The sequence below is a fragment of the Aythya marila genome (assembly GCF_965140915.1).
Source record: "Aythya marila genome assembly, chromosome: 25".
NCBI classification, from domain to species: Eukaryota; Metazoa; Chordata; class Aves; order Anseriformes; family Anatidae; genus Aythya; species Aythya marila.
The window spans coordinates 5,958,692-6,014,439 of record NC_139066.1 but is presented as its reverse complement, the minus strand read 5'-3'; the positions used below and the strand labels follow the sequence as shown (position 1 = coordinate 6,014,439).

The 55,748-nt window shown below is 73.7% G+C and overlaps 9 protein-coding genes across 12 annotated transcripts in view; 5 read left to right on the top strand and 4 right to left on the bottom strand.

Moving 5' to 3' along the window:
• The window catches only part of PRR15L (proline rich 15 like), a 3,441-nt gene extending 1,357 nt beyond the window's left edge, over positions 1 to 2,084 (top strand). The window contains exons 1-2 of one of the 2 annotated variants that reach the window (XM_082778758.1): positions 290 to 719; positions 1,200 to 2,084. In XM_082778758.1, coding sequence (XP_082634884.1) covers positions 1,213 to 1,503 — 291 coding nt within the window. In that variant the 5' untranslated portion in view covers positions 290 to 719; positions 1,200 to 1,212 and the 3' untranslated portion in view covers positions 1,504 to 2,084. Of the gene's footprint in view, positions 1 to 289; positions 720 to 1,199 lie in introns of those variants that run through there. The other variant, XM_082778759.1, reaches the window with a different exon arrangement.
• A 1,267-nt stretch (positions 2,085 to 3,351) lies between these two features.
• PNPO (pyridoxamine 5'-phosphate oxidase) lies at positions 3,352 to 5,888 on the bottom strand. The gene is made up of 7 exons (XM_082779297.1): positions 5,781 to 5,888; positions 5,082 to 5,206; positions 4,913 to 5,012; positions 4,749 to 4,802; positions 4,335 to 4,463; positions 4,175 to 4,245; positions 3,352 to 4,083 (listed from the first exon to the last, which is right to left on the bottom strand). Exons 1-7 carry the CDS (start codon positions 5,823 to 5,825, stop codon positions 3,918 to 3,920), a joined length of 690 nt encoding a protein of 229 aa, XP_082635423.1. The 5' UTR covers positions 5,826 to 5,888; the 3' UTR covers positions 3,352 to 3,917.
• Positions 5,889 to 6,514: 626 nt separating this feature from the next.
• Positions 6,515 to 13,705, bottom strand: SP2 (Sp2 transcription factor). The gene is made up of 7 exons (XM_082779285.1): positions 13,626 to 13,705; positions 11,423 to 11,494; positions 9,958 to 10,914; positions 9,163 to 9,457; positions 7,571 to 7,745; positions 7,292 to 7,485; positions 6,515 to 6,961 (listed from the first exon to the last, which is right to left on the bottom strand). Exons 2-7 carry the CDS (start codon positions 11,483 to 11,485, stop codon positions 6,861 to 6,863), a joined length of 1,785 nt encoding a protein of 594 aa, XP_082635411.1. The 5' UTR covers positions 11,486 to 11,494; positions 13,626 to 13,705; the 3' UTR covers positions 6,515 to 6,860.
• A 5,674-nt stretch (positions 13,706 to 19,379) lies between these two features.
• On the top strand, positions 19,380 to 23,034 carry SP6 (Sp6 transcription factor). Its single transcript, XM_082779258.1, has 2 exons — positions 19,380 to 19,514; positions 21,924 to 23,034. The coding sequence occupies exon 2, from the start codon at positions 21,960 to 21,962 to the stop codon at positions 23,031 to 23,033; it is 1,074 nt and encodes a 357-aa protein (XP_082635384.1). The 5' UTR covers positions 19,380 to 19,514; positions 21,924 to 21,959; the 3' UTR covers position 23,034.
• Positions 23,035 to 25,873: 2,839 nt separating this feature from the next.
• Positions 25,874 to 28,387, top strand: SCRN2 (secernin 2). Of its 2 annotated transcripts, none has more exons than XM_082778755.1 (8): positions 25,874 to 25,920; positions 26,202 to 26,373; positions 26,457 to 26,638; positions 26,712 to 26,911; positions 27,040 to 27,255; positions 27,407 to 27,572; positions 27,669 to 27,846; positions 27,937 to 28,387. In XM_082778755.1, the coding sequence occupies exons 2-8, from the start codon at positions 26,203 to 26,205 to the stop codon at positions 28,093 to 28,095; spliced, it is 1,272 nt and encodes a 423-aa protein (XP_082634881.1). In that variant the 5' UTR covers positions 25,874 to 25,920; position 26,202; the 3' UTR covers positions 28,096 to 28,387. The 2 variants fall into 2 exon arrangements, with proteins under 2 accessions (XP_082634881.1, XP_082634880.1); XM_082778754.1 differs by lacking the exon at positions 25,874 to 25,920 and having other exon boundaries at positions 25,971 to 26,373; positions 27,937 to 28,106; positions 28,205 to 28,387.
• Positions 28,388 to 28,405: 18 nt separating this feature from the next.
• Positions 28,406 to 30,442, bottom strand: LRRC46 (leucine rich repeat containing 46; the record flags this gene model as incomplete). Its single annotated transcript, XM_082779002.1, has 6 exons — positions 28,406 to 28,776; positions 28,906 to 29,084; positions 29,293 to 29,362; positions 29,939 to 30,048; positions 30,167 to 30,213; positions 30,365 to 30,442. The coding sequence occupies 6 exons, from the start codon at positions 30,440 to 30,442 to the stop codon at positions 28,406 to 28,408; spliced, it is 855 nt and encodes a 284-aa protein (XP_082635128.1).
• A 136-nt stretch (positions 30,443 to 30,578) lies between these two features.
• On the top strand, positions 30,579 to 32,735 carry MRPL10 (mitochondrial ribosomal protein L10). The gene is made up of 5 exons (XM_082779348.1): positions 30,579 to 30,661; positions 30,997 to 31,166; positions 31,395 to 31,559; positions 31,643 to 31,787; positions 32,114 to 32,735. Exons 1-5 carry the CDS (start codon positions 30,625 to 30,627, stop codon positions 32,368 to 32,370), a joined length of 774 nt encoding a protein of 257 aa, XP_082635474.1. The 5' UTR covers positions 30,579 to 30,624; the 3' UTR covers positions 32,371 to 32,735.
• A 1,061-nt stretch (positions 32,736 to 33,796) lies between these two features.
• OSBPL7 (oxysterol binding protein like 7) lies at positions 33,797 to 39,741 on the top strand. The gene is made up of 22 exons (XM_082779296.1): positions 33,797 to 33,987; positions 34,087 to 34,209; positions 34,333 to 34,386; positions 34,506 to 34,619; positions 34,702 to 34,827; positions 34,904 to 35,024; positions 35,105 to 35,208; positions 35,281 to 35,373; positions 35,456 to 35,579; positions 35,675 to 35,799; positions 35,995 to 36,102; positions 36,181 to 36,312; positions 36,751 to 36,841; positions 36,924 to 37,201; positions 37,294 to 37,431; positions 37,513 to 37,576; positions 37,647 to 37,725; positions 37,804 to 37,948; positions 38,499 to 38,640; positions 38,807 to 38,933; positions 39,028 to 39,150; positions 39,265 to 39,741. The coding sequence occupies exons 1-22, from the start codon at positions 33,895 to 33,897 to the stop codon at positions 39,371 to 39,373; spliced, it is 2,613 nt and encodes an 870-aa protein (XP_082635422.1). The 5' UTR covers positions 33,797 to 33,894; the 3' UTR covers positions 39,374 to 39,741.
• A 372-nt stretch (positions 39,742 to 40,113) lies between these two features.
• On the bottom strand, positions 40,114 to 48,187 carry TBX21 (T-box transcription factor 21). Of its 2 annotated transcripts, none has more exons than XM_082779283.1 (6): positions 47,498 to 48,187; positions 41,981 to 42,135; positions 41,760 to 41,881; positions 41,513 to 41,671; positions 40,996 to 41,057; positions 40,114 to 40,900 (listed from the first exon to the last, which is right to left on the bottom strand). In XM_082779283.1, the coding sequence occupies exons 1-6, from the start codon at positions 48,004 to 48,006 to the stop codon at positions 40,249 to 40,251; spliced, it is 1,659 nt and encodes a 552-aa protein (XP_082635409.1). In that variant the 5' UTR covers positions 48,007 to 48,187; the 3' UTR covers positions 40,114 to 40,248. The 2 variants fall into 2 exon arrangements, with proteins under 2 accessions (XP_082635409.1, XP_082635410.1); XM_082779284.1 differs by having other exon boundaries at positions 41,981 to 42,114.
• Between the last annotated feature and the right edge of the window lie 7,561 nt (positions 48,188 to 55,748).

Sequence of the window (55,748 nt, the reverse complement as noted above, 5' to 3'; positions counted from 1 at the left end):
GCGGGGGGAAAGAGCGCCACGCGCCGCTGTTCTGATTGGCGGAGAGGAGGGGGCGCCTGACCAATAGGAGCGGGGCTCCGCCGGGACGTGCACTCAAGACGGAGCGGAGCGCGCATGCGCAGTGCCGCGCGGGCGGCAAGGAACGGACACGGGGCAGCACGGGGATGGCCCCGCCCCCTCCCGTCTGGCCCCGCCCCCTCCCGGTCAGGCCCCGCCCCAACCATTCAGGGCTCCGCCCCCGCTCATTCAGGCCCCGCCCCTCACGGCCAGGCCCCGCCCCTCGCCCCCCGCTCCGTGCCCCCTCCGCTCGTTCCCCCCCCCCCCGGTGCCCCCCGGTAGCGCCGCGCTGCGGGGGGGCCCCGGGGGGCTCCGGGGGCTCCCTCCGGGCCCTGCCCGGCCCCAGCCCCGTGCCCCCGGCGGCCCCGCGCCCCCCCCGGCCCGCCCCGGCCCCGTCCGGTACCGGGGGGCCGAACCCGCCGGGAACCGGCCCGGGGAGCCCGGAGCGGGGCCGGGGCTCGGGGCCCGTGGCCGCCGCTCCCCGTCATGAATATTCAGCGCTGCGCGGCCCGGCCCCGCCGCCTGCCCGGCGGGAGGGGTTTGGGCGCGGGTTCACCTTGAGTCGCGGCGGGGCAGCGGCAGGTGCGGGCCCTGCCCGGTACCCGGTACCCGGAGTGCCCGGTGCCCGGTGTGCCCGGCCCACGGCGGGGCGGGAGGCGCAGGTACGGGCAGCGGCGAGGCTCTCGGGGGGGCGCGGGGAGCCACCAGCCCAGCCGTGGGCACCTGCCACTGGCGGTGCCACCGGGCACGACACGGCCCCAAGGCGGGGGGACCCGAAGCACCGGGGGTTTGGGTCACGTCCCGCTGCTGGGTGACGCGGGGGCCTCGAAAGCCAGCACCGAAAACACCGCCAGGGGCACGGGGGCAGCGCTCGGTGGCTGGAGGAACCGGGTGGGGGCTGTGGGACGGGGGCGGGTGTGGGGGGGACAGAGCCCAGCACAGGGAACCCCCGTGGCCGCCCCACTGCCACCCGCAGCACCGGGGCTGGGACACAAGGCCCCGGCCCCCAGCAGCTCCCGGCTGCTTCCCGGTTCCTGTTTGCTCCCGGGGCCGCCGCCGGCCCTGCAGGGGGGCAGCCGGGGACACGGCAGACCCCGGTGCTGCCGGCCCCTTCCCGGCCATAACCCCCCCGTCCCCCCCAGGCGCCCCGCGGCCATGGCCGAGAGCCACAGCTGGTGGAAGCTGACCTTCCTGCGGAAGCGCAAGTCCATGCCCCAGGTGCTCTACGACAGCCCCGACGTCCACGCCGGCGACGGCCCCGAGGGTAACGGCGAGGGGGGGACACCCGAGTACACCGCCCGCCTGGAGAAGATCGTGGACAAGAGCAGCAAAGGCAAACACGTGAAGGTCTCCAACTCCGGGCGCTTCAAGGAAAAGAAGAAGGTGCGGGCGACGCTGGCCGACAACCCCGGCCTTTGCACGGGCAGCGAGCGGGAGGAGAAATGAGGCCGGGAGGGGGCACGGTCCCGGTGGGTCGCGGCCGCCCTGCCCCCTGCAGCCCCCTGTCCTGCTCAGCTCGGGGCCGGTGACACGATGGAGCGGGGGGGCTCGCTGCGGGGCTGGCCGGACCCCCCCCAGCACCTCGGCAGGAGAAGTGACTCGGGATGGACTTTATTGAAGCAGAAAGCCACAAGCCTGGGGGAGCTGCAGGAGCCCTGGCCCCGGGGGTGACACCGGGCAGAGCCCTGGGGCTGCCACCACCCCGCACTCTGGCAGCTGCTGACACCGGGCCCGTTGCTCCCATCTGGATCCAGCCCCGGGCCCGCAGGACGGAGCAAACCCTCAGGGAGCGGCTCCCGCGGGGACCAGGGAGGGCCGCGGTGTCCCCACAGTGTCCCCGCGCTGTCCCCGCCGTGTGCTGCCCACCCCAGGACCTGCTCTTTGCTCCCGGAAGGGGAGAGCCGCGCACAGCCGGTGGCCGGGCCGCCCTCGCAGCCCCTCTGCGTGTTTGTTTCTTTTCCTGGGAGCTGCGCCCTTTGTGAGCTCTCGCTGCTGTTCCGTGTCAATAAAGCAGGGCTGGGAACAAAGGCAGCGCGGTGCCCGGTGCGGCTGCCCTGGGGCACGGGGCCGGTGGCGGAGCTGTGCCACGAGGCACGGGCGGTTCCGGGCCCCGGGGCTCCGAGCCAAGCTCCGGGGCTGCTCCGGGGAGTCCCCGGCCCCAGGGAGGCACAACCGCACCCGACCACGCACGGAACGGGACCGGGACCGGGCAGCCCCGGCACGCTGCGGGCTGGGAGGGGCAGGGGGGGCTGCCAGCGGTGCCCCCAGCCCCGGGGGTGCACCGGGGGCTCGCCCTCCCCCCAGAACGGGGGCAGCCACACGCCTGCAACAAGGCCCCGGCCCTCGTAAAAACCGACCCGCACCAAGCCAGACCCCTTCCCTGGCACAAAGCCCCTGCCAGGGCAGCCCGGGCTTCCCAGCAGCTCCCGCCCCGGGGCTGTTTGCTCTCCAAACACGCTCACAAGGTGCTCTTTGTGCTCTTTGTCCCGTGCTGGCAGCACCCAAGGGTTCCTGCCCCAAAGGGACGGGAGAAGGGGGAGGGTGCGTGGCCGGCACCCACCGGCTGGCGCCACCCGTTACGGTGGTGCCGGGGCTCCCAGTGCCATGGGGGCACACAGGGCGGGAGGTCGCAGTCTCGGGTCACCCTCTGTGGTGGGCACCCAGCTGAGCCCCCAGCCCCACACTGGGACACGCAGCCACCTCCTGGAGGTGCCACCAGCCCCACGTCCCCTCCTCCCTACCCCAGGCTGTCAGGCACTGTGGTGGCACCATCCCCATCCCAATACATCCTATCCCATCCCATCCCATCCCGCGCCACCCAGCTGGGCTTGGCCCAGCTCCAGGGGGTTCCTGGCTCTGGCACAGGACCCGAGGTGACAGCAGCGCCTGAGCCCTGCGGGGACGTGGGGCAGCCCTGGGCTGGGCACAGCCGGGGAGCTGCCGAGGGGCAGGGGAGGTGCCGCACCCCACCGGGGGCTCTCCCCCCTGAGCAGCCGGTGGGCTCACACAGCCCCACAGCACCGGGGGCTCTGCTCCCCCCCAGGGGACCCCCTGGCTGTGGGACCCCCGCAGCAGGCCCCGGGGACCCTCCTGCCAAGGCCGCGTGTCCCCACGTTGCCCCTCAGCGGGGCCCGATCCTGCCCTGGGCGCACACGGCTGGAGGGGGCGAAGGTTTTGGGCCCCAGTTTCGCTGGGACGCGGCCCAGGAGGTGGCGCGGGGCCGGGCAGGGCGGCAGCAGCCTCTGCTGGGGAGCGCAGCCAAGCCCAGCTCTGCTGGGTGAAGATTAACCCACGGCCACGCACGGCTCCACTCGGGCGGCATTTATTGCTCCCGAGCCGGGAGGAAGCAGCGCAGAGCAGGCAGGGCACAGGGCCCAGCAGCACACGGCCGGCCACCAACACCCACGGGGACAAAGCCACAATTAAGTTAATTACTGCACGGACTGAGCGCACGGCGCGGCTCCAGCTAAAGCACGAGGCTCGATTGGTCCCAGCAGCACAGGACGAGGGCAGGGGATTCACGGGGCTCTTTCCTGGCCCCCACGTCGTTACCATAATTAATAAGTCATCGCCATGATTAATTAGCCACCAGCGGCCCCAGGAGCAATTGCTCCCCACGTGCCGGTGGGGGGAAGCGGGGGGGTTGTGGGACGGAGCAGCCCCCACCTGCGGCAGACACGAGGGGGCTGCAGGGCCCGGGGGCTCCCGGGCACCCCGAAGCCCACCACGAGTCTCTCCGGCGGGGCAGAGCGAGGCCACCGCGCCTGGGGCACGGCGGGGACACGGAGGGGACACAGGGGGGACACGGGGGGGACACGGGGGGGTCATGCAGTGGGCTTGGCACAAGTAACGGGGCAGCCTCAGGGGGCGAGGCGCTCGAACACCCACTCGCCCTCCCCGCGTCGCGTCATGGGCCCGGGGGGCTCCGCGCCGTCCCGCAGGCGCCGGAAGACGATGCGGTCGTGCAGGCGGCTGGTTTGGCCCTGCCAGAACTCCACCACGTCGGGCTGCAGGATGTAGCCGCCCCTGGGGGGAGATGCGGGAGGTGAGGGGGTCCCACGACGCGGCACGGCCCTGGGCTGCTCCCGGATGCCCCCGACGCCCCCGGGCGGCTCACCAGTCCTCCGGCTTCGGCACCGGCACGTCCCGGTACTTCTCCTCCAGCTCCGCGTTCCTCTTCATCAGGTACTGCGGGGGAGGAAGGGGCCGGGGCTGGAGCACGGCAGGGGCAGGGGCAGGGTCCCGGCTGCTGATGGACCCCCGGCCCCGCCGCTCACCTCCCTGTCGGGGATGACGGTGCTCTGCTGGCTGGCCACGGCCCCGATCTGGCTGCTCCTGGGCCGGGAGTGGAAATACTGCTCTGACTCCTCCTCGGACAGCCGCCTCACCGAGCCCTCGATCCGCACCTGCACAGGGCAGCCTCAGGTGGGCTCAGGCTGCCCACGGGCCCTGGCAGCCCCCAGGCCCGGCCCCATGTCACCCCCCACGTCCCCACCGCACGGACACCCCCGTCCCGCCTCACCCCCGTCCCATCTCACTGCATGGGGCCTGTCCCTCGCAGCCAGGCAGAAGGGGCCGGGACGCACCCAGAGAGCCCCAACCCCGATGCAGGAGCCCCGAATCCCCCCCAGTTTGGGGCTGACACCACACCGAGGACGCGGCCCCGTCCCTCCGCCACCCCCGGGACGCACCTGGCGGTTGAGGGGCTCCCAGTAGAAGACGAGCGAGGCGAAGGGGTTGGAGTCCTGCGGCGGGGCAGAGCCGTCAGCGGGCGGGCGGCCCCCGGGAGCACCCCAACACCGGGGGGGGCTCATCCCGCAGCCCCCCCCAGCCCCCGGTGCCCCCCGGTGCTCACCAGCTCCCTGCCCTTGCGGCTCTGGCGGTTGGTGAAGAAGCGGAACCCGTCCTGCCCGAAGCCCTTCAGCAGCACCATGCGGGCCGAGGGCTTCCCGTCCCTGCGGCGGGAGGCGGCGGCGGTGAGCGGGCGGTGGCCGGGCCCCCCCCGCGCCCACCCCCGGCCTCACCTGCTGCAGGTGGCCAGGCACATGGCGTTGGCCTCGCCCACCGCCGGGCACCGCAGCGCCTCCGCCAGCCAGGCCCCGAACTGAGCCACCGGGTCCCGGGACGCCAGGTGCCGCTCCTCGAACGCCTGGGGGGGGGGACGGGGACGGGGCCGGTGTCAGAGCCCCGAGCACGGGCACGGGGCCTGCCCGGGCCTGGAACCCCACTGACCCCAGGTGACCCCAGGTGACCCCAGGTGACCCCCCGTACACCCCAGCCTCCCGGTAACCCCCCGGTACCCCAGCCCGCCCCTGTTGGCCCTGGCTCCCCGGGGGTCCCCCGGTGACCCCAGATGACCCCAGTACTCCTCAGTACCCCCAGCCCCCCGGTAACACTGCAGTAACCCCCCGGTACCTCCCCGGCCCCGCTGCCTCCCGGTAGCCCCCCGTTACCCCCGGCCCTCCCCCATTGCCCCCAGTGACCCCTGGTACCCCCCAGTTCCCCCAGTAAGCCCCCGGCACCTCCCCAGCCCCACCGCCCCAGGCCTCCCGGTGGCCTCCCGGTAACCCCCCGGCCCCCTGGCGGTCACCCGGTGCCTCCCGGTATCCCCCGGTACCTCCCCGGCCACACCGGCCCCAACCTCCCGGTATCCTCCGGTACCTCCCGGTTCCTCCCGGTTGCCCCCCGTCTCCCGGTGCCTCCCGGTGCCCCCCAGCCCCCACCTCCTCGGCCCCCCGGTACTCCATCCTCATGGCCCCCAGCTCCATCCCCGCCGTCCGAGCGGGGTCTCCCCGCGCCGCCCCCCGCCCCCCGCCGCCCGCCGCCGCCGCCCCGCCCACGGGGCGTGGTCGCACTCGGGCCCCGCCCACCGAGCAGCCAATGGGGAGCCGCGCCACGGCCCCGCCTCGGCGGAGAGCGTTCAGCCAATCAGGACGCGCGGGGCCGGAAGTGGCGCCCCGGTGTAAACAACACCGAGGGGGGGCCTTAAAGGCGCAGCGACCCCGGCGGGGGGCACCGGGGGGAACCGGGGCCGGGCCCTCGACAGCAGCCCCGCCCCCTCCCCGGTGCGGCCCGCAGGGTGGGGGGGGGGCTCCGCGGGCACAGCCGGCGTGGAGCAGCTCCGTGGGGCCGCACAGCCCCAGCTGGGGCCGGTGCAGCTGGAAATGGGCCAAAAAACGGGGATTTGGGGACAAAACCGGGCTCGGGGCGGAAATAACGGGCCGGGGGGGGGCACGGGGAAGGCGGGGGGGGCAGGGCTGAGGGAAAAGGCGCTGGAAGAGGGGGAGAAATGGGGGGAAAAACACGAGGAAAAATAAAACCGGGGGGGTGGGAGGGGAGTGGGGGGCGGGAGGGAGCCCCCAGGGCCCCCCCCGGTACCGGGGCCCCCCCCACGCGCACGGCGGCCGCAGCAGGGCCCGGAGGGCGCCGACCTGAGACAAAGGGGGCGGGGCCGGGCCGTATTTATACAATTTATAACTTTAAATATAAAGTAGGAATGTGCTGCGGGGGCGCTCCCCGCCGGGACCGCAGCCCCCCCCCCCCCCTCCTGCGGGCCTGCCCCCGCCGGGCTCGGGGCTCGGCCCCGGGAGTCCCGTGAGGGGGCGGCCCCCGGAGCCCCTCACCCCGGGCAGGCTCCGCGCGGGGCCCGGCGCTGGCCGAGGGCGTCCCCGGGGGCTGTGCGGGGGGGACGCGGCCGGGGGCCGGGGGCCTGGAGTGCTGCGGGGGCGGCGGGGGCCCGGGACGGCGCCCGGTGTCCCCGCGCGGCGGCCCCGTGAGGGCTGTGCACGGGGCGGGTCCCGGCCCTACAAGTTCTTGGTGACCAGGTGGGTTTTGTAGTGCTTCGTCAGGTGGTCGCTGCGCATGAAGCGCTTCTGGCACTGCGCGCACTCGAAGCGTTTGTCACCTGCGGGGACGGAGAGCAGCGGCCGTCAGCACCGGGAGGCCCCGGGGACACCCCCACACCCCCCCCCCCCGGCCCCGGGCAGGACCCCCCGGAGGCGGTGAGGTGCCCGCAGGTCCCCTGGGCAGCCCCCCCGCCACCACCACCACAGAGCCCGGAGCGGGCCGGCAGCCCCCGGCTCCCCAGTGCCTCCCAGCAGCTCCACCACACCCCACCAGTGGCTGCTGGAGGCCCCAGCTCATCCCCGGGCTCTGCGCCTGGGACCCCTGCGAGGCCGGGGGCTGCCGGGGGCTGCCCTGGGAGGGGGGGGAGCCGCGCGGCGGGGCCGCAGACCTGTGTGGGTGCGCGCGTGCCGCTGCAGCTCGTCGCTGCGTGTGAAGCGCTTCCCGCAGAACACCCAGTTGCAGACGAAGGGCCGCTCCCCGGTGTGCAGGCGCACGTGGGCGCGCAGCAGCGAGGTCTTGCGGAAGGTCCGGCCGCACTCGGGGATGTGGCAGATGTGCTTCTTCTTCCCCTGGTCCCCCGGCCTGGCGGGCAGAGCGGGAGGGCGGGCATGAGGCGGTGGCGGCGGCGGAGAGACCCCCGGGGGCCGGCCCCGCGCCCCCCCCTCACCTCTTGTCGCCGTCCTTGCAGTTGGGGCAGGTGCAGGCCATGCGGCGCCGCTTCTCCCCCGGCTGCGCCTCCCCCGCCAGCGCCTGCTCCATCTGCAGCTGGATCTGCGTGGGGCTCAGCCCGCTGATGGTCAGGTTGTTGCCGGAGACGTTCTGCACCGTCAGCTGCTGCTGCCCTGCGGGGGGAAACGGGGAGTCAGAGCCCAGCCCCCGCGGGGACGGGACGGGACGGGACGGGACGGACCCCAGGAGGGCTCCCCGGGCCCCGGCGCCCCAGCCCCGCATGCGGCCCTGCCCCGGCCCCGCCTCGTGCTGGCCCCGCGCCGGGCCGGTAAGTCCCTTTTTTTCTGAATATACTGTGCGGTTTTTCAAAGTTTTTGGTTTGACCCATTCGGGGTGGGGAAACGGCCAAAGAGGAAACGAAAAAGAAACTTTGAAAAAACGTGCAATATATTGACCAAAAAACGGGACTTACCCCGGACCCTACGGGCCGCTCCACGCCCGGGCGCTCACGGAGGCGGCAGGGCCTGGGCCTCGCACGGCACCCGGCGGCCGCGGGGGGGCTGCAAAGAAGAAGAGGGGGTCAGCGACAGCGACAGCGAGCACGGGGGCAGCAGGCGGGGAGAGGCTGGGGGGCGGCAGCCGAGCAAGGAGGGGGTGTGCGGGGGGGGGCAGGCAGAGCAGAGGCGCCTCCAGGTCCCGGAGGCTCGTGGCAGAGCAGCCGTTGGCCCCCCCAAAGCCACCCCAGGGACCGTGGTGCGCTGAGCCCCGCAGGGCTGTGCTGACCCCGCTGGGCTGAGCAAGAGCCGGCGGCTCCCAACTGCCAAAGGGACTGGAGCCAGGGGGGCACCAGCAGCTCCCTGCATGGCAGCGCAGATCAAGGCACTGCCCGGCCGCAGCCGCCAGCTCGGGGCTGGGGACGTTCAGCCAGGGCAGGACGGGGGGGGCTGCGGGGACGTGGGGCTCGGGGCAGGCGCTGGGGAGCGGGGTGTGCCGGGCGTGCCGGGTGTGCCGGGGGCTCGAGGGCCCGGGGCTGCTGTGGGCTACGGGAGGGAGCAGCCCCGGGGAGCCGAGGAGCCGGGTTTGCTCCCAGGGAGCAGCGACGCCTCGCGGCAGGGCCTGCCTGCGACAGGGCTGTTTGGGGGGGGGCTGCAGGCCCTGAGGAGCCCCCAGCACCCTGTGCCCGCTGCCTGGCTGGGTCCCTGCCCCCCCCCCCGAGGCACACAGCTCGGCCCCGGGCCAGGCTCAGCCTCCCCTGTGCACGGCTCAGCAGCTCGTGGGGCTCCCAGGTGCCGCTCAGACCCATCCCACAGCCCTGTGGGACTGACACCACCAGTGGGGGCTACAGCAGCTGCCCCCCCCAGCCCCGCAAAGCCAGAACGCCCCCCCATGAAACACTCAGGGCCTCCAGCGAGCAGCTGAGGACACCCGGTGCCCAGCAGCGCCCAGCCTCGGGTCATGAGGCACCCACTGATGGAGCCGCCGCGTCCCCGCTGCCCGGCGCGCTGCCGGGGGTCTCCGTGCCCCCACGCGGGGGCTGCCCGCGCCCCCTGCCCCCTCCCACCCCCCCGCCCGGCGCAGCACGCGGCCCACCTCCGCTGTTGGTGATGGTGACGGGCACGCCCTGCACTTGCACGCCGTTGATGTTGATGGTCTGCATGGCCTGCGCTGCAGCCGCCAGCTGCGCCGCGCTCAGGCTGATGACGCCGCCGGCGGGGGCGATCTTGGGCAGCGGCCGCTCCTTGCGCCCCGCGGGCTTCTTGCCGCCCCCCCCCGGGCTGCGGGACACGGGGCTGCCGCACGAGGTGCCGGACGGGGCCACCGGCACGGCTGGGGCTTCCTGCAGCAGCACCGTCTGCAGCTCCCCCGACGGCGTTTTGAAGTAGACCTGGTGGGAGGAGGGGAGGAGTGAGGCCCCCCCCGAGCACGAGGAGACGAGGGGCTGCCCGAAGCTGCCCGAAGCTGCCCGAAGCTGCCCCAGCCCCTGAATCCCGCAGGCCTCCTGCCCACACGGTCTGGCCTCGCACGGCAGCAGGGGGCTGCTCTGGCCCCGCAGCCTTTCCCATGGCAGCAGCGCCGTCCTGCAGCCCCCTCCTGCCCCTCCCTGAGCTTCTGCACGGGCTGGGGACCGGCCTGAGCCAGCACCACAGCAGAGCCCTCGAGGACACGGCGCTCCTGCAGGTGCCGTGAGATGAGGCAGAGGGGATGAGGCTTCACAGAGCCCCCGCGAGGAGCAGCTGCACCCCCAGCCCCTCTCAGACACCAGACAATCCACGTGAGCCGTGCCCGAGCCCGACACTGAGCCGGGGCTGCCCGGCGGCTCCCAGAACCCCTCAGATCCTTCAAAAGCTGGGTGAGGGCGGAGGGACACGGCAGGGGACGGCGTACCTGCGTGGGAGCAGGGTCCGTGGTCTGGATCTGGAAGTTCTGGGAGGATTTCTGGGGCACGGTGGGCAGCGTGGCGGAGGCGGCCTGCACCACGCGCAGCGCCTGCTGCGGGATCTGCACCACCTGCGGCTCCTGCTTGGGCTGCACCACCTGCACCTGCTGCACCACGGCCGGCTGGCCCGAGCCCGGGCTCTGCACGATCAGCAGGTTGTTCCCCGCCTGGATGATGTTCTCGGCCGTCGTCTCGATCAGCACCGTCTCCACCTGCTCGGCCACGGCCACGGCGGCGGCGGGCTGGCCGGGGGACGCGGCTTTCTTGCGGGTTTTCCTGCCGGCCTTGGAGGGGCTCTCGGCCACCACCTGCGCCTGCGCCCCCGGCTCGGCCGCGCCCACCAGGCTGCCCACGGGCAGGGCGAGCGCCACGTTGCCGCCGCCGGGCAGCTTGACCACGCCGCCGGCCCCCTGCCCCGGCGACGCCGCCCCCTTCTGCGCCGGGGCCGGTTTGATGGGCACGGGCTTGTGGGAGGCGGAGGACGGGGCGAGGATGGCCTGGTTGGTGCCCGGGATGATCTGGATCTGGTTGGCGAGGTTGGGAGGCACCTGGATGGCCGGAGCCCCCGGCGGCTGCAGCTGGGGCACCGCCTGGTACTGGATGTTGGCGGCCGCGCGCGGCCCCTTGTTGATGACGGCGGGGTTCTGGATGGCAAAAACCAGCTGCCCCCCGGCGTAGGAGGCGCCGAGCTGGGAGCCCTGCAGCTGGAAGAGGTTCCCCTTCGATGACAGGATCCCCAAGTTGTTCTTCCCAGAGCCCAGAGGGAGCGGAGCAGGTTTGATGGGGACGAGTTTGCGAGGCGTTGGCTGAGGAGGGGCGGGAGGAGTCACGGCGGCTTCCACGGCGGGGGGGCCGATTTTGCTACATGTGGCTGCCAGGAGGGCCAGGGGGGACGGCTGCGAGTCCTGGGGGGGAGACGGGCACGGTGGAGACGGGCCGGAGCCGAAGGGGCCCCAGAGCACTGAGCGAGGGGAAGGGTCCGCGCCCCTGGAGCTAACCCAGCCCGCGCCCACGGAACACCTCGTTAAGCGAGCGGCTTAATTACCCGCACCACGTGAGCCCTGCGCTCACCCCAGCCGTGTGGCTTTTAGCCACCGGGACGGCGGCTGCCTTGTAATCGTGTGTCTGCGCTCGCAGCCCCGTGGAGCCGCACACGCCCTGCACGTCTGGGGCTGCCCACACCTCCCCTGCACGCCCCTGCAGCGCCTCGAGCCGCTGCCATGCCCCCACCTCCTCCCGGCGGCCGCAGCTAACGCGACCCCGGGGGTCCTTAGGGCCACACAGCAGGGGCAGGAGGCACAGCCCCCACCACGCAGCCCCGAGGGGGCTGGGAACGTGCCCAGAGCGCGGCTCCCCGGCCCGTCCTGCCAGCGGCCTCCTCCCGTGGGCAGGGGGGGCGGCCCCGGGGCTCACCTGTGCGGAGGAGGCGGCGGGCTGCAGGTACTCGCTGGGGCTGACGGCGGCCGTGGCAGCCATGCTGTCGGTCTGCGGGAGGAAGCAGAGAGGGGAGTGAGCCCCGCAGCGACCCCGCGGCTCCTCGCAGCGCCCAGCCCAGGCCCCCGCGCCCGAGGGGCTCCCCTGGCATCGCCCAAACCCCCCCCCAGGCCTGCCTCCAAACGGGGCCAGAGAAACCTCACCAGGTCACCGCCTCCCCCCTGCGCCTGCCTTCGGCCTTCACTGGCCACCGAAGGCGAATGGTGGCCGCAGTGAGTGGCCAACCACGGGGCAACGGGCACCGGGCTGAGGCCCTGGCACATTTGCTCTTTTGTCCCTGCAAGGCCCTGGGCTGTCGGGGAGCACCACAGCCCCCCAGACCCTCCCCTGGGGGCAGCCTCCCGGCACCCAGCCCACGCCGTGCCCCTGCCACTTGTTTTTTCCGCTCAGGGAACCTCAGAGGACTGCGTTTTGGTGCTGGCTGGTGTTTTTCCAGGCTGGAAAAGCCTCGTTTCACTTATTTCGGCACGCTGCTGGTGCTGAATGTTGGCGAGTCGTTGTGTAACCAGCGCTCACTGCCAGCGGGGCCTGGGGAGGCCGAGAGTGGCAGGGGCCAGGGGCACAGGGCTGGGGGCACGGGGCCGGCAGCGCCTCGCTCGGAGCCGTGTGCCGGGGCCGTGGGCTCGGGGAGCTGCGAAACCCCAGCGGGGAGCCCAGGGCCTCGAAGGCCTCGTGCCCTGCACCAGGGGACGCTCCCCTTCCCCGCAGCCTGCCTGAGCTCCAGGGCTGCGCCCTCCCAGAGCAGAATTAGAGCACGGCCGAGGATTAGCAGCCCTGACTACAAAGCGGAGCGGGGCTGAGCTGGCCGCAGACATCAGAGGGACGGCAGCAGCCACACAAACAAACCCGGGCCGGGCCGGGCGAAGCCCCGTGCGAGTTCCTGCCTCCTACACCTCGTGTCCATGCAGCGGGGACAGCGCCCGTCCCCTCCTGTCCCATCCTGGGGCCGTAACGTGGCGCTCACGGCCTGGTGGTGCTAGGAGGGCACCAGAGCCGGTGGCTTCCCTGTCCCTGAGCCCCCCCGGGGTCCTCTCACTGAACTCAGCCCAGAACCGCCGCTGGCTGCGGGCACAAACAGCTCCGCGGGGCTCACACCGAGCAGCTTGGGCCCAGCTCGACCCCGTGGCTGCCACTGCCCGGCACCGGGACGTCCCCCGAGGCAGCCCAGGAGCAGAGACTCCTGAACCTCCCCTTCGTCCAAGCCTCCTCCCTCCTTCCCCCCCAGTCCCGGGAGCCGTTCTGTGCCTCAGCCTCCCCCCTGCCTGCACCCCCGGTACCGGCCACCTGCCCGCACCCCGAGGGGCTCCGGGGGCCTGCCGGGAGCTCGGGGCACACGGAGGGAGCCTCCCTCAGGGGTTTGATCACCGGGGCGGTGCCGTTACCGGCGATACCCCACGGGACACACGGGGGGGGGTTCCCCGTGCAGCCCGGGGGCACAGGGAGGTGGCTGCAGGCAGCCCCACGGCTCCCGGGGGTCGGGGGCAGCTGTGCGCGCTCCCTGACTCCCAGCCCTATCGCGACAGCCTCGTATCGCGACAGCCCCGTTACCCTGAATGAGCCACCCCGGCAGCTCCGCCCCGGCGGAGGGCGCAGAGCGGGCACGGCCCCGGCCCTGCCCCCGTCTCCCCCGGGACCGCCCCGGGACCAGCAGGGACGGGGGGGGCAGCCCCGGCCCGGTGCTCACCCGCTGCCGGAGCCGGCAGCCGCAGGGACCGTTACCGGCGGGCACCGGGCGGGTTCGGAGCCCCGGGGGGGGAGGTCCCGGGGGGGAGGTCCCGGGAGCCGCCTCGGCCCGGGCCTGCCCCGGTTCGGCGCCCGCCGCCTGCCCGGGACCGGGACCGGGGGGATGGGGGGGGGGGGGGCAGCGCCGACCCCCCCGGCCCCGCTCCCGTTCCCGCCGCGCTCCCCGGGGGGGCGGGACCAGCCCCGGGCCCGCCCCCGCCCCCGCCCCGCCGGGCCCCGGAAGCGCCGCCCGCCCGCCCGGCGCGGGGAGGGCGGGGCGGGGCGGGCCGCGGGGGCTTCACGCCCCTTCCGGGCCCGGCCCCGCCGCCGCCGCCGCCGCCCCCCCCGCCCCCCCTCCCCTCGCCCCGGTGCCCCCCCCCCCCCGCGGTCCCGCTCAGACCGGCCGGGGCGGCGGCGGCGGCGGCTGCGACCCCCTCACGGCGCCATCTTCCTCCTGCGGGGCCGCCCGGGCACCGCCCTGCAAGCCCCGCCCCCTCGGCGGCCTCCGGCCCAATCCCCGCCCGGCTCGGCCGAGCTGCGGCCAACGGGCGGCGAGGGGCCCGATCGGCGGCCAATCCGCCGCGCCCGGCCGTTTGACGGGCGGCTCCGCCGAGCAATGGGGAGCGGTGATGGAGGGACGGCTCCGCCAATGGGCGCGGATCGGCGTTGTGACGGACGGAAGAGGAGACCCAATGGGAGGGCGGAGCTTTGATTGACAGCTCGGCCGCTCAATGAGAGCGAGCGCAGCGCGTCCCAGTCCGCGCACTGACTGCCAAGCTTCCGAGGCGGGGAGGCGGGCTTCCTCGGGGGCGGGAGCCGCACGGCAGCACCCTCTCTGATTGGTCGAAGCGCGGCGTGACCGACAGGAGGGAGAACCAATGGAAGGAGCGGGGCGTGTCCGCGCCCCCTGGGATTGGCTGCGTGCCCGGGGCGGGGGGCGGCGGGGTCACGTGATGTGTGGGGCCGGCGGCGGTGGCGGCGGCCGGGGCCTGGCGGGGCAGCGGGGCGCCCCCCCCCCCGACCCTCCCGACCCCTCCCCCCGTGCCCCCGGTGTCCCCGTGGCTCCCGCCCCGCCCCGGCCGCGGGCCCGGCCGCTCCCGGTGCCGCTGGAGCCGGGGAGTTGCCGGGCGCTGCGCGGTGTCTGCGGCCCCGCGGCCTGCCCCGTGCGGCCAGCGCCGCCCCCGGGCTGCCGCCAGGCACCGGCGCCGCCGCCTCCCCCGGCTCCTCCCGGCCCCCCCGGCCCTGTGCAGGGGTCCCGGGCCCGGTCCCGGGGCCGCCCCCCTCGCGCCGTGCCGGGGCCAGGAGCCTGGGGCCGTTGGGGGCACCGGGGCTGGCGGGAGGCCACAGGGCAGCCGCCCCCGCCGCCTGTCCCCGCCGCCCACGGTGCTCGCGGTGCCGCTGCCCGGGCAGGCCCGGTCCTGCCGCTCCCTGCCTCAGTTTCCCCGGGCGTGCAGCGACGCCGGCTCTGGGCCGCGAGCCCGGCGCGGACGCGAGCGCAGGCACGGCTCGGCCTGCCTGGAACGGGGCCGGCCCCGCTGCGGGCGCTGAGCCCCCCCCGGTGCCCCCCGGAGCCGGGAGCGGGGCCTGGGGAGGTGCCGGTGCCGGGGATGTGGGGAGCGGGGCAGCGCTGCTGCTGCAGCCACCGCGCGGCTCTGGGTGTTTCCTGTCCCCTCCCGGCCCTGAGTTTTGTTGCCAAATACCCAATTTTTGTGGGTTTTCGCTTGGCAGGGAAATGGGGTTCCCTGGTCCCCCCAGCTCCAGGGGTTCCCTGGAAATGGGGTTTGGCAAACGGGGGGGCGCCAAGGGAACCGCCAGCCCCGGCACGGCCTCGTCCCACGTCCCTGTCCCCAACGCCTGTGCCTTGCTCTGTTGCTTGTGGGTTCGTGGGACAAGGGGCTGGGCAGTGGGGTGGGGTGGGGACACGGGGACATGGGGACACGGGGACCCAGATCCATGCGGCAGGGCCCCAGCCAGGTTGCGCCAGGAGCCCCGCAGGGCCTGGAGCCGCGACGTGGGCCCGTCCCCACAAGTCCCCGTCCCCACGGGTCCCGTCCCTGCCCTCCCCTCCCCGGCCGTCCCCGAGCCCGGGGCTGCTGGCGGCTGCTCAGAGCCCACACGCAATTAAAGCAATTAGGGCACCTCCGCAGCCCGGCAGCCCATCTCTGCCGAGATCATTAACTGTTCTTAATGATTTCTTCGAAGAATTAGCAGGCGGTTTGCAGAGCCCCTGCTGGGGGTGGCGGGGCCGGCGTGGGGACGGGGACGGGGCCGGTGCCGTCACCGCTGCCCGGGGGCCCTGACGTCAGCCCCGCGCTGCCTCCGCGCCTTTGATCCCCGGCGGGAGCCCAACCTGCTCCTGCGCCAACCTGGGGGGCTCCGGGCACCGGGAGGAGGCGGCGAAGGCACGGCCGGGTGGCGCCTGGCCTGGCCTGGCCTCGTGTCCCCGTCCCCGGCACGGCCGCGTGTCCCCAACCCCAGTACAGCAAACGCGTCCCCATCACAGCCACACGGCCCCGTGCCTGGCACGGCCAAATGTCCCCGTCCCCATCACAGCCACATGGCCCCGTCCCCATCACGGCCGCACGGCCCCGTCCCCAGCTCATCCGCGTGCCCCGACGCCGGTGCGCGGTGCCGGGAGCTCCCCCCCGCCGTGCCAGGGCTCTCCCCGCACGGTGCCCGGCGGCCGGGTCGGGGCAGGCGGGTGGCGGTAGGCAGGGAGCTGGCAGGGGGGTAATTAAAAGCCGCGGCTGAATCACGCCGGGCTGTCAGCTCCCTCGGCGGGGCAGGGGAGGCCGTCGCGCTGCAGCGCTCGAGTCCCGACAGTTCCTGCTCGGGTAAGAAACGCCGCCCCGGGGCGCGCCGCGACCGGGCACGGCCTCGGGCAGGGGAGGGAGTCGCGATAATCGCGCTGATAGCTCCGCCGGCCGGCAGCGCGGCCTCCCGCCGGCCCCGGGCATCCTCGGGGCGGGGGCCGGGGCTGCGGGGGGCCGGGGGGCAGGAGCGGGTCCCCCCGCGCCCCTCGGGGGGCTCCGGCAGCGGGGGCCGTGCCGGGCCGTGCCCTCGGTGCCATGTCCTCGGCGCTGTGCCCGGCACGGGGACGGGGACGGCTTCGGGTCCCCGTGCTGCGGGTGCCGGGGGGTCCCACGGGGTTCGGGCACCTGTCCCCCGGCCGGGCCCTCGCTGGGCTCTGCGCCCCCGGTTTGCCCACCCGTGGGTGCGGGGAGCCATGGGGCTGCGGCACCCGCTCCCAGACCCGTCTGCCCCCGGCCCCGCGCCGCGGCTGGAGCGGGGCCACCCCCGGCAGGCTCGGGGCCCCCCGGGGCCGTCTGGGCGCGGGGCCGGGGGCAGCCCCTTCCCGAGCTCGGGGCTCGCTGCCAGGGCGCCCGCGGGTGGCGGATCCGGGCGCCTGGGCTCTCCCTGTCTGAGGCCCCGAGGCCCCCCCGGGGGCTCCCCCCGGGCCGCGCTGACCCAGACGGCGCAGCCCCGCGGGCCGAGCCGGGGCAGGACCGGTTGCCATCGCCCCGTGGCACCGGCTGCGGCCCCCCCGGCACCTGCCCGCGGGCACCCGGCCCCCGCCGAGCTCAGCACCCACAGGCGTGGGCAGGCGCAGCCACGGGGGGGGGGGCACGCACACACACACCTGGCATCGCCGTGCAGGTGCGCACACACACACACACACACACACACACACACACACACCAGCCCCCCCCGTGTGAGCCCCGCGCCCCCACACACACCGTCCCACCACCCGGCCCTGCCGGTGCCCCCGTGCCGGCCCCAGCCCCCCCGGCAGCGGGGCCGGGCTCTGGGGAGCGGCGGGGGCCGAGGGCTGGGTGCGGGGGCTCGGCTGCCTCCCGCCCAGCCGCACAGCGGGGGCCCGGTGCCGTTTTGGGGACGCCGACCCCCGCTGACCCCCTTGGGGCCCCTCTGGGGGTGCCAGATTGGCTCCTGCTGCCCCGGCACACGGAGAGATTTGAGGCATTCGCCTCTCGCCTTGTAATTTATGCAAATGGGCTCTGTAATTAGCTGTAATTTCAAGGCACGGCTCGGGGTTTCAGACGCTCCACGGCGAGGAGATGCCCCCCCGCCCCCCTCCTCATGGGCACCATTCCCCCCATGGGTGGTCCCAGCAGGGGCCCCAGCGCTGCTCCAGGTGGCTCCAGGAGCCCCCAGCCCCACGCAGCCAGGCCCCTGCCCCCAAGCCCCTGCCCCCAAGCCCCCCGCCCGCCCCAGCACCCCCAGTCCCCACAGCCCCACGGCCCCGTGTCACTGGGGGCGAGTGGGGGCTGCACCAGCGGCCACCCCCCTGGGGGCAGTAGGAGAGGAGCCAGAGCAGCCGCCCCCCCCTGCCAGGACCCATCTGCCCCCTGCTCCCCCAGTCTCACAGCACTGGGGAGACTGGGACGGGCCCCTGGTGGGATGTGCCACATCCCCGCCACGTGTGCAGAACGTGGGGAAAGGGGCAATTCGTGCACGGGGCGTGGGGAAGGGGACGTTTAACACACGGGCCGTGGGGACAGGATCACCCTCAGCTCCGCGGGGTCCCCGCTCCTCACAGCGCCTCGCAGGGGTCCCCGCTCCCGGCCCCACAGAGCTGCCGGGTCCCCACGGGGTGGCCGGGCAGGGGGGGGCTCTGCGCCACCGCCCCCGGCTCCAAAGATGCCAGGCACCCAGGGGCTGGGACATCCCGGGGACACGGTGCCCGCTGTCCCCCGGGGCTCCCCGGGGTGCAGGGGGAGCCCCGCATAGCAGGGACCCCGCAGCCCTCCTGCCCGCTCAAGGCACCGGGGACACCCCAGAGTGATGTGGGACGTGGGGCTGGGGTCCGGCTGTGCCCCCCCGTGTGCCCCACGGAGCGTGTGGGTGCCGGCTGCGCCTGGTTGTGTCCTCGGGGACCCCGCTGCCCCCCGGCCCCCCCCCCCCAGCAGGGTCCCCGAGCCCCAGCACGGCAGAGCCGGGGGCCGTGCTCCACCCCACCCGCAGCCGCGTTTCGGTGGCGGCGGAGCCGTCCTAGCCCTGTGCGCTCGCCGGGACCCACGCGATGATGAAAACCAGGAGAGTTTCCCCCAGGGCGAAGGAGTTCCCTCGCCCGCCGCCCGGCCGGGTGCTTGGCAAGCGCCGAGGAGCTGCGGGCTCCCACGCGCCGGGCTCGGCCGGCCGGGCTCGCGGGGCTGCGGCCGGGGTCCTGGCTCCAGCGGGGCGCCGGCACCGGGGGACGCCCTTCCCCAGGGCCCCGGGGCTGGGGGGGCTCCCCCAGGGCCGCCGCAGCCCCCCGCAGCCAGCCCTGCTCCAGCCGGGGGCTTTGGGCGCAGGAATGGGGCCAAAAGGCCCAAACGGCCCCACGACGGCCGAGGGACCGAAAGGTTCTGCGTGGGGCCTGGCAGCTGCTGGGGCTCCTGGCAGCGCCCCCGGCCTGGGCTCCCCGGGGGCGGGGGGGCGGAGATGGGGCCAGGAGGGTCGGACCCCCGCAGCTGAGCGGGGTCGGGCTCAGCCCGGACCTCCAGGGCCCTTTGGGCTGTCCCGAGCCATTTGGGTAAGGGGGGGCTCGGCTCTCAGCTCCCCCCTCGGTGCCACCACACGTCCGCCCCCAGCCCGGGGGTCCCCCGAGCCCTGCACTTGTCCCCGTCCCCTCGACCCCACGGCAGGGGGACAATGGGGCCAGGCGGGGCTGAACCCCCCGGGACAGGGGCACCGAGCTCTTCTCAGAACGGGGGCATGGAGCCCCCCAGGGACAGAGGCATTGAGCCCCCAGGACAGGGGCACTGAGCCCCCAGGACAGAGGCATTGAGACTCCCGGGCCGGGGGTGGGAGCGGGGCGGGGGCTCGGCGCCACCCCCGGGGGGCTGCGGGGCCCGGCCGGGGCTCGGCCGCTGCCGTCGGGGCGCGGGGGGGGCCGCGGGCGCGCAGGGAGGCGGCGGCGGCTTTCTTCTTTAATTAGCGCCGGTCGCGGTGTCTGCTGCGAACTTCCCGTCCCCTCCCTCCGCTTTCAAGCGCCGGATCCCGGCCGGGGCCGGGGCCGCCGCCACCGCCGGGCTCTGCCTCCAAGGGTTAAAAGCGCCTGGGCCGGGCTGGGCCGGGCCGGGCCGGGCGGGGAGGGGCAGGGCGGGAGGCGGCGCGGGGGGGAAGAGCCGGGAGCGCGGCCGGGACCCGGCCATTCCTGCTCGCCCGGCCCGGTGGGTGCCCGCTCCTGGGGAGCCGCGCGGGTCCCTCGGGGTCCCTCGGCAGCCAGCGCCGCCCGCCCCGCCGATGAGGACGGAGCCGCCGGGAGCCCGCCGCCGCCGCTAGACCCGTAGGTACCCGCGGCGCCGCCGCCCCGACGGCCGGCACGGGGGCGGGCCCCGCTGCCCGGTGCCGCGGACGGGACCGCGCCGCTCCCGGCTCCCGGCTCCCGGCTCCCGGCTCCCGGCGCGGCCCGACCCGAGCGAGCACCCGCGGCCGCCCCCGGTCCCCGCGGGTCCCCGCGAGCCGCGCGTGGAGCGAGCCGCGGCCCCTCCGCACCGCCCCGGCCCGGGGAGCCCCCGCCCGCGGCACCCTCCGAGTCCCCCCCGCGCTCCCGGTGCCGGTGCCCGGCCGGGCCGAGCCGAGGGCAGCGCCGCCCGCCCGACCCCGCCGCGGGGCGAGGCACCGGCTGGGCTGGGAGCCTGCCGAGCCGCCTCTGCCCAGCCCGGCCGTGACTCACGGCGCGCATCAGCCGCCGCTGCCTCAGTTTCCCCGCGGTGCGGTGGGCAGCGCGTCGCCGAGTCCCGCCAGGGAGGGAGGGGGCAGCGCCGGGCCCCGGGCTTCTCCCGGCACCCCGGTGGAAAAACGCCCCGGGAGCCCCGCGGGGCAGGGGCAGGGCGGCGGGGACAGCGCCGGGGCCAAGGGGGCCGGGGCCGGGGGGGTCGCTCCGGGGGGCACCGGGGAGGGACCGCGCTGGGTGGGAGCTGCCCGGCCCCCCCCCGCGCGTCCCCTCTGTCCCCGGCTCCTTCCTTCATCCTGGGGGGTCGGGGGGCTGGGGTCGTGCCTGGCGGTCCCCTCCGCCCCCCCTGCGTGTGTCCCCGGGATGGGACACGGCCACGGGGAGTTGTGGCCCTGCTGCAGCACCCACGGGGAGCAGAGGGTCTGGCGGGGGGCTCAGGACCCCACTGGGGGCTGGCTCAGGATGGGGCGATGTGGTGGCCTCGCACCCGCTGGCTGCTAACCCTCGCCCCCCCGCCTGGCGTCCCCAGGAGCCCTCCAGTGTCAGGGGCAATCGGTGCCGACCCCCCCAGGGCAGGGGTGCGCAGAGCCGAGCCCACCCAGGGGAGCAGCACCCCCTTACCCGGGGGCTCCTCCTGCCGCACCCCCCAGCCCTGCAGCGCTCAGCTCGGTGCCTCTGTAGCGCAGGTGGAGAGGGGTCCTGCTGGGGGGGATTTTGGCACCCCCAGCCCCTGCCTTCGCCATGGGGTCCCCCTGTGCCTGCCCACGCACTGCCCACCAAGGGAAAGCGGTCACCCCACGGGGCTGGGTGCTGCCGGGGGGCTTCAGCGCTGGGCCCTGCTCCTGCCCCCTGCTCGTAGTGCTAAGGGTGGGGGGCTCTGGGGGCCTGGCCCCAACCCCAAAGCGCCGGCACCCCCCTGCACTTCCCTGGGGGTCCGTCCCCATCCCACACAGGCCGGGGGTGCCGGGGGGCGGCGTGGCCTCGCACCCGGGCTTCTGCCACGGGGAGAAAGGGGGGAGGAGGGCAGGGGGTCTCGGCCACCCCCCCCCCCCCGCGGCGCCGGTGGGAAGTCGGGGGGCGGGAGCTGGTGGCGGCAGGTGGATTTCAACACCGGGGTGGGGCCCGGCCCCCGTGGGGTTTGCACAGCTCCCGGTGAGTCACGGCCGCGCTGCGGGGAGCAGCAGGTGCCTGGGGCCGGGGCTGCGTGGCCGCAGGCGAAGGCAGCCCTGAGCCCGGCTTCAAAGCGCTGCCGCTGGCTCGGCCCCGGGGCTCCGCTCCCCTGTCCCACTGCCAGCTGGCCCGGGGGGGGGCTGCGGCCCCACAACAGCTCGGGGGCTCCCGGGGGCTGTGTCCCAGTGCTGTGGGGCAAGACCCCAGGGCTGGGCCGGGAGTGGGGCGGGGGCTTGGGGCTGCTGCTTGCTGCCCTACAGCCCCTGGGGGACCCCAGCAGGGGTCGGTGCCCCAGCCGTGTTAGGGGGGTTAGGGCAGGGAGGGTCGAGGCAGAGCCCTGCGGCTCCCCCGGGTACAGGAATTTGGCCCCAGCTCCTCTGGGCCACAGACGTGACCCGCTGGGTCCGCACCGGGGGCTGGCGCTGGGTCTGCAGGGCCGGTGCCCCCTGCCTGGGGGCCGAGGGGGGGGTGCCCCTGCCTGGCCTCCGTCCCGCTGGGCTGTGTGGTGGGGAAATGTCCTCAGTGGGGGGGTGCTGGGGTGACGGGCACTGGGGACACTGCCCTGGGCTGGACACTGCCCCGGCAGGGCTGGCACCCGCAGCACGGCGCTGAGCCCACACGGGCACTGCCGCCTGCCTCAGTTTCCCCGAGCACTGCAGGGCTCTGCCCGGGGCCAGGAGCCGGGGCCGGGGCTGCCGCCGGTGACAGCACCCCCGGTGCCAGGGCGGGCGGCCGCGGGGAGACCCTGGGGCGGGCAAAGGGGGGGGGGGGGCCGGAGGGGCGAGGGCGCCCGCAGCCCTCTCTTCTCACGGCTCCTCTCTCCCCCGCCGCCCCTCCTTGGCCCTGCAGGTCTGTCTGCGCCACCGCCCGCGCCGCCGTTCGGCAATGCTCACAGCTGTCTGCGGCTCTCTTGGGAACCAGTCCTCCGACGCGCCCCGCGCCTCCCCGACCCACCTGGACCTGCAGCCGCTGCAGCCCTTCCAGCCCCACGGCAGCGCCGCGGCGGGCGCCGACTTCGCCTCCCCGCTGCCGCCCCCGGAGCTGCCGCTGGCGGGCCCCGACGCCGCCTTCGCCGCCCCCGGCGCCTACGAGCCCCATGGCCCCCCGCGGCTAGAGCTGCCCCCCGACGGCCCCGCCGCCCCCGGCTCCTACGCCAAGCTGCTGCAGGCGGCCCCGGACATGGCGCACCCCTACGAGCCCTGGTTTCGGCCCCCCCACCCCGGCCCCCCCGGCGAGGAGGGGGGCGTCAACTGGTGGGACCTCCACGCCGGGGCCAGCTGGATGGAGCTGCCCCACGGGCAGGGGGGGCTGCAGGTGCCCGCGCCCCCCGGGCTGCAGCCGCCGCTGGGGGGGTACGGCGGGGGCGAGCCCCAGCTCTGCGCCCCCCCCGCCCACCTCCTGCCCCCCGCCCAGCACCTCCTGGGGCCGGAGGGGGCCAAGGCGCTGGAGGGGCCCCCCGAGGCGGAGGGGGGCGGCCGGGCCAAGGGGGGCCGGCGGGCGGTGCCACGGGGCGGGGGGCAGGCGGCGTGCCGCTGCCCCAACTGCCAGGAGGCCGAGAGGGGGGGGCCCTGCCCCGACGGCGCCAAGCGCAAGCACCTGCACAACTGCCACATCCCGGGCTGCGGCAAGGCGTACGCCAAGACCTCGCACCTCAAGGCCCACCTGCGCTGGCACAGCGGCGACCGGCCCTTCGTCTGCAACTGGCTCTTCTGCGGCAAGCGCTTCACCCGCTCCGACGAGCTGCAGCGGCACCTCCAGACCCACACGGGCACCAAGAAGTTCACCTGCCCCGTCTGCGGCCGCGTCTTCATGCGCAGCGACCACCTGGGCAAGCACATGAAGACGCACGACGGCGCCAAGGACGGCGGCGAGCCCGAGGCCAAGGGCGCCGGGGAGCCGCCGGCCGCCAAGGGAGGCAAGCGGGAGCCCGAGGGGGGCAACGCCGCCCCCACAAACTGAGCCGCCGGGCCGGGGGCCGCTGCCGGCGGGGGGGGGGGGACGACCCCGGTGCCCCCTCGGGGCTGGTCTCCGAGGGGCGCGGGGATGCGGCGGGGAGGGGGGTCCGGGCTGGCACCGTGCGCTCGACGTGCCGCCGGAGGGAAGGGGAGCCGGGCGGCGGCCCCCTCGTGCCCCGCAGAGCCGGGGGGGGGGGGGGGGCGGCAGGTCCCCCTGCCCCGCCGCCCACCCCGCAGCCCCCCCCCCCGCTGCGGCCGTGCCCGGGTGTGGAGCGGCGCAGCCGGCGCTGCCCGCGGCAGTTTCACTTGTCCCGCGCCCGCTCCCCCCGTCCTCCCCCGGCTTCCCAAATCTTTTTTCGGGAGGCCGCTGGCAGGCGGCGGGGCTGTTTGGGAGGAACATCAAGGGGAGCCGAGGAGCCGGCGCTGCCTGGGCTTGTCCGGCCCGAGCGGGGAGGAAGGAGAAAGCGAGAGGAGCCCCAGAGCCCTCGCTCCGGGAGCGTGGCCGCGGCCCCGCAGCCCCCGGGCGACGCCGCTCCCCGGCCCCCTCCCCGCCAGCCCCCGAGATGCTGGGGGAATCGCCGCCCCCCCGGCTTTCGGTGCCGTTTGCTCTGGGGACAGCTCGGTGCTGGGGGTGGGGGGCTCCTTACCCCCGGGGGGGGGGGGATCCCGTAGCCTGCCCGTGGGACCCCCACTTGGGGCTCGGGTGCTACGGCCCCCACCCCCCTTTTTTTTTTTTTTTTTTTTTTTTTTTTGGCCCAAATTGAGGCCAGAAAAAAAAAAAAAGAAAAAAGAAAAAAGAAAAAAAAAGAAAGAGAAACCCTGCTTGAATGTGAGTTGTGGCAGGGGGGTGCTGCGCTGGGGGCGGCATCCCCGGCCGGGGGCCGCGGCGGGCGCGTCTCTCGCTGGGCACGCGGTTGCCCAAGCGCACGCCTGCAGCTTTCCCACACCCACCGCGGCCCCGGGCGGGAAGCGCGGGGCGGCCGCGGCCCCGGGAGAGCCGGGACGGCCGCATTCCTCCGCCCGCCGGTCCCCCCCCCCCCCCATCCCCGCCCCCCCCCCCCTCCCTCCCGCGGCCGTCCCTCCCCGGGGACCCCGCAGCTGCGGGCACCCCCCGCCCGCCCCCTGCATGCTGCCTGTCCCCGGGGACCCTGCACCTGCGGGGCCCCCGGCTGCCCCCCCCCCCCCCCCCGCCCCGTGCATGCTGCCCGTCCCCTGGGGCCCTGTAACCGTCCCTCCCCGGGACCCCCTAGTCCGGGGGGCATCCACCTGTCCCCCTGTGCATGCTGCCTGTCCCCCCGGGGACCCCGTCTGTCCCTGCCCAGGTCCCCGTATCTCCTGGGAATGTCTTGGGGTGTCCCCCCCAGGGACCCCACGGCTCCCCTCCTCTGGGGCTGTCCCCCTTCCCCCAGGGACCCCCCGTCCGTCCTTCATCCCCCGGCTGGCGGTCCACGAAGTGCTCGGGTTTTCGACCTTTTGGGTTTTATCCCCCCGGTTTTGGCAGAACCCCTTGGGCAAAGGAGACGGGACCTGGGAGCTGGGGGGGGGGGGCTGGGGGCAGGGCGGGCTGCTGGGGGCACCGGGACCACCGGCTGTGCCCCGCAGCCGGCACCAGTTCACACCAGTTGGGAATCCGGGGAGGGGGGAGATGGGGGGGGGCCCCGATCCTGGGGCTCCGGGGGGGGCCGTGTCCGGGGCTGCCCGGGCTCGGAGCGCCCCGGGGTCCGGGGGGGAAGGGGTGGAGGTGAAGTCGAGCGGGGTCCGTGCCCAGAGGGCGCCCCGCAGCCTTCGGTTTCGATTGTTTTATTATTATTATTAATTATTAATTATTATTATTAATATTATTATTTTATTAAGGTGAAGCCAGGCTTTGCCACCCGGGCAGGGTGGCCGCCTCCGGGTGAAGCTGTAGCCGCGGCCCTTTGTGATGGGGGGGGGGGGGGGGGGGACACGGGACCGGCGCAGGGTCCCGACCCCGTCCCCGTCCCCACCCCGGTCCCGTCCCGCCCCGCGCCCCCCGGAGGACCCCTCCCGAGGTGAAGTCTCGCTGGGGCCCGGGGCCGCCGCAGCCCCCCCGCCGCCGTTCCCAGCACGGAGCCGCCCCCCCCCTCCCGGTACCCGGTACGGTGCCTGTCGAGGGGGTTGGGTTTGGGGGCGCGGAGCCCCGGGCGGTACCGGGGAGGGCTCGGGGCGGTACCGGGTGATCCCGGGGGGGGGGTGGGTTGGGGGGGGCCAGGTGCTCTCGGCCCCCGCCCCTGCCCGCCGCGATGGGGCAACGGAGGCTGCGGAACCGGGCGGGGAGGCCGGAGGCCGGCCCCCGCCCGCCCGAACCAGTCCGGCCGGCTGCGGCGTGGGGCTCCGGCCCCGCGCTGCCCCCGCGCCGCGTCCCCCCCCCGGCACCGCCCCGGGCCGGGGAGGAACCGGCAGCGCCGGCCCCGGGCTCCCCCGCCCAGCCCCGCCCGGGGGCCGGGGGCGCTGCGGCCGGGGGCGGGCGGGGGGCGGCGGCCGCGCGGGAGGAGGCTGCGGGGCGGGGGCTCGTTTTGTACCGGAATAAACCGCGAGTTTTCCACGGCCCGGCGCTCCGGCTCCGTCTGTGCGGGGATGGGGGAGGATGGGGGGGGACCGGGAGGGTCCCCGGGAGGGACCGGGAGGGTCCGCGGGAGGGTCCCCGGAAGGGTCCCCGGAAGGGTCCCCGGGAGGGTCCCCGGGGGTCGCGTCCTGCATCCCGCGGCCGCCCTCGGACCCGGCGGGGGCACCGGGGGCACCGGGCCGGTAACGCCGTCCTGCGGCCTCCGGCCACGGGGCGCCGCCGTCGGCCGCACCGGACGGGGCGGGCGGGGACCGGGGGGGGCGGGACCGGGCGGCAACGGCGGCGGCGGCGGCAGCGGCGGCAGGTCCGCGGGGTGGGGGCGTCCCGGTAACGGGGCTCGGGCGGGGCGGGCGGGAGCCGTGATCCGTGCACCTGGGGGGTCCCGGTAACCGGGGCTGTGCGTGCGGGGGGTCCCGGTGCCTGGGGTCGTCGAGGGCGGCCCCGGTCGGTGCAGAGCCGCAGGGCCCCGGGGCAGGAGGCGCCGGTGCCCCTCTGACCGAGCCAGCCCCGGGGTGGGGGTCCTGGGGCCACGTCCAGGACAGGGACGAGGCGGTGACGCCCCCGTCGGTGCCCCCCCGGGTTCAGGATGGCGGGGCAGGGTCCCGCGCCCTCGTCCTGCGACTGCTTCGTGGCGCTGCCCCCGCACACCGCGGCCCCCGCCGTCATCTTCGGCAAGAACGCCGACCGGCCGCGCCACGAGGTGCAGGAGATCGTCTACGTCCCCGCCGCCACGCACCGCCCCGGGGACAGAGTCCAGGTGAGAGCACGGAGGGCACCGGGGCCCCGGGGGCGGCGGGAGGAGCGCCGGGGCTCAGCCGCCGCCACCCCCGTGCCGCGCAGTGCACCTACCTCGAGATCGAGCAGGCCCAGAGGACCCACGCCGTGGTGCTGAGCCGCCCCGCGTGGCTGTGGGGCGCCGAGATGGGCGCCAACGAGCACGGCGTCTGCGTGGGCAACGAGGGCGTCTGGACCCGTGAGCCCGTGGGCGAGGACGAGGCGCTGCTGGGCATGGACCTGGTGAGGTGAGCACCGGCCCCCGCCGCCCCCCACGACCCCCCGGGGCGCGAGGCCGACCGGGTGCCCGCGGCGCTGCAGGCTGGGGCTGGAGCGGGGCAGCTCTGCCCGGGAGGCCCTGGAGGTGATCACGGCCCTGCTGGAGCGGCACGGCCAGGGCGGGAGCTGCAAGGAGGAGCCGGTGCCCTTCGTCTACCACAACACCTTCCTGCTGGCTGACCGCGCCGAGGCCTGGGTGCTGGAGACGGCCGGCCGCTACTGGGCGGCCCAGAGGATCCGAGGTGAGCGGGCACTGGTTGTACTGGGCGGTGGTCCCGCCGTCGCCTCGCTTACCCCAGCTTCGGGCTGTTTTTTGGGAGCCCTGTCCCCTCGGGCTTCCCCTTCACCTGATCCGCCCCGACCTCGGCAGAGGGCAGCCGCAACATCTCCAACCAGCTCAGCATCGGCACGGACATCACGGCCGAGCACGCGGAGCTGCGGCAGCGAGCCCGGAGCCAGGGCTGGTGGAGCGGGGCCGGGGAGTTCAGCTTCGCCGACGCCTTCTCCCTGGAGCAGCAGCCGCCCCGCATGGAGGCCGCCAAGGCTCGCTACCGCGCCGGCAAGGAGCTGCTGAGGCAGCACGCAGGTGGGCACGGGGACAGCACCGGGGGCACGGGGACAGGACCGGGGCTGTGGGGACAGGACCGGGGCACGGGGCCGGCCGTACCCGTCTCGCCCTGGTGTCTCCCCGCTCGCCCTGGCCGCAGCAGCCGTTGTGGCTCTGCCTCCCCTGCCAGGGCACATCACGGCGGAGACCTTCATGGCCATCCTGCGGGACAAGGCCAGCGGCATCTGCGTGGACTCGGAGGGGTTCCGCACGGCGGGCAGCATGGTGTCCGTGCTGCCCCGGGACCCCGCTGTGCCCTGCGTCCACTTCTTCACGGCCACCCCGGACCCGTCCAGGTGAGGACGGTCGGGGGGGGGGGGCCCTGGGGTGGCCGAGCCGTGCCCTGGGCCGGGTGTCGCGGCGGTGCCACGGCCCCGGCTCCTCTGCGGCAGGTCTGTCTTCAAGCCCTTCGTCTTCGTGGCCGGCCTGAAGCCCGCGCCGCAGGTTTTGTCTCCCAGCTTCAGCGACGACCCCGCCAGGAAGGTGCCGCGCTTCCAGAGCACGGTGGATCGGCGGCACGAGCTGTACCGCCGGCATCAGGCGGCGCTGGAGCTGATGGAGCGGGACCAGGTACCGCAGAGCCCTTCCCGCGGGGACGGGGAGGCGGTCGGGTGCCCTGCGGGTGCCGGGCCTCAGCTCTTCTGCCCCTGACCCCGCCAGGAGCAGGGCCAGAAGCTGCAGCAGACGCTGCGGGACCTGGAGAGGCAGGGCCTGGAGGCGGTGAACGCGCTGCTGGGGGGGGACGTGGCCCCCCGCCCCGAGGAGCTGGCTGAGCTCTTCTTCGACTGCGTGGATGCGGAGATGAAGTTTTACAAATAAACCCGGCGCAGGTGGGTTGGGAGGGCGGGGGAGCTGAGCCTGGGCTCCAGCTCAGCCCCCCCCATGGCATCGCTCCCGGCTGGGGGCTGAGAAAACCTCCCCCCCCCAGAGCCCTGCCCGGCTCCTCGCCTCCTCCTGCTCTGGAGCAGCCTCCCTGTGGAGCCCCCAGCCCCGTAACGTGCCCCAGTAAAACCAGTGCTGGAAGGGAGGGCCGTGGCCTGGAAGGGGGTGACAGGGAGGGGGGGCTGCCCCCCCCCAGCCCCTCCGTGTACCCCAGCTGCAGCCAGAGCCCTGTAGGAATAAAGAGCCTTTAATCCCCACTGCTGCTGCGCCGGGGCCGGCTCCTTGGGCTGCTGCCTGCTTCTTTGCTCCTCTGCTGCTTGTTTCCCCTCGCAGGGCCGCGCTGCGGGGGGGCGGCCTGCCCTGCCCCGGGGGGGGGACGTGGCCGTGCCCCCCGCTTCATGTGGGGCCGGGGCTGAGCCTGCCTGGGGCCTGGGGCTGGGGCTGCGCCCCCCTCCCCAGGGCTGGGGGCTCGGCAGGGCTCGGTGCCCGCTGAGCCCGGCGGGGGGGGCAGCAGCAGCCCCCGCAGCTCCTGCAGGCGGCTCCGGTGTTCCTCCAGGGCCTCCCCCCGCCTCCGCCGGGAGCGCCCGGCCAGCTCCTGGTGAAGGTCTGCAAAGAAATCTGCCCGGGAGGGAGGGGAATCACGAGGGGGGGCCTGGCACGGCTCCCCGAGCTCCCTGCCCCCTCCTGGTGTCACCCCTGGGGACAGGGTGACCCCGTGCAAGCCGTGTCCTGGTTCTGCCCCAGCACCTTTGTCTGCAGTGAAGGGGGCACCGGGCTCAAAGAACAGCTCCTCGTCATCCTCACTGCTGGGAGAACCTTCCTCCTCCTCCTCCTCCTCTTCCTCACCCGGGGCAGGGTCGGTGCAGCCACGGAGGGGCCGGGTGTCCAGCTGCAGGAGGTGGGGCAGCGCTCCCACCACCAGCTCCCTGCAAGCAGCAGGCGAGCAGCAGCCGTGACCCCGCCACTGTGACCCCACGGCCCCCTCACTGCACCCCCCGGCCCGGGCAGAGTCAGGCTGCGACCTCCTGGGTCCGGGGAGGTGCTGAGTACGTCCGGGGGCTGCTTTCGCTGAGGGGCTGGCGGGGTTGGGGAGCTCCTCTCCCGCTTCATCACCACCAGGTTCCCCCGACCCACCTGTACCCGGGCTGCCGGGTGCACGCGTTCCCCGTTAAGTCCAGGAGCCGGAGGCTGCGGGGCAGCTCGTCTGCACGGGGCGAGGGGAGGGAGGGAGGCTGAGAAGGGGCCTGAGCCCCCCCTGCCCCACAGAGCTGCGTGTGCAGCAAGCCCCTGAGCGCCGCCACCTCCTGGGGCATTCAGACACATTCCTGAGGCCACGGCCCCGCCGTGGGAAGCAGCCTCGCGCCTCCCAGCTGGGCGAGCTGAGGGAACGGGTATTCCTCACAGCCCGACAGTGAGAACTGAGATTTTTTCCCTTCCCAGACTGTCACCGTTCCCTTTCTCACCCGTCTGCAAGCACAGCGCCTGGTGCCACACTAGGAATGCTACAGAAGTGCCAAGGGAGACGCCCCTGGGTCCCTTCCCCTTTTCCCCTTCTGCCGAAATGCACCCACGGGAGCCTCCTGGCAGCCTGGGGCAGCGTGAGCCCGACTGCCTGACCTCTGCCGGGCAGAGGTCAGAGGGGAAGCAGACTCCTGGGCTCCCAGTGCCCCACAGGGACGTGCGCCCCAGGCACGGGGCCAGGCTGTGCCGGTGCCACCCCGCGGCCTGGGCACTGCCCGGGCAGAGCGAGGCCAGCGCCGGGTCCGGCCGTGCCGCCCACCTGCGTCCAGCGTCTGGATCAGGTTCTGGGACAGGTCCAGGACGCGCAGCTGCTGCAGGGGCCGCAGGTTCTGCACCCTGCGGATGCGGTTCCCAGCCAGGGACAGGAACCTGCGGAGCACAGGGGCGGGGGTGGGGGGGGGGGGTGGGGGTCTCGTGCCCAGCTGCCGGGTTCCGGCCGCGCCTCGGAGCCCCCCGGTGCTCCCCCCCCCGCGGGGGCCGCGCGTACCGCAGGTTGGGGAAGCAGCACAGGTTCTCGATCTTCTCGATTCGGTTCTGGGGAAAAAAACAACACAAACACAAACAACGTGAAAAAAAAAAGAAAAAAAAAAACAAAACAAAAACCAAAAACCAGCAACGTGAAAACAACAACGCGCACCGGGGCCCAGCTGGGGGGGACCCGGCCCGGTTCCCCCCGGTGCCTCACCCGCTGCAAGCCCAGGCTGCGAACCCCCTGCAGGCCGCTCAGCTCGGCCCCGGGGCGGGCCCGGCCCCGCCCGGACATGGCGGGGACACCGGGGGGGAGCGGGGGGGGGCACCGGAGGCACCGGGGGGCGGCGGGGCCGGGGCCGGGGCCAGGCAGCGGGGGGCGGGGCCGGCCGCAGCGTGCCCGTTGCTAGGAGACGGCCGGGCCGGAAGGGGCGGGGCCTCCGGCGGCCCAGCAGGCTCCGCGCGCCCGCGGCCAAGATGGCGGCGCTCAGCGGCGGGGCCCCGTGGAGGACGGGTGAGAGCCGGGACCGGGACAGGGAAACGGAAAACGGGACCGGGACACGGGCATGGGGACGGGACCGGGACCGGGACTGGGATCGGGTCCGGGACCGGGAAACGGGGTCGGGGTGAACACCGGGGGACCGGGGACCGGGACGGGGACAAGCACGGGGCGAGCGGCGGGGATGGGGGCACCGGGACCGCGACCGGGGACGGGTACGGGGAGGGCCCCGGGGTGGGCAGGGGCAGGGGGAGGCCCGGTGGGGGAGGCCGGTCCCGGTCCCGGTCCCGGTCCCGGTCCCGGTCCCTCCCGGTCCGGTGCCGTCCCCGAGCTCTGCCGGCCGCCCCCAGGCTGGCTGCCCGCCCTGCGGCTCGCCCGGCGCAGCTCCAAGGCGGTGACGCGGCACTGGAAGGCCGTGCACCTGCAGCGCCAGAAGCTGATGGCCCTCACCGAGTACCTCCCGCCGCGCCCCCCCGTCCCCGAGCGCTGCCTGCGGCCCCCGGCACAGCCACGGCAGGAGGTAACGGGGGGGGCACCGGGGGCACCGGGGGCACCGGGCAGCTGTGCAGCGACCGCCCCATGTGTGGGCCCTGGGGCGGGCACAGCCCTGCCGGGGGTTGGGCCCAGTGCTGCAGTGGGTGCTCCCCCCGGTGCACGGCAGCCCCTCGCTTCACCGGGTCCGGCTGCAGGGTGGGGGCAGCCCCCAGCCCCCAGCCCCCGGCCGTCCCCATCGCCGTGCTCCCCGCAGGATAACGGGTATGCCCGGCTGTTACGGCGGCAGGTGGAGGAGGTGTTCCGGGACAGCCGCATGGTCGCGGTGTGCCAGTACAACTCCATGCCCGGGGAGGACGTGGTGCTGATGAGGCACTACCTGCGGAAACACAACATCGAGGTCAAGTTCGTCCTGAACGAGGTGGGGCTGGGGGCAGAGGCGGGGGTGAGGGGGGTGCCCCCGGTGCCGCCCCCGTGCTGCGCCCTGAGGGCTGCCTCCCGCAGATCGTCCGCCCCGTGCTGTCCCAGTCCCGCTACAGGAACCTCCTCCCGCTCTTCGTGGGGCGCAACATCCTGCTGGTGAGCCCGGAGACGAAGGCGAAGGAGATGCTGCGGGTGCTGAAGGGAGTGCCGCAAGTCAACCTGCTGGGTGAGAGCCCCCCCCTGCCCCTGTCTCTGTCCTCCAGCGCCGAGCTCGGGGCTCCTGCCCGCTGCTGGGGCTGGGGACAGGGGGTTCCTCTGGTACGGGGGTCCTCTGGGACAGCTTTGGGTGGCTGCAGGGAGGGGAAGGATGCAGGGAGCTGCTGCTGTGGGGTGGAGGAGCGGGGAGCGCTGCCTGCGGTGTGGGAGCTGTCCCCCATCCCCTGGTATCCCAGTGAGAGTCCCGGGAGGCTTCAGCACGCGGCCCTGCAGCACTCGCAGCCTCTCCCCGCAGCCCCGTGCTCGTCCCCAGCCGTGCCTCCCCCTCTCTTCCAGGCGCCTGCATCGACGACACCATCCTGAGCAGGCAGGGGGTGGAGAACTTCGCCAAGCTGCCCTCGCTGGAGGCCTCGCAGGGGCAGACGCTGGGCGCCCTGACGCTGCTGCCCTCGCAGACGTGCTCCCTGCTGCAGCACGGGGCCGCGCACCTCACGGCGCTGCTGGACCAGCACATCCACCAGCTGCGGGACGGGGCCGGCCAGGGGGGGACCCCAACGGGGCCAGAGCCCCCCCAGAGCCCCGGGGCACCCTGAGCCCAGTCCCCAGCCCCTGTTTGGCCCCGTGCGCTGGCTGAGGGTCGGCTCCTCGCTCACGGGCCAGGGCTTGGAGTTTTGCTGCGTGCTGGCAGCCGGCGGGGGGCTGGGGGCAGTGGTGGGCCTGCAGCCCCCGCCTCATCCCTTCCCTCGGCTCCCCCTGCCCGCACCAGCGGCACCGGAGCTGCCCCGGCTGCGTGTGGGAGGGGGGCAGGGGGGGTGCTGGGGTGGGCAGGAGGAGGCAGAGCCGGGGCTGTGCCCCCCTGGAGGCCCCCCAGGGGCCGAGGTGTGCGGAGGGGAGCTCGGTGCTGGGGGAGCTGCGTCTGCGGGGCTGCTGCCATTAAACTGAGCCCGTGGGGGCTGCGATCCCTGAGCCTGGCTCGTCTCTGAGGGGGGTGGGGGAGGGCTTCTGCCCCGTACTGACTCCTCGGGGGGGGCTGAGCCGTGCCGTGCTCTCCTGGAGCAGCTCAGTGGGGCGGGGGGCTGGGAGGGAGCCCCAAAGCCCCAGAGGGGTGCCCCTGGGGCCGGGGGGGTGCGGGGCGGGGGGGTCGCGACGGTGGCTCGGCCGTTCCCGAGCCCCCTTCCCCGGGGTGAGGATGGGGGGGGCGCAGGGTGGGCGCCCCGGGGCAGCTCCGGCTCCCGGCGCACGAAGCCGCCGGGGCTGGGGCCGGGGCTGCGCGGGGGGGTCCCGGGGCTCGCCGGTGCCGCCGGCTCCGGTCCTCCACGGTGCAGGGGGCAGAGCCGAGCGGCTCCGGCCCGGCGCCTCCGCCCCCTTCCGTGTTCCGCTTCCTGCAGCCGCCGGGCAGGATGCGACCGGCCCCGGCCCCGGCTCCGCGCCCGCCGCCCGCACAGGTGAGCCCGGGGGGACCGGGACCGGGACCGGGCCGGGGGCGGCGGGGACCCCCCGGGGCCGCTCCTTCGGGGCGCGGCGGGGACCCCCCCGGCCCCGGCCCCTCCGCTCCGGGGCGGATTCGCGGTCGCTGCCGCCGGGGCTCCCGCACCGGGACCGGGGTCCCCGGTAGCGCCAGGGTGGGGGGGGGCGCGGAGGGGGAGCCCCCCTCCGGGGCTCCGTGCGGGCGGGGGGGGCCCGGCACGGCCGGGGACTGCGGGCACGGCCGGGGGGGGCTCGGCGCTGCCGGGGGCGCACGGGGCCGGCCCCGCTCCCCCCGCCCCGGGGGGCGCTGCCGGGACCGGGACCGGGGCTGGGGTCGGGGCCGGGACCGGGGCCGTTCCTCCCCCCCCCCCCCGGTGGCAGCGCCCCGTGGGGAGGGCGCGGGGCCGGACTCTGGACCCGGCGGCGGAGGCGAGATAAGGCGGGGCCGGGGCCAACCCTGCGCCCGGGGAAACTGAGGCACGGGGGGGGCCGGGGGGCTGCGCTCTGCATCCCTCCCCCACACCGCTCCGTCACCGGGCGCCCCCTCCTCGCAGCCGGTCCCCCTGCCCGGGCCGTGAGGGCCCAGCTGGGTCCGCCAGCCCCCCGCTACGGACCGGGGGTGGGGGGCTCGGTGCGGACCCCCCCCGGCCATGGGCAGCCACGAGAAGGACCCCGCGTCGCCCCGGAGGGCCCCGTCGCGCTCCAACAGCACCGTGTCCTCCAAGCACAGCAGCGTGCAGCAGGTGGGGGGCTGTGGGCGGGGGGCTCCGTGGGGCCTCGGGGGATAAAGAGAGGCCCCGGCACCCCCGGGGGACCCCCGTGGTGACGCCCCCTCCCCGCAGGGCTCGGAGAGCTGGGAGGTGGTGGAGGAGCCGCGGGGCCGGGGCAGCCCGAGCAGGGAGCCCCCGCGGCAGGAGGGATTCCTGCTGAAGAAGAGGAAATGGCCCCTCAAGGGCTGGCACAAGGTAGGGGGGCGGCTGGGGGCGCGGGCAGAGCGTGCCCAGCCCTGGGGGGATTTCGGCCCCTGGGGGGGGGTGCTGCAGGGATTGCCCCCTGTCCCTCTGTCGATCGCCCCTCTCCATCCCCAGAGGTACTTTGTGCTGGAAAACGGCATCCTGACCTATGCCACCACGCGCCAGGACGTGAGTATGGGCCTGGGCGGTGTGCCCGCCACCCCCCCGCGGGCACGGGGTGGGAGAGACCCCGGTTCCCCTCCCAGAAAGGGAAACTTTCCCCTGACGGCGGTCCCGGGACCCCCCAGGTCCTGAAGGGCAAGCTGCACGGCGCCATCGACGTCCGTCAGTCCGTCATGTCCGTCAACAAGAAGGCGCAGCGCGTTGACCTGGACACGGAGGACAACATTTACCACCTCAAGGTCTGCGGGTGCCCGGCGGCTGCTGGGGGGGGGCTGGGGTGTCGCGTCCCCCCCCCCCTCCCAACCGGCCCCTGTCCCGCAGATCAAGTCCCCGGAGCTCTTTGCCAGCTGGGTGAGCAGCCTCTGCTCCCACCACCAGGGCGAGAGGCCGGACCCCCTCGCCTGCCCCAGCGGGGGTCCCGCCGGGACGACCCCCGCCGCTGCACAGGTCGGTGGCACCTTGGGGTGGTGGCGCAGGGCCGTGTCCGTGAGCAGGGCTGCTGAGGGCGTCCCTCTGTCCCCAGGGCCCGTGGACACGGATCCTGCCCTCGGGCAGCGCCCCCGCCCTGTCCGCCCTTGCCAGCTCCCGGGACAAGGTGGACGCGTGGCTGAAGGACAGCGAGGGGCTGGAGCGCTGCTCGGCCGGTGAGGGGGGCTCCGGGGGGGCACGGGGACGCGGGGCGCCCGTCCCCATCCCTGACCCGGCTTCTGTGCGCCCTGCCCAGAGCTGTCGGCGTGCCAGGAGCAGCTGCGGGAGCTGACGGGGATGCTGCAGAGCCTGGAGTCCCTGCACCGCATCCCCTCCGCGCCCCTCATCTCCAGCGGCCAGGTGAGCGCCAGGGTTTGCGGCCGAGCCTCGCGGCCCCCTCGCCCCGCGCTCACCACCCGCCCCTGCCCCCAGCCCTCAGCCGCCGCCGAGAGGCCCAAGAAGGGCAGGAGGAGCACCAGGATCTGGTGCACCCAGAGCTTCGCCAAGGACGACTCCATCGGCAGGGTGAGGCGGGCGCGGGCGTCCTGCCCAGCCCTGGGGTGCGGCCCGGGGCCGGGGCCCCCCGCTGAGCCCGTGCCCCCCGCAGGTGGGCCGCCTGCACGGCTCCGTCCCCAACCTCTCGCGCTACCTGGAGCCGGGCCAGCTGCCCTTCAGCCTCCCCCCCGAGTACAGCCAGCTGCAGCGGAGCTTCTGGCTGCTGGCCCAGAAAGGTGGGACCGGGGAGGGGGCACCAAGCGGGGTGTGGGGGTCCCGGGGGGGGGTACGTTATGTGCTGCAACCCCCCGCCCTGCCCCTGTCCCCGCAGTGCACGGCTCGCTCAGCAGCGTGGTGGCGGCGCTGACGGCCGAGAGGGCTCGTCTGGAGGAGATGCGGCAGGCGCTGGACCGGCGGCGCTCAGCCCCCCGCCCGGGCAGCGCCGGCCCCACTGGGGTGAGGGGGCGCAGGCTGAGCCAGGGGGGTGCTGGGGGGGACCCATGGGTGCCGTGACTCGGTGGGGCCTCGGCCCCGCACCAGGGGTCTCTCGGTGGCGAGGCGATCCATGACCCCCTCGTGGGCTGGGGTAGGGGGAGATGGGGGGGTCCTGGCCTTGTCCCCGGCCCCTGCCCCAGCTCAGCCCCCCCGCAGGCCGCCCTGCCCAGCCTGGAGGCGCGGGACGGGCTGCGCCGCTTCCACTCCCTCTCCGTCTCCTCCGACACCACCCTGGACTCCTTCGCCTCGCTGCACCCCGACGAGGTGAGGGGGCCAGGGGCCGGGGCTGGGGGACTCCAGGGGGCCAGGGCGGGGGCTGAGCCGCTGCCTGCCCCCCCCCAGCCCGACGCGCTGCCCGCCAAGGGCCGGGAGCAGCAGCGCTCGCAGCGCAGCATCGCCTCGCTGGCCGACTCGCACACCGAGTTCTTCGACGCCTGCGAGGTTTTCCTCTCCGCCAGCTCCTCCGAGAACGAGGTGTGTGTGTGGGGGGGCTTCAGGCGGGCTGGGTCAGCCAGGGGGGGCTCTGCAGCCCCGCTCAGTGCCCCCCCAGCTGCTGCTGTTCTCTCGGTTCACCTCTTTGTTCTCTCTCCCCTGTCCCTCCCCATTAGCCAGCCCAGTAGCAGTCCCCCATAGCCCCCATGCCCCCCCCCGTGTCCCCTGCAGCCCCCCGCAGCCCCCCTCAGCAGGGTGCTCTGGGGCTCCACAGTCCCTGAACCCATCGGTGGGGGCCAGGTGCTGCCAGTGCCCCCCCACTGCTCCTTTCCCCCCCCTGCCCTGTGGTCCCCCCCCGTCCCGTCCCCGTGTTGTGCCCCAGACTCCCCAGTCCCATCCCGATCTCCCCCGGGGGTGCCACCCCCCGGTGCAGCCCCCTGCCCCCGTAGCCCACCCGACGGCCGCTGTGCCCATCCCCAGGCCTCGGATGACGAGTCCTGCATCAGCGAGGCCACCAACAGCATCTGCGAGGACCCGGCCGAGCCAGGGGGGCCCGGGCACCCCCAGACAGGTAGAGGGGCTTCCGCGGAGGGGCGACGGGTCTGGGGTGCCGCTGCGGGGGCTCCCGACCCACGTCCCCGCTGTCCCTGCAGGAGCGGACGGCCCGGGAGGGGTGGCGGAGCCGCCCCCCCTGGAGCTGCCGGGGCCGGGCCCGCAGCGCCGCAGCTGCCTGCCCGCGCCCCCCGCGCCGCCGGGGGACGTGAGCCTGTGGGGGCTGCTGCGGAGCAGCGTGGGGAAGGATCTGTCCCGCGTGGCGCTGCCCGTGCAGCTCAACGAGCCGCTCAACACGCTGCAGCGCCTCTGCGAGGAGCTCGAGTACAGCGCCCTGCTCGACCGCGCCGCCCGCGCCCGCGACCCCCGGCAGCGCCTGGTGCGGGACACTGGGGGGGGGGGACACGGTTTGGGTACGGGGTGGGGGGGACGCATCACCGGGGGGGCCTGACCCAGCCGTGGTTGCCGCAGGTCTTGGTGGCCGCCTTCGCCGTGTCCGCCTACGCCTCCACCTTCTACCGCGCGGGCAGCAAACCCTTCAACCCCGTGCTGGGAGAGACCTACGAGTGCGTGCGGCCCGACCGCGGCTTCCGCTTCATCAGCGAGCAGGTAGCGGGGGCGGGGGGCTGCGGGGGGCGCGGGGATGGGGACGGGGACGGGGATGGGGACTTGCGGCTCTTCCTCCCCCAGGTCTGCCACCACCCCCCCATCTCCGCCTGCCACGCCGAGTCCGACAACTTCGTCTTCTGGCAAGGTGGGTGCCGGGGAGGGGGCTGCAGGGGGGGACACCGGGGGCGTGGGGTCTCACCGCCTGCCACCCCCAGACATGAGGTGGAAGAACAAATTCTGGGGCAAATCCCTGGAGATCGTCCCCATGGGCACCGTCAACGTCCAGCTGCCCAGGTGAGCGCCCGCACCCCCTGACCCTGCGCCCCCCCCCCCCCCGGCTGTGCCCCGCGCCCCCTGACCCCGCGCTGTCAGGTCCGGGGACCACTTCGAGTGGAACAAGGTGACCACCTGCATCCACAACGTGCTGAGCGGCCCGCGCTGGATCGAGCACTACGGGGAGGTGCTGATCCGCAACACGCGCGACGCCTCCTACCACTGCAAGCTCACCTTCTGCAAGGTGCGACCCCCAGCCCCGCCCACCCCCTGGCCCCGCCCACCCCGTGGCCACGCCCCTGTTGGGTGCTACTTTGCATAGCCATGGCCTGGCCCCGCCCCTCCAGCCCAGGCCCTGCCCCTTTAGCAACGTGCTCACCCAATCATTGTGCCATAGTTTGCCCTGTCCCCATGGCCACGCCCCTTCCCTATGGCCCCACCCATCCCAATTGGCCCCACCCTTTCTTAATGGCCCCAACCCATCGGCCACGCCCCCCATGGCCTCGCCCCATCCCATTGGCCCCATGCCTTCCCCATGGCTCCACCCCTCCACTATGGCCCCGCCCCTTCCCTATAACCCCACCCTTTGCATGACCCCACCCAAGCAATGGCCACACCCCCTTCTGTGTAGCCACACCCCCTTCCCTGTAGCCCCACCCCTTCCCTATAGCCGTGCCCTTTACATGACCCCACCCAATCAATGGCCACACCCCTTCCCTATATCCCCGCCCCTCCCCGTAGCCCCGCCCCCTCCCCAAGGCCCCGCCCCCACGGTGCGGTGCCGGTGCCCGCAGGCCCGGTACTGGGGCGCGGGGGCCAACGAGGTGCAGGGCGCGGTGCTGAGCCGCAGCGGCACCGTGGTGGAGCGCCTGGCCGGCAAGTGGCACGAGGGGCTGTACCGAGGGGCCCCCCCGGGGCACTGCGTCTGGAGAGCCAGTAAGGAGCAGGGGGGGGCTGTGGGGGGTGCCCTGCCCCGGGGGTACCCTACCTGGGGGGACCCTACCCGGGGGGTGCCCTACCCGGGGGTGCCCTGCCCCAGGGGTGCCCTGTCCCGCGGGGTGTCCTGCCGGGGGGGTGCTGAGCGTGTGCCCCCCCCCCCCAGACCCCATGCCCCACGACCACGAGAGGAACTACGGCTTCACGCAGTTCGCCCTGGAGCTGAACGAGCTGACGCCCGAGCTGCGCCGCGTGCTGCCCTCCACCGACACCCGCCTGCGCCCCGACCAGCGGTGAGCGGCACGGGGCTGGGAGGGGGGGTCCGGGTTGGGGGGTGGGGGGGGGGATCCGGGGCTGAGCGGGATCCTCACCGCGGGGGCCCCGCAGGTACCTGGAGGAGGGCAACGTGCCGGCGGCCGAGACGCAGAAGCGCCAAATCGAGCAGCTGCAGCGGGACCGGCGCCGGGTGATGGAGGAGAACAACATCACGCACCAGGCGCGCTTCTTCCGGTGGGCACGGGGGGAACGGGGGCACCGGGGGCACTCGGGGAACAGGGAAACCCCCTGGACGAGGTGGGGGGGGGGCCCTGAGGGCACCCCAGGGATGACCCCCCCCATCCACAGGCGGCTGACGGATGCCAACGGCAAGGAGTCGTGGGTCACCAACAACACCTACTGGAAGCTGCGCCTGGACCCCGGCTTCGCCCACCTGGACAGCGCCGTGCTCTGGTAGCGGCCCCCCCGGGGCTGCTGCCCCCCCGAAGCCCCCGGATTGGGGTGCAGGGCCCCCCCCCCAGCTGGCTGCGGGCAGGCAGTGCCCGGCCGTGGCCCCTCGCAGCCGCTGCGCCTGCGTTCAAGCAAAACTGTGATTCCAAATAGCGGGGAGGGGGGAGCTGGGGGGGCACAGGTGGTGCCCTCCTGCCCCCCCTGCCTGGTCCCAGGGCGGCCTCACAGCGGGCTGGGGGTCCCGAGGTGCCCGCGGGCGGGCAGCCCCCTCCAGCCCCCCCGGATGCAGAGGGGGCCCCTCTCCAATAAAGTCTGCAGAGAGCCGCGGTGTGCAGCCTGCTTCCTCTCCCCCCCCCCGGGCTCAGGCCGTGTCCCCCCCCTCCCTCCGAGCCCAGGGTGTTTGTGTCCCCCCCCCAATGTCCCGTAGCACAGGCACCGCCCCCTCCCTGCCTCAGTTTCCCTCCCCGTGTCCCCCCCCCAGAGGCGAGCGAGGCGGTGTCACCCGCAGCGTCCCCTTTATTGCGCCGTCTGCTGCCGCCCCCGCCCCACGCGGGGCTCAATAAATACTTCAGCATCAACCCCCCCCCCCCAAAAAAAAAAAAAAAAAGAACAAAAAAAAGGGCCCTGGCCACCCCCCCACCCCCCCGCCCACCCCCGTGGCCCCACCTGGGTGGCACTGGGGGCTGATTGTCTGAATGCGCCCCCCCCCCCCCCAAAAAAAAAGTCTTCCCAGCACTGGGTGTTCAATGGGGGGGGGTCAGGGATGCCCTGCGCTGGGCTCCAGCCCCTGAAGGGTTTTTGCTGCCGTGGCTCCGGGGTGCCCAATGTTTGTTGGGGTGCCTGGTGTGTTGGGGGGGGGGTCTGCGTGCTCCCCCCCCCGGCTCAGTTCCCGTAGAAGCCGTAGTAGCCGCCGTCGGCGCCCGGCTCCTTGTCGTAGAGGTCCCCGTTGCGGGCCGGGGGCGAGCTCTCGGCGCTGGAGGGGTACGGGGACACGCGGCGCCGCTTGCACCCCCCCTCGTACAGCCCCGGCTCCGTCGCCTCCCCGGGCTTGGCGGGGGGGGGCTCGGGGGTCCAGCCCTCCGCCTCCTTGCCCTTCTCCTCCCGGGGCTCCCGGTACCAGCCCAGGGTCCCGGGGCTGCCCTTGGGCACGTACTGCCCGGGCCCCCAGGCCCCCGGCCCCCCAAAAGCCGCCGGCCCCTCGGGGTAGTAGGGCAGGGGGGGGTGCGTGGCGGGGGGCAGTGCGAAGGGCTTCACCCCGTAGGGCACCAGCTTGCCCCCCCCGAACCCCCCCTCGTAGCCGCCGAACTCCAGCGCCCCGGCGGGCGGCTGCTGGGGGGCGAAGTACCAGCGGGGGGGGTCCTTGGGGGGCAGGGGCAGGGGGGGGCCCCGCTCCCCGTTGTAGAAGCGGCCGGGGGGCAGCGGGTACTGCTCCTGCAGGAAGGGCTGCAAGCGGGGGCCCGGCAGCAGCTGGGGGCAGCCGGGGGCGTCCGGAGGAGACGGGGTCAGGCGGTCGCCCTCCGAGGCCGCGTACATCCTGGGGGGGGGGGGGACACACGGTGGGTGTGGGGTGGGGGGGGGGCACGCTCCTCCCAGGTGGGGGGGCGGTGGGGGGGGCAGGGGGGTACTCACGAGTCAAAGTTGTCCCGAAAGCCTTTGGCGAAGGGGTTGTGGTCGATCTTCAGCTGCGTGATCTGGGGGGGGGGTGGAGATGTTGGGGGGGGGGCAGGGGCTGCTGCCAGCCCCCCCCTCCAGCAGGGCTGTGCCCTGGCCCTTTTCCAGCCCACAGCCCCCAGGGTGCCCACCCCAGGGCCCATGGTGAAGGGGGGGGTCTGATGGGGACCTGGGGTGCTGGGTGGTGCTGGGGGGGCACTGGGGGAGCTGGGATGCGGATGGGATATGGGGGGGGGGGGGTGAGGGCTGCAGGGAGTGCCGGGGTGTTGGCAGAGGGAGGGGTCGGGGCAGGGTTGGCTTTGGGGTTTCTGTGATGCTGGGGGGCCGGGGGGGCACCAGCGGGTACCAGGGGGGTACTGGGGGCTGCTGTGATGCCGGGGAGATGCTGGGGAGTGTCGGGGGTCCCTGTGAGGCTGGGGGGCGCTGCCTGGGGAGGAAGGGGAGGGGGGTGTCGGGGGGGGGGTCTCGCACTCACGTCGGCGTTCTGGTAGGCGGTGACGGCGATGAACTGGGTCTCGGGGAAGGCGAAGGTGTGGGTGTGCGGGGAGGGGCAGGGCGCCTCGCCCTCGCCCTCCTTCACCTCCGTCACGTGCAGCCGCGGCTGGTACTTGTGCAGCGACTGCAGCACGATCATCTGCGGGCAGCGGCCGTCAGGGGGGTGCATATCATTGGGGGGGGGGGTCCAGGTGTGTGTGTGCTGGGGGGGTCCGGGGGGGCTTTACCTGTCCCACATTGTTGGCTGCGCCCTTGTTGTTGGTGAGCTTCAGCTTCCCGAAGGACACCTCCTGCCGCATCCAGTGCGCGCCCGTGTTGGGCGAGTCGGGGTGCAGGTAGAGGCGGTTCCCTGGGGGGGGGGGGGGCACACATGGGGGGGGGGTTACCCCGCTCACAGCCACCCCCAGGGAGGGGTCGGGAGGGTGGGACAGGGCCCATGGTGCCGTACCTGGCATGTTGCCCTCGGCCTTGCCGCACTGCACCCACTTTCCGCCCTGGTAGCGCCAGTGGTGCTGATCCACCAGCACCACGTCCACGCAGACGCTGTAGTGGGCCACGGGGTTGAGCCCGGAGAGGTTGAAGCTGAGGAACGGGAACATGCGCCTGGGGGGGGCACAACGGGAGCGTTACCCCCACCACCACAGCCCCGCTGCACCCCGTGCGGGGTCGGGGCACAGCGGGCGCGTTACCCCCACCCGGTGCGGGGCCGTGGGTCCCGCTCTGCCCATGGGGGGGGGAAGCCATCACCAGCCCCCCCCCCATGCCCGGGGGGTGCCATCGGCGCTGACTGACCCCGGCAGCTGGGGGCTGCTCTCCGGGGCCGATCCCCCCCCCCCGGCACCTTCCTCCCCCTCCCCGAGCACCTTCCGGTTCGGAAACCAACACCGCTGCTATTTCGGGCTGGGCGCCAGCGCCAAGGGCAGCGAGGGGACGGGACGGGACGGCCGGGGGGGTCCCTGCGGTCGGGGGCTGCATCTGTCCCCCCCCCAGCACGGCCATGCCCTGTGCACTAAGGGGGGGGCGACCCCAAACCCTCACCCCCGGGTTCAGTCCCCGCTGGCCCCAGCTGCAGGTTTGGGGTCGCAGCAGGACCTCGAGCTGGGGACGCTGCTTCAGGACCCCCCCAGCCAGAGTTTGGCTCCTCAAGGGGGGGCATATTTTTTTTTTTTGGGGGGGGGGGCATCTCAGCATCCGCTGGAGTTTTGGCCAGCCCCAGTCCCAGCAGCGCCGTCAGCCCGTGCCGCTGCCTGGGTGCTGGTGCCCAGCGGGTGAGGGTGGGGGGCACAGATCAGGGTGTGTGTGTGTGAGGGGGGGGCTCGTCCCCTCTGCTCTGGTTTCCTCCTGGTGCCCCCATTTCCCAAAAAGCAGGGACCGGGGCTCCTCCGAACGGGCCCCAGAAGCCGTGAGCTGCTGCAGGCGGCCGGGTGGGCAGCGGGGTGGGGTGGGGTGGGGGCCCTGCTGCTCCCCCCCAGCAGCCGGCCCTGTCCTGGCTGCAGCCCTGGGGTTTGCTTTGCCTCCCTGCTGGGAAGGGGGGGGCCCTGCCCCTGCCCCCCCAGCCCTGGGGTTCTCGCCCTGCCCTGAGGCAGAGCCCGGTGGACTCGGGACAGCACCTGCAGGGTGGGGGCTCCACGGCCCCATCCCGCTCCTCTGCATCTGCTGGGGGTGGGCAGGCAGAAATATGGGGGGGGCCGGGGCTGGGGAGCCCCCGAAGCTGCCGGTGGGCTCCGGGGCAGGAAGCGCCGCTCGGGCAGGGGCCGTGGGGCCGGGGCTGGCAGCGGGCGAGGAGCAGGGGAAAGAGCGGAGCACGGCAGGGGGCCGGGGACTCAACATTGCCCTTGTGAGAGAGGGAGGAAAAGAAAAAAAGAAAAAAAGAAAAAAAGAAAAAAAGAAAAGAAAAAAAAAAAAAAAAAGAAAAAAAGAAAAAGAAAGCAGCGCGCTGCCAGGAGCCGCGCACGTGCTCAGCGCTGGGGCCGAGGCAGGCGGCAGCCCCCGGCACCGTGGCTTTGGGGGGGCTGTGGGGGAGCCGACACCCGGCCCCCAACACACAGCGAGCCCTCGGGGGGGGGGCCCGGGCTCATCCCTGCCCGGCCTCGGCTGGGGTTTGGTCCCCAAGAAGCTGCCGCTTCGAGGCACCGGGGCTCCCCCCCCCCGATAAAATCCCGACCACATCAAAGGGCGGCAGCGAGGGCTGCACCGGCCCCGAGGCACCGGCAGCACCGGGCTGCACCGGGTCCCGGGCGGCTCCCCCGGGAAATGCCCCCCCCAAACTCCCCCCCCCGGCACCGGGTCCCGGTGAGCACGGAGGCCGCTCAGCCCCGGTGCAGGCAGGCGCGCTGGGTGCCGCACCAAGCCCCGTGCTGCAGAGAGCAGGGAGGAAGAAACGAGCATTTTTCTGGGGTTTTGCACTTTGTTTGCTCCACCACAACCGTCTCCCCAATGCTGTGCTGATGGGGGAGCAAAGAGAGATTTTTATTTCAAATGCTGCCGTGGTGCAAACCACAGGGCTTGGCCGGGGCACTGGAGGGCGGTGGCAAGACCCGAAACCACGCAAGCCTCGCATTTATTTTTAAATCCACCGGCGTTTGAGCTCCTGGGGCTGCTTCTCAGGCAGGACTCGGCTCCCCTGGGTTTGGCCCCTGTGGTTTGGGAGGTGCCACGGGGGGGGTGCGGGACCCCCACCGGCCCAGCCCCGCGCTCACCCCGAAGCTGGCGCCAGCCTCCTGCCTCTGCCCCTTTGCAGCTTTGTCCCTGGAGCTCTGCGGGGGGCTCCCGGCTGCCCCCAGGTGCCCCTGCAGGAACCCCTTGACTCGGGTGTCCCCCCCCCACCAGGGCCCGGTGCAGCTGGGGGGCCAGGGGGTGCTCACATCCAGGGGACAGGGCTGCAAGGACGCAGGGCTGCCGCTTGCACGAGAACCTGGGCACAGGGCGAGCAGGGAGCTGAGGATGAACCCGGCTGGGGAGGCGAGCGGGCGGCCCGGGGGGAGCCTTGCTCAGGCAGCCCCTGGAGCCCACACACCGGGGGGGGGGGGGGGCTGCCAGCTTCCTGAGCCGCCTCGGCTCCCCATGGCAACCCGGCGCGCCCCAGACGAAGCGGCCGCAAGAACCGCGGCCGCGTGGGAGATCGGCGCAGCCCCTGCAGCACCTGCCCCAGCCCCCACCCCACGGCACGGCACGGCGCAGCATGGCGTGGCACGGTGCGGCACGGCACGGGGAGCTGGCCTCGTCCTCCCCGTGCAGCCGCCTGGGAACACCATCCCCGTCCCCGTCCCCGTCCCCATGCAGCCACCAGCGAGGGCGAAGCAGCCCAGGGTCCCCCCAGAAGGCGAGGCCAGCCCCGCAGTGCCCCGTTGTGAGGCCACCTCCTCGGTGTCCCAAAGCGGAGCCAACCCCTGCACCCGCCCAAAGCCAAACCGTCCCCAAGTGCAGATGGCAACTGGAAAGCGTCGCAGGTCCCCCCAAAAGGTACCACCGACTCATGCGTCCCCAAATATGGAGCCACCCCTGCACACCCTGAAGGCAACGCCACTCCTCGAGTCCCCGAAGGCAAAGCTGTCCCCGAGGGCACAGCCAGCCCCCGAGCCCTCCGAGGGCACAGCCAGCCCCGGCTGCAGCAACAAACGGTGGCAGGAATTCCCCAGCCCCTTTGCCCCATGGCCCATGTGGCAGTGGTGAGTCCTTGGGGTTTTCCGCAGAAATCCTGCCCTGGCCGAGCCCCGGGAGGCGAGCAGAGGAGGGCAGGGACCCACTGGGGAGCCCGGGGGGGGGCATTTTTCCACCGGGGAGGAGAGGGCACAGGACAGCGTGGGCAGGCGGGGGACGTGGAAGGGAGCTGGGGCAGGAGCGGGCAGGAAGGCGCTGGTGGGGTAAATCCCCCTGCCTGGATCCACGGCGAGCTGGGGGTCACTTGGTGCGCCCCCCCCCCACCTGGCCTCAGCTCCTCTCCAAGGGGGCAGTGGCCAGGAGGGAGCCGTGGGGCTGCACAGCCCAGCGGGGGGGTCCTCACCCCGGCGGGACGCGGCCCCCGTCCTGCCCCAGCTCTACCAGTGGCACCAGCAAGGCCACTGACAGACCCCAAAGCCCCCTCCCTGAGACAGGAGCCCCCCGGGGAGGGCAGAGCGCCCCAGCCCCCGTGCACCTTTCCCTTCGTGCCCCCGCTTTGGGTTTTTTCCTGTGTTTCAGCAGCGCTGCAGCCAGGCCCTGCACAGAGATTTTTGCAAAAGCAGCTCAGGGTCTGGGGAAGCGGATGTTTTGTGGCTCTGGGTTTTGACATCTCCCCGGGGCCGGGTTTGGTGTGAGCCCCCCCAGCGCAGACCACACATCCCCCAGACCCCAGCTCCTCTGCAGAGCTCTCACAGGGCACGGAGCCAGAGAAAGAGCCCCCAAAAAGCCCTGTTTCGGGCAGGAGCTGGTGGCAGGGCCAGACCCAGCAGCGGGGCAGGGGACGGGGGCTCTGCGGGCACCGCGCCCCCAGGACCTGGATGGGGGTGGGCAGGAAACACCCCCAAGGCACTGACACCCCCGGCCCACGGGGGACACGGGGGACACGCTGCCCGTCCCCGGCGGTGACAGTTTGCTGCTGCACGGCCCCGAGCCCAGCGGGGGGGAGCCGGGGGGAGCAGGCCCGGGGAGGACGGTGGCAAACCAAGCGGCCCTAACGCGTTCAGACTTCCAACACATTAAGCAGGTCGGTGCCAGCATCGAAGTGACACCGTCTGTCTCGGCCGAGGGAAGGCGGAGGGGGAGGCAGCAGAGGGGCGCTGCCAGCGGCCCCCAGCCCCGACGCTCACCCAGGAAAAGGGGCTGAGAGCGGAGTGAGGCTGGGGGGGGGGGGGACGGCAGTGGGGGGGTGGCTGCAGCAGGGGAGCTGGGGGCTCCGCCAGCCACAGGCAGAGCTGAGCCCCAACCGCAGGGACACGCAACAGCAGCTGCTGCCGGCCCCCCCTGACCTGATCCAGCACAGCCGAGCCCTGCCACGCACACCAGACCCTGCCTGCCCCCCCCAACACTCGTTCTCGTGCTCCTCTCCTGATTTCAGCACAAAACTCCAGCCTGGAGCCAAAGGGCAAGCTCTGGGGGGTGGCTCCACGGCCCCCACTGCACCCAGTGCCCCTGAGCGGGAGTGCCAGCAGGGGCAGGGGGGTTGCAGCCCCCCAGCACGCTCCCCAGTCCTACCCCAGTCCTTCCCAGCTCCGGCTGCGGCCCCACTACGAGCACCACGGGCAGGAGGGGACAGTGGGTGCCCACCTGCAGTGCCCCCAGCAGCTGTTTTGGTGCCCTGAACCTCACCAAAGTGCACCCCCCCACACACACACGGGGGGTTCCCAGCCTCTGCATCCCCCCCAGAGGAGCGCAGGCACCTGGGGTCAGCAGCTCAGGTGGGGATTCCTGCACTGCGGGGGGCTTGGGGCTGTCGCCCACCCCCTGCGCTCGTGGCCTCCCCACTTGTTGCAGCACCGAGCTCTGGATCCAGTCCCTCTGCTCCCTGGGACGATCGCCCCGCGCTCCCCGGTACAACCAGCACCAGCATCCCTGTACCCAGCCCAGTCACGGGAGGTCCTGAGCCCCCGTTCCTCCCTCACGGACACGGGGACACCCCCACGGGACCCCAAAGACGTCCCGCAGAGCCTGTGCCGGCAGCGGGCTCTGTCCCCTTTCTCTTTGCAACCAGCCTCCGCTCCCCTAAAAAGTCACACCGGGGTGGAGGGGCTGCTTTGCCCCCCATATTTTTTTCCCTCTGCACACACAGAAAGACCCCCCCCAGAGGCTCGGGGACCCCCCCTCACTCTCACAGCCCCGACACATCCGCCCCAGCCTCCTGGGGAGGGCAGGGGAGGCAGCGCAGCCTCAGCCCTCGCCGGCCCCGTCCCGTCCCGGTGCCACCGCCCCGGCAGCCCCATTCATCCCCGGCCCCCCGCAGTCCCGGAGCCCCCCGGAGCCCCCCGGAACCCCCCGGCCCGGCGCTCACCTGCCCTGCTTGGTGATGATCATCTCGGTCTGGTGCTTGTGGAACTTGGCCCACAGCGGGAAGTTGTTGAGCATCACCTGCACCTTGCCGGCCGCCCGGTACCCGGGCAGGGCGCAGAGCGGCCCGGCGCGGGGGCACAGCGGGGGGGCTCCCCCGGGGCCGTAGGCTCCCTCCGCGCCCCCGTACAGCTCCGCGCCCCCGTAGCCCTCGCCCGCCGCCGCCGCCGCGTATCCGCTCCCCGCGCCCGGGGCGGCGGCGGGCGGCGGCGCCCGGTAGGGAGGGCACGGCCCGAGGAAGCGGCCGCCGCCGCCGCCGAAGCCGCCGGGCACGGGGGGCGCCGCGTAGGGCAGCGGCGGGACGGGCGGCTCCGGGGCCCCGGGCTCGCCGTAGTAAGCGGCGGCGGCGGCGGCGTCCCGGGCGCCCGGCGGCTCCTTGGCGAAGCTGGCGGCGCCGCTGAGCATGGGGAGGGCGGCGCGGGGGGCTCCGGCGGCCGGCTCCAGCGCGCCCATGGACGGGCGGCGGGGACCCCGAGCCCGGCCCCGCCGCCCCCGCCGCCCCCGGCGCCCCCGAGCCTCAGCGGCTCCCCCCGCGCTGCGCGCCCGCCGCTCGCTCCATGCCCCGGGGAAAGCCGCGGGGGCCGAGGAAGGAAAAGCCCCGGACTCGCGGAAAGCCCCCGAAGTGCCGCCGGGATGGGAGGGGGGTACCGGGGGGCGAGGTGTGGGGGGGGGGGGGGCCGCCCTGCCCCGCTGCTGCCGGTGCCGCCGCCCTCACCGCACCTGCCCCATCCCCGCCGCCCGCGCCTCTTATCCAAAGAAGCGGCTCCGCACCGGGAGCCCCGCCCGGGGCCGCCCCGTCCAACCCCCGCCGGGGCGGGGAACCGGCACGGGGCGGGGCCGCGCGGCACCGGGACACGAGGGGGGGGCCGGGGAGCGGGAGGGGGGTGGCAGCCGGGGATGGGGACCGGGGACCGGGGACCGGGCACGGAGCGCCCGGCACCGACCGGGGGCCGGCCCAAGCCCTGACCCCTCGGTATCCGTTAATTCGCCGCCTGCCCGGTGCTGGCCCCGTGCCCCCCGCACGCCCCCACCGCACGCTGGGTGTTTGGGGCCCCCCCCGAACCCCCCCGGGGTCACAGCTCGGAGCTGCCCCAAGGCAGAGCCGCGGGGCCCCCTCTGAGCAGGGGCTTTTTGGGGCTTTTTGGGGCTCACCGGGAGGAAACCGGCAGGGACCCAGCCTGGCTCCTGCTGGGGATGGAGAAACCTGGAGCAAAAAATGGGGCTGGGGGGTGCCTGGGGGGGCAGCTGGGGCCTGTCCTGCTCCTGGCCCTGCTCCCCTTGTGTGGGTCCGGGTGGTCCGAGCCTCCTGGGGCCACCTGGGTGACAAACGCTGCCCACCCCATGCCCCTGCCCGCTCCCAGCCCCTTCCCCTGCCCGTCCTAGGGCCAGGCCTCGACCTGGAAGTCCCTGTGTCCCCTGGAGCCGTCCCCAAGGTGTCCTGCCCCAAGGGGGGGCCGCTTCCCTTGGGTGCTCCCTGGCCTAAGGGAATCGGGGGCCACCCTGCGCACGCTGCCCCAACCCACAGCCAAGGACGAGCGCAGCCACCGCCGGCCCATCCGCCCCCTGCCTGGGGTCCGGGCCCAAACCCTGGGCTCAGGGGTGCGCACACACACTCACACTCACACTCACACTCACACTCTCACTCACACTCACACTCACACTCACACTCACACTCACACTCACACTCACACGTGTGCACCCCTCCCTGGCACCAGCCCTGCCCGCTGTGTGCAATGCAGGGGCTGCACCCAGGGCAGAGCACAGCAGCTGCCCCCCCCCCCCCGGTGTCCCCCCCAGCTGCCAGGGTGCAGCTGCCCCCTCCCCTCCCCTCCCCGAAGCAGCGCAGGAATCACCCCACTGAGCTCCCGAGTGAGAACGAGAAGGAAAACAAGGAAATTTCCAGAAATTATTTATAGGAGGAAAAATAAAGGCTGGAGGGCGTGCAACAAGGGGGGAGCGCCTCATTAACGGGGGGGGGCAGAAAGTGCTGCAGCACATGTGCTCCCTGACGTCACGACGTGCTAATTCGCTCCGTTAGGCCATCGCCGGCGAGGACAAATTCACAGCCCCCCCCCCCCCCGCTGTGGGGTCAGTGTGGCAGTGCTGGGCTCCCCACTGTGCCACCGCCCCCCCAGCACAGGGCCTGACGGGGCCACCGCGGGGCGAGGGACCCCGACCTTGGAGATGTGGCTCCGTCCCCAGGATGTCCTTGAGTCCCCACAGTAAGGTGACACCGGGGACGCTGCCCCCCCGGGAGGCACAGCAGGACTCCAGCTCGGCACCTCGGGACCAGGAAGGGGGAGCCCAGAGCCCCCCCCCCGCTGTCACCCCGGGCAGCCCCCCACAGCCAGGGACAGGGGACCTGGGACCCTGGGAGGAAATTCCCTGCTTCAGCCCCCGTGCCTCAGTTTCCCCCTGCAGATGGTTGATGCATTTCGGCACTTTGCACATCTGAGGGGGAGGGTGGGGGGCTGAGCCCCCCCACAAATGGAGACCCCCAGCAGGAAACAACCCCACCAAAACCAGCCCCAGCGAGGGGCCAAGTGCCCTGGGAGTCGAGCATGGGCTTGGGACCAGCCCCAGCATCGCCCCCAGCCCCAGCATCGCCCCCAGCCCCAGCCTCCCCCCGCAGTGGCAGGATCAGACCTGCCCATCTCTGGGGTCTCCAGCCTCTGGTGGGCGCCCCCTGCCCCATGTCCCCTCTGGGACATCTCCACGGGCGTCACCGCAGCTGCACCCAGGACCAAACCCTGGTGGGGGCTTTCTTTGGTGACCTCCGTGAGCACAGGGCAGGGCTGCTGTCCCCAGGTCCTGCTGTCCCCAGGTCCTGCTGTCCCCCCGTCCTGCTGTCCCCACGCTGCCACCCCGGCAGATGCTGCTCCGGGGGAGCGGAGCGGATTCACTTTTCCGGCAGGAATTTGCTGGCTGGGGACCGAGGGGAAACCTGGGGGTTATTTTCTCAGTAAATCTCATTGTTCCTGTTTTCATTATTAAAACGAGCGCAAATGCACCGGGCACCCGCGGGGGCTAAATTTGGTCGCAGGGAAAAACAAAAATACTCCCCCCACCCCGGAGGAATTTGCATCTCGCTGCTGCTCGAAGGCAGCGCGCTGCTGAGGAGCTCGCGGGGGCATGAAGGCAAAACCGCAGCGCGGCGAGGCCGGGACGGCCACCTGCGGGACCCCAGCGCCGGGCCTGGGGGGGCTGCGGCCACGCTGAGGGACACGCGGTGGTGCCTGTGGGGCTGCCCCCCCACCCTGTGCCACCAGCTTGGGGGCAGCCTGGCTGGGGAGGGGTCCGGCTCAGCACTGGGCAGGGGTCGGGGCAGACCCAGGCTGGAGCCGGGTGCCCCGGAGCAGGGCGGTGATGCTGGATCCCCCCCCCAGCACCAGAGCCCCCCCAACACTGATCCCCTCTGATGCCTGCCCTGGCCCTGGCTCCTGCTCTGGGGCTGGCATGGCCTCGTGCAGCCCAGAGCGGTTGTCCCATGGTTTGAGGCACCCCCCGTGTGCCCCCCCCCACCAGCAGGTGTCCCATGCGTCACGCCGGGCGGGGGAAACCGAGTCACGGGCAGTGACGTGTCCCCCCCCATGGGAACGGTGCGTGGCTGGGGGCCAGGAGCTGGCTGGGGGTCTCAGCCCCGCTGTAGCAAACCCTGGCCCCCGCTCACCTGCCCCCAGCCCCGGCCCCCCCTTCCTGCCCCAACCCCCAGCACCGTGGCCATGCGCAGCCCCGCAGCCACCTCTGTGCCCCAAACCCCATGGAGGGGGGGCTGGGGGGAGCAGCAGCACCGCAGGGCTTCCCCCGAGCGCCCTGGAAAGCAGCTCCCCATCTGGCGGGGGAATCCTGGCTGGGGCTGGGAGGATGCTCAGCACCCATGGGAGCTGGGGACAGATGCTGGGTGTCAAGTCAGTGGCTGCTCCGGAGGGGGGGGGCAGTGGGGGGGGGGACACAAGCAGTCGGCTCCTTAATCTCAGGGAAGGAAGCAGGCTCTGGTTACCGAGCTGCCCTCGGTGTAAAAGGAGAGGAACAGGAAGAAAAGTCATTAACATAGCTCGGTGCCATCCAAAACCCTCCTGGTGCTCGCCCGCGCCCTTAACCCCCCTGCGCAGCCCCCGCCGCGACACCCGGCCCCGGAGCCTCCCGTGGGCCGGATCCTGCGCACCAGCACCCAGCGCCCTGCCCCGAGACCCCTGGGAGCACAAACCCTGGTTCAGCTCCAGGCCCTCTTCCTCCTCCTCGTCCTCCTCCTCCTCCTCCTCACTGCTCGCCCTGGCCATGGGACTCGTCCCCAGCCTGCTCAGGGCAGCTCCCCCCGCGTCCCCGTGTGGGTGCCAGCACCCCCTGGGCACGGGGCAGGGTGAGCCCATGGGGCTGAGCATGGGGCTGAGCGGGTGCGCAAGGGGCCGGGGTGTGCACGGGGCCGCTGTGAGCGCGGCGGTGCAGGATCACTGCTGTCTGCGTGCTCCAGCTCTGCCCCCCCGCAGTGCCGGGCCCCCGCCGGTGCCGCGGGGCTGGGGGAGTCCGTTTCAGCCCCCACCCGCCTCCCCCTGACCCCTCGCCCGATTCCTGTAGCACCCGATTTGCTTCAGCGGGAGCCAGATCTTCCCTGAAAAGCCGCGGTTCCCTCCGGAGCGCTCGGGGGCCGCAGCCCCTGTCTGGCCGGCTTAGCGTGACGGCGGCGCGGGGGGCTCGGGGCGCAGCCCCCGGCCCCTCGTCTTCGCCGGGGCGTGATGAGCGCTGACCGGGCGGGGCGGGGGGGGCCACGTGCGGCGTCTGACAGCGCGGGGCTGCGGTGCAGCGGGGGGCCGGCGGGTGGGCGGCCACGCAGTCGCCTCCGTGGCACCGCGGGACCGGGCGGCGCAGAGCCACAGACGGGGACCCGGCCACAGGACAGGGGTGCAGGGGTCCTGCGGGCCCGGTGGCACAGCTGCCGTGGGGGCACGGGGGTCCGGGCCCCTCCGGGATGGGGATGTGTCTGCTGCAGCCCAGAAGGGAGAGCAGTGGGGAACCCTGCCCCGCTCCTGCAGGTCCCATCCTGCCCCAATCCTGTCCCATCCTGCCCCAATCATACTCCAATCCTGCCCCATTGGCCCCATCCTGCCCCATCCTGCCCCGCTGTCCCCATCCTGCCCCATTAGTCCCATCCATCCCCACTGGTCCCACTCCATCCCAGGGGGTCCCAGCCTGCCCCCCAGGACCCAGCCCAGCTCCGGAGGGCCTGATCCTGCCGTGGGGGGCAGCAGCCGGAGGCAGGGTGTCGGCGGGGGGGGGCTCGCCGCGTGCCTAACGGAGGAGCCGGGGGTTAAAAATAAGCGTCGGGGCCGTGCCAAGCGGAAGTGGAGGTGTCAGCGCCGGCTGCTCAGGGACGGGGACCGCACTCGGGTGTCCCGGCCCCCGCAGGGACCCTCCCGCGCAGCACCTGGGACCACAGGAAAGGGCTGGGATGGCGGCGCCGACAGCTGGGCCTCGCGGCGGGGACGGTGCCGGGATATGGGGACAGGGGGACAGTGCCCAGCGCACTGCGGGCAGGGCACGGAGCGGCCGTGGTGCGGCGGAGACGGGCACGGGAATGGGGGCAAAGCCCGGGCGGGCCCCCCGTGCACCCGCTGTGCCATCCGGGGGGGCTCCGGGAGATGCGAAGTGACAAATGAGGCCCCGCATGCCTGCACTGATGTGACGCGGGGCTGACACCGCGGCCCCACCAGGGGCCGGCGCGCGGGAAGAAAATCCAATCAAATGTTAAAAATAGGTCAGGGGGAAGGAGCCGGAGCCGTTTTAATTTCAGCAGCTAGTTAAAAGCATCTGCCCGCGGCTGCAGCCTGCTCAGCGCGAGCCCAGGCAGCGACACAGGCACCGAAAACAAGGGGGGGGGCTCAGGGGGCAGGGGCTGGCGGCACCGGGCAGGGGGCCCAGCCCCAAATCCCACCTGCCCGGACCCCAGCAAATCCAGAGCCCCGGGGCTTGGCCTCGGATGAGGGTGGGTGTCTGCCAGCACAGATGAGGTGGGATTTGCCCCCAGACGCCGCTCTCCCAGCCCAGAACTGCCCCGTGGCGGCTGCGGGGCTTTTGGGGGGACGCTGAGGGTCCCCGCAGGGATTTCCGCAGCTCCAGCCGATTCCTGGCAGGGGCGGTCGGGGCCCAGCTGCCCGTGACGGTGGCCCCGGGGCGGCCGCTTGGTGACGGTGGCAGCGCCGCCCGTCCCGGAGGGTCACGGGGAGTTGACGCTGACACGGGTGGCGCTGCCCCCGGTGGCTTTGGGGCTGCCGGGCAGCGGACCCCCGGGGCAGGTCGTGGCCACCGCATCCCCCGCGTCCCCTCGGTCACGGCTCGAGCTCCCTGCCACCGCCGGGGACGAGCCTGCCGCGGGGCTGCTGCCGTGGTGCCCACCTCCGCGATGTCCCCGCGGCGGGCAGGGGCTGGGGTCTCCCTTTCTCCCCCTCTGCCTCACCCCAGTGCCCCCCTCACCCCCCCAAATATCCCACCTTGGTGTCGACTGGGGACAAGGAGTGCCCGGGCACGGGGTGTGTGTGTATGGGGGGGGGGGCTATTTTCCAGCAGCCCCCCCCCCGTGCTCGATCCAGGTGACCCCGAATTTAACCCCACTTACAGCGCCGGCAGACGCTGCCCCCAACGCAGATCGGTTGTGACAGCCGAGAAGTCCCCCCCGGCGGGCGCTGCCGAGGCGCTGGCCGCGGCGGGGGGGCGCGAGGCCCTTGTCAGGGCGCGTTGGCTCCGTCACCTCCCCGCAGCAAGATCGCGGGCCCCGCACGCTGGGCCGGGCCGGCTGCCGGCCCCCGGGGGCCCGGTGGCACTTGTCGCTCCGCAGCATCCGCGGCGGCGCTGGGCACATGGCAGCCGGGGCCACCCCCCCGCCGTCATCTGAGGTCGCTGCCCCCCTCGTGCTGGGGAGCAGGGAGGGGGGTCCCCGCTGTAGAGATGATGATGAGGAGTTGATCCCTCTTTGTGATGAGGAAGGTCGGGGGGGGACGCGCCACCTCCCCCCTGGGTGGCAGGGTTGGCCCCGGTGCGCACGGAGGGAGCTCCCCGGGGCTGCGGACGCCGTCCCCGAGGCCGGGAGGGGAGGCATGTGCGAGGGGCTCCGGGTGTCCAGGAGGAACATCTGCAAGGGGCAGGCAGCTGCCGGCACACCTGGGGCAGGGATGAGCTGTGATGGGGCCCAGCTGGACCCAAGGGGAGCGTGGCCATGGCCCCGTGGGGCTGGGAGGCCGCGCACCCCGCGGTGGTGCGGGTACTGGGCACCCCGGGATGGGGCTGAGCTGAGAACCCAAAATGCAGCAGCCCTGGGGAAGACGGGCTGTGCGCCGTGCCCAGGTCGTCCTGCATCCCCTGGGTTCCTCTTGACGTGGGCAAAGCCCCCGCACTGGCCAGGGTCCCGTCCCTGGCTGGGCAGCCCCCCCATTTCTTATAAATGCCTCTGGTGGTGCTCCCCCGTGACACAGCAGCTCTGGGGCTTGTGGTTAAACCCCAGGGCTCTGGCTTTGACTCACACCGGATCCGTGGCAGAGAGGGGCCTTTCGGCGCCCACGGCTGGAAAGAAACGCTCACCCGGGCAGGAGCGCCGGGCGCTTCCTCGCAGCGCCGTTTCCTATAAACCCGAGGAGGGGACCCGGGGCCGGGCACCCTGCAGGGCTCCCACCTCCTGCCCCAGGGCCGGGGGGCCCGGCGGCTGCTGCAGCCCCTGTGGTGGGTCGGGGGGCACCTGGGGCCCTGCTCCCAGGGTTGCCTAAGCCCTCGGTCCCCCCCGTGCATGGGGCTGATCCCAGGAGCTCACGGAGCCCTTGGGTCGGTGACAAATGTGACACCGAGGCGGCCGGCTGGAGGAGAGAGGATGCTGTGAGGGCAAGGTGTCAGCTCACCCCGCACTACATCCGCGTGGCCCCTCCATGGTGCAGGCCCCGTTACTGCCGCCCCCCCCGCCTGGAAGCAGCCCCCATCGCCCCTGTGCCACCGGGACCCTGCTGCCACCAGCCCCTGGCAGGCGGAGCAGAGAACCGAAGCGGCACGGGTGGCTTCATTTTTCCCCTTACTGATAGAAATGCTGAGAAAAAAAAAACTGAAAGCCTGCTGGAAAAAGAAACCTTTCAACCGGCCCAAAATAAGAGGGGGTTTTTGGTGGGAAAATAAAGAAAGTTGCTGCATAGGAAACACAGAGCTGAGACCCACTGTGGGCC

Bases quoted from the DNA above. Each gene is read 5' to 3' on its own strand.
- SP2 (XM_082779285.1), bottom strand. From the start codon at position 11,485: ATGGCTGCCACGGCCGCCGTCAGCCCCAGCGAGTACCTGCAGCCCGCC. The intron at 7,746-9,162 runs GTGGGCCGCGTG...TTCCCCCCGCAG, and splicing joins CACCATCACCAACAGCGGAG to GGCAGCAGCAGCTGACGGTG. The intron at 7,486-7,570 runs GTGAGGGGGGGG...TCTGCCCGCCAG, and splicing joins TGCAAGGACGGCGACAAGAG to GCCGGGGGACCAGGGGAAGA.
- OSBPL7 (XM_082779296.1), top strand. From the start codon at position 33,895: ATGGGCAGCCACGAGAAGGACCCCGCGTCGCCCCGGAGGGCCCCGTCG. The intron at 36,313-36,750 runs GTGTGTGTGTGG...GCCCATCCCCAG, and splicing joins CCAGCTCCTCCGAGAACGAG to GCCTCGGATGACGAGTCCTG. The intron at 37,202-37,293 runs GTGCGGGACACT...TGGTTGCCGCAG, and splicing joins GCGACCCCCGGCAGCGCCTG to GTCTTGGTGGCCGCCTTCGC.
- PNPO (XM_082779297.1), bottom strand. From the start codon at position 5,825: ATGGAGCTGGGGGCCATGAGGATGGAGTACCGGGGGGCCGAGGAG. The intron at 4,464-4,748 runs GTGCGTCCCGGG...TGCCCTGTGCAG, and splicing joins GGGAGCCCCTCAACCGCCAG to GTGCGGATCGAGGGCTCGGT. The intron at 4,246-4,334 runs GTGAGCGGCGGG...CCTCCCCCGCAG, and splicing joins CCGTCATCCCCGACAGGGAG to TACCTGATGAAGAGGAACGC.
- SP6 (XM_082779258.1), top strand. From the start codon at position 21,960: ATGCTCACAGCTGTCTGCGGCTCTCTTGGGAACCAGTCCTCCGACGCG.
- SCRN2 (XM_082778755.1), top strand. From the start codon at position 26,203: ATGGCGGGGCAGGGTCCCGCGCCCTCGTCCTGCGACTGCTTCGTGGCG. The intron at 26,912-27,039 runs GTGAGCGGGCAC...CGACCTCGGCAG, and splicing joins GGCGGCCCAGAGGATCCGAG to AGGGCAGCCGCAACATCTCC. The intron at 27,847-27,936 runs GTACCGCAGAGC...TGACCCCGCCAG, and splicing joins AGCTGATGGAGCGGGACCAG to GAGCAGGGCCAGAAGCTGCA.
- MRPL10 (XM_082779348.1), top strand. From the start codon at position 30,625: ATGGCGGCGCTCAGCGGCGGGGCCCCGTGGAGGACGG. The intron at 31,167-31,394 runs GTAACGGGGGGG...TGCTCCCCGCAG, and splicing joins CGGCACAGCCACGGCAGGAG to GATAACGGGTATGCCCGGCT. The intron at 31,560-31,642 runs GTGGGGCTGGGG...TGCCTCCCGCAG, and splicing joins TCAAGTTCGTCCTGAACGAG to ATCGTCCGCCCCGTGCTGTC.
- TBX21 (XM_082779283.1), bottom strand. From the start codon at position 48,006: ATGGGCGCGCTGGAGCCGGCCGCCGGAGCCCCCCGCGCCGCCCTCCCC. The intron at 41,882-41,980 runs GTACGGCACCAT...CCCCCCCCCCAG, and splicing joins GGCCGAGGGCAACATGCCAG to GGAACCGCCTCTACCTGCAC. The intron at 41,058-41,512 runs GTGAGTGCGAGA...CCCCCCCCCCAG, and splicing joins CCGCCTACCAGAACGCCGAC to ATCACGCAGCTGAAGATCGA.